Source organism: Amphiprion ocellaris, chromosome 7 (assembly GCF_022539595.1).
Source record: "Amphiprion ocellaris isolate individual 3 ecotype Okinawa chromosome 7, ASM2253959v1, whole genome shotgun sequence".
NCBI lineage: Eukaryota > Metazoa > Chordata > Actinopteri > Pomacentridae > Amphiprion > Amphiprion ocellaris.
The window spans coordinates 7990364-8062452 of record NC_072772.1 but is presented as its reverse complement, the minus strand read 5'-3'; the positions used below and the strand labels follow the sequence as shown (position 1 = coordinate 8062452).

General features: G+C 40.0%; 1 protein-coding gene and 2 long non-coding RNA genes across 5 annotated transcripts in view; all 3 read left to right on the top strand.

Moving 5' to 3' along the window:
- The window catches only part of abhd15a (abhydrolase domain containing 15a), a 19157-nt gene extending 5073 nt beyond the window's left edge, over positions 1 to 14084 (top strand). Inside the window, exons 2-3 of the mRNA XM_023290794.3 lie at positions 5375 to 5727; positions 11043 to 14084. Coding sequence (XP_023146562.1) covers positions 5375 to 5727; positions 11043 to 11694 — 1005 coding nt within the window. The 3' untranslated portion in view covers positions 11695 to 14084. The remainder of the gene's footprint in view (positions 1 to 5374; positions 5728 to 11042) is intronic.
- Positions 14085 to 37581: 23497 nt separating this feature from the next.
- Positions 37582 to 48748, top strand: LOC118471666 (uncharacterized). Its single transcript, XR_008602145.1, has 2 exons — positions 37582 to 39053; positions 45538 to 48748. It is a non-coding gene; the product is annotated as an uncharacterized LOC118471666 (long non-coding RNA).
- Positions 48749 to 51475: 2727 nt separating this feature from the next.
- LOC129349209 (uncharacterized) lies at positions 51476 to 67588 on the top strand. Of its 3 annotated transcripts, none has more exons than XR_008602121.1 (4): positions 51476 to 53299; positions 61393 to 61551; positions 62505 to 62800; positions 67175 to 67581. It is a non-coding gene; the product is annotated as an uncharacterized LOC129349209 (long non-coding RNA). The 3 variants fall into 3 exon arrangements; XR_008602122.1 differs by lacking the exon at positions 51476 to 53299 and adding an exon at positions 53428 to 60158; XR_008602120.1 differs by lacking the exon at positions 51476 to 53299 and having other exon boundaries at positions 53428 to 61551; positions 67175 to 67588.
- The last annotated feature ends 4501 nt before the right edge of the window (positions 67589 to 72089 follow it).

Below are 72089 nucleotides of genomic sequence, written 5' to 3'. Positions count from 1 at the left end.
CAGAAACTGACAGTAATCCAGTGTTCCTGGAACATTTGCACATAGGAAAGTGAGCACTGCCGCTGAAATGGATAATTAATCATGAAACATCAGCATAGCTGGCTTACTGCATGATCCAGATTCTCAGTAAAACTTGAAACTTTTAGTATGGTAGGTTGATACTCGGAGGTTGTTGTTTTTGGTAGTAAAGAGGATTTTAAAAACTGCAGCACGCAGATAGCATAAAGGGGAAAAGAAAGATGCTGGAAATACATGACTCATGGCAGGCTTATACCCACAGTCTACAGCCAGTGAGTCAGACTAAGTTGCGGAATAATCCTTCTTTGCCAGACCATTCTGTAGAACGTGACGGTCTGGCTGCATCATGCCAACATTCTGCTATTGAACAGGAAATCTCTGGCTTTTTAAAAAAAAAAAAAAAAAAAAAAATTCTTAAAACAACCATAATCATCATGAGTGGCGCTAAACAAAAGATGCAGCTTTGATGTTCTCTCAGAATAGTGTCAAGTGGAATTGCTTTGGTGAGCGCTGTCATTCAAATACATAATTCACTGAAAACTAGCTGGGCTGCCTTATTGCATGATACAAATCATCTGCAAAACTTCCAGTTCAAATAAGGTTGCTACTTGGAGGTGCTTGTTGTTTTCTGTAGTGATTTTGGAAAACGTTAAATGCAGATAGCAGAAGGACAGGAGAAAGTTGTCTGAAATTAGCGGCCAATGGCAGGCTTATACCCTCAGTCTACATTCAGTGAGTTAGACTAGCTGCCAACCCCATTACCTAGTGTGGAATTTGTACCCCTTTCAAATTGGTAATGTTTCCTACGTCTTCGTCTCACCCATTCGGAGAGAAAATACATTTCAAAATGAGAATTCAGTCCAGCTACATGAGAATGTAGTTTTTTTCTGGAATAAGCAATCTACACCAACACCACACTAGGAGAGATACTGTTTTTTCTTTGCTAAGATGACATTTTACTAAGCAGCACAGTAAATACAAATCTACCGAAGAATATGGACAGAAAATCCCTGCATTGTGTTTTAAGACCCACACAACAAGCCCTCCTGGTCAAAATCCATTTCAGGGAGGCTTGTGAAACAGAGTCTAGCGCAAAAATAGTTGCATTTCAGTTCTTGATATTTTTCTTTTTTTTAAATGTTGCCTTACATTAAATTATTCATAGATTCTCCCCTTTGAATGCCCGTCTGCAATGCTCAACACTCTGAACCAGAAGAATCCACTGATTGGAAAAGTCCATGTTTTTGTCAGTCTTTGTAAGACTTTACAACACTGTGCCATCAGAATTTTTTTTAACTCGTCACTCTTGAATGCTGGATGGGAGGAAAAAACACAGGTTTTTCTTTGTCTGCTGTTTGTCTGCTGTAATCCAAAAGATTAAAGCAGAAGTCTTTGCTTTTGTTCAGCTCACTATGTTTGGGGGACATACTGCCAACCAATTAACTGTATGAAGATGGCAGCAATGAGATTTATTACATAACAAGTGCAGTAACTTGTAGTCTGGATCTTTATTGTTGGCTGGAGTGTTTTCTTGCTTCACTTCACTTCATCTGCAGAGCACTGAACTTATTACCAGAGAGCAACATGAGTAGACAAAGTGCCATAGCATCATGTTACAAGTTGCATTTAAACATTAAAACATTTCACATTTAGTTTCTTTTGTCTAAAATGATCATTAATTCCCCGAACATGTATTAGAGGCCAGTTGAAGAGTGTTTAGGCAAGTTACTGACCTGAATAGAGAGCAGAGCTTGAAGGGAGATGCTTTGTTGCCTCTAAAAGGCTTTTAATCAATTAACATCCTTAATTGAACTTGATTTGTGGCATTGTTTCCAAATGAAGTTCCCGTATTTTACAACTATGAGAAGTCTCAGAAATAATTCACTTTCAATTTGATGTGAAAGGAATATTTTTGAACTTGAGAAGGCCTCTCATATTAAAGTCTTTGTTGTTGTGCAAGTACAGAGAGTGTTGTCCAGCGTATGCAGGCCCTACTGAAGGAATCTATCACTGAGCTGACACTTTATCAGCTCTGGCAGAAAACTGCTGCCGTGACTGCTGTTCGTTTTTACTGTATCTGTAATTGAAGTGACATCTCTAACAAAACCAAACACATACCGTCAACGTAATATATCACCACAAACTTGGTGCATGCAAAATAGACGTAGAACAAGGGTCAAATTACTGGATTTCTTTTCTTTGTTTTCCATTAAAACCATTGAACAAAAACCTCCCAGTGGAAATGGTCGGGAGCAGGCTGCATGTGTCTGTGCATAGAGAAACTGACTGCAAAAAAATGAGCAATTGTTTCTCTTCCAAACAAAAAGCAGCTTTTGGTGACAACTTATATAACATGGGCTTTGTAGTATCTTTGAATTTACAAGTGTAACTTTGCCATCCTCCTCACGTTTTGGGGATTTATTGCAGTCAGATGTAAGTTTACAGTGACTATATTAATACTGAGTAGGCAGATATAATCATGAATCACCTGATCACCTAATTTAATCTCAGTCAAAAGACTCATCACTCAGCCCCAGCTCTCATATGCAGTTGAAACTGTAAAAAATCTAATCTTTCATCTCAATATCTCTGGGAATTAAACTGAACTCTGCAGTGATTCATACTCATATGAAAATATTCCTTCCTCTCCTGTGCTCCTCTTGAATAACAATGATTCAAAACGTTTGAAGGAAGAGGCTAATGAATGAATAAATGAACAATGTTCTGGTATATTAGCTCAGCTCAGCACTTCCCCTGATGCTGTCTGGTCATGTATCTGGCAGAGTAAATTCTCTTTTCATACAGACAACCAGAAAGTGGCAAAAATGCTACTGCAGTCTTTTCTCAGCTGGTAAATATTTAATGCAGCAATTCCACCACTCTTCCTGCACTCCACTGGGATTTCTTCAGGTTCAAAGCAAAATGTAACTCATTTCAAATGTGACAATGTATTTGCACTGGATATATCACAGCCCTACTATAGCTATATGGACACAGACTTTTTTTTTCTATGACAGAAATATAAATTCGCTTTTTCGGCTTCTTGTGTTTTAAGATCAACCACTTGTGACGGTGCAGATTTCGAGGAAAGACAAATGTTCTCCTTGTGTTTCCAGACACTGTAATATGGGTAATTTATTCTAATGGTAACATTCAGAACTGGGACAATCTCTCATTTTCATTCCCTCTCTGCAGGGAGAGCTTTCCATGTAATTTAGAAATTTTCTTGTCATTTCTGTTCTGCTCTGAGTCTAAACTTCGCAGTTTTTCTGGAAGCTAAGTTATAGAATGTTTCTTCCAGTTAGATATGAGTGTGGGCATAGACTTACTATTTTTGCTGTATTTTGTTTTTTTGCTTAGCTATTTGGAAGTTATGTAATTATTTATTATTTAGGTTACCATCTCTAGTACTATTGGACTATCATAGAGACGTAAGAAGATAGACGACTGGTGAAGGCAGTTTCCTGTAGAGAACGCCAACCAGCAGAACCGTTAGATTTGGAAGCAAGCTCTTTGAAAGCCCTAACAGCTTAAAAAAAAAAAAAAAAAAAAAAAAAAAGAAAAAAAAGTCAGTGACAAAACATCTCTGCTTGAGCCTCGTTTAAAAGATATTTTTAAAAAGCTTTTTGGTGACCAGAGGAGAACTTTACAGATTAGAAAGATATATGTTCAGTAAAACCTGCCTCTTTATTACTAAACTGTGTTGTTCAAGTCTGAGAAGATATCATTCTCCTAAGCCTCTCACAGCATTTAAACTATAGTAAAAACCATTGTAAGTGCTGAATAACTAAAATAAGTATTTTCATTTTATTTACCATGATCCAAAAGATGTAAACATTTAGGTTTAAAGTTTCATGTTAACAAAACATGGAAAATCATTACATCCAATGCAGTTGTATAGCATTTTCTTCTTTGATGCTGTCATTTAGCATTAATCATGCTACACCTTAAAACTTTTTATGGTTACATTCATTTCAAAGTAAATAATAACAGCTAATTTAAAAATGCAATGAGTTGTGATTTTTTTTATCTTCAGTGTACTGACTAAAACAAAAAAAGACTTCCTGCCAGTGACATGAGCTCACAGGTTTCCAGATTCAAACCCTCTGAGCTCTCTTGTGCCATTTCTGCTTCCAGCCTGGTTCAGCAACAGCTACATAGTACAGACTTTAGCTGAGAACATACAGCAACACATCATGTAACATGTGTCTAGTGCTGCCCAACCAATAGGAAACAATGTCCTGCAATGTGTCAACAGGACAAAAAATTGTTGCTGAAGTGTTTTTAACAATGTGCAGTCATTTGCTTAAAAATTGTGGAAACTTTCCACTTAAACTTAATTTCTTACCTAATGAGCCCATTTCAAGAGCTATGGCTCACCAGCCGATATCTTTGTTTCCCATTGTCTTTGCAATAAATGGATTGTGGGTCATATAGCTGAGGATATTTTTCAACATTAACAACTAGCCTCACCAAGCTAACGATGATAAAATTGGAAATGTACATAGAGAATAAGAGGGGCTGCTGTTTTAATGCACTGTTTGACTTTTAGGTGTTGTGAGCATGACAGCTACCTGTGGGTTGCATAGACATCATTTAACTGAGATTGTGCATAATGTGGGCCTTCACCAAGGCCTCTACAGGGTCTGACAACTGCCTCTCATGCTTTGATATTCCCTAGCTGAAGTCGAGGTGGCATGTAATGAACCTCTCATACACCAATATTCCTGTGAAATACAAGCAAGTAGACATTTTTAAATTGAGAATTAGATTATGATAGTCACAAAGAGAATATTTATTTGCCTGTGCTTTGCCATTAATGTTTTTTTTTTAAATTTATGCTACTTTGTGAAGACACAGAAGCATAGCTCACAAGATCCAGTTCTTCAGCTGTTTGTTTCTATGTAAAACTGAAGAGAAAAAGCAGCATACAATATAGGAGTTCTGTTCTGCAGTATGACTGTGTGCACTTTAAGCATAAACAGCTGAGTAGATGGGAGCAACACTTAATTCCTGAGTTTTACTGTGCTCGCACTTCCCCCAGAAAAAGGTTATTTCGTTTTCCGTACAATAAAAAGTTGTGCCATGAAAGTTCAGGTGTTACAACTGTAAAGACATTTAGTGGAATAAACTGGAAACTATGTTCTAAAAAGAGGCATTGTTTAATTCTGTTCAACCAAGAGACATGGTTACATTAATTCAACCATGTGGGCAATAAAAGACGATTGTTTATGTCAGTACATATGTGAACTATATTTTATGTTAACCTTACATTATTTCATGTCCTCACATTTTTAACATTTTGGAGCGAGATGGACATTGTTTTATTGTTTGTTTCTGCCTCCTTTCTCTACAGTTGTGTGAGATGGCCCTGTCCCATGGCTACCTCCCAGCAGTTTTTAACCGCCGTAGCCACAACGGCACCCCGCTCACCACCCTCAAACTGCAACAGTTTGGTGACCCTGCAGATCTACGTGAGGCCGTGCGCTACATTCGCTACCGACAGCCGGCAGGAAGACTGTATGCTGTGAGCGAGAGCTCCGGGTCGGGCCTACTCCTGTCTTACCTGGGGGAGTGTGGATCATCGAGCTACGTGACGGCGGCCGTCTGCCTGTCACCAGTGTTCCGCTGCCAGAGCTGGTTTGAGAATGGACTGTGTTGGCCTCTGCAGTGGGCGTTGGTGCTGTACCAGAAGATTTGTCTCAGCAGGTACTAAGGGAGGAAGAAAAAGCCAGGAGAAAGCATTCTGACATGAATCAACTACTAATTGACAATGATGGGCAAAATAGTAATGATAATTCTAGATTGTGGGGCTTGTTTTCAGCCACAAGTTCTTAACTCACTAAAATAACATCCTAAACCCAAAGACAAAAAGAGCAGGAGCTGCAGGCAAAGTGTAAATCTAAAGTAAAGTTTTGGTCAGACAGGAAAGCATTGAGGGCCCCTGAAAAATGTATAAAATCCGGGAGTACAGAAGCAGCAACTTTTAAGGGCAAAACACTGACTGCGCCTGAAATATCAAGTACAATCCTGCCCTGCATTGAACCTGTGTGCACAAGTACAACAAGAAGGGTAGTTCAAAATGAGACCACAAAGATAATAAGTTAACCAAAGAGCTTGTTGAAATGTGCCTGATCTTCTGATTGCTCCTGCTTCCTGTTCTGTCTGACATCTTCCCAGATGTTAGCAATTAATGAGTGCTTGCTAATAGGAGCAGTGGTCAGAACTACAAAAATACCATTGTTCAAAAGTGAATTTTTCTTTTTTTTTTTAAACAATATCTTTATTGGGCTTTATATTATGAAAAACTTAACAATATACTCAACATAAAACAGACAAAGAGCAACATGATCCCCCCAAATAAATAAGAGTGAAAGAATGAAATTAAAAAAAATAAAATAAGTAAATAAATATAAATACACAGCATACAGCTCAACAATTCAGCACCACTGTCAAAATTAATTGGCTTCATAACATCTGAGAAACTCAGTTAAAGGTGACCATATTTTCCCAAAGTCCCCTCCTCTTCTTCTGACAATATAAGTAAGTCGTTCTAGTACAACACAAGATGCCATCTTCCTCACCCACATATGTATTGAGGGTATGTCCATTTTCTTCCAGTATAAAGATATCAGCCTCCTGGCCTGCAGGAGTCCAAAATCGATGATTGTTGACTGACTTGAAGTGAAAATACAGTTCTCTGGAAATATACCCAACACACACGTCCTTGCGTGAAGAGGCACCCTCACACCAACAATCTTAGACAAAGTTCGTAGGACTGATTTCCAGAACTTCTGTAATTTTGAACAGCCCCAAACACAATGAAACAGAGTACCCTTTTCTTCTAAGCATTTGCTGCAGGTGTCTGGAATATTGGGCGAGCAACGATTCAGTTTGATCGGAGTTATGTAAGTTCTCATCAACCATTTATATTGGAGGAGTTCCATCCTTGTGTTGATTGATTGAGTTTGGGCTTTTAAACATGCACTTTCCCAATCTACTTCATGTATATCCTCTTGAAGATCAGGTCTCCATGCATCCAGTTTGTCAGTGGTGGTTTCCTTATCATGTGCCAATAGAGCTGCATAAAATAAAGAAATTTGACCATTCTGCTCTAAGTTTAGGTTGGCTGTGGGTCCTGTATACAAAATCTGAATCCATTTAAGAAAGTTGTTTCCAAATCCGAATCTTGGCAGAACATTAAATAAATATGGCCATTCAATTGTGAATCCATCCAGCCGGGGGGCCTTACCACTGTTAATATTTTTGATGGCCTGTGATATTTCTTCAGTAGTTAAATCTCTGTCTAATTCCTTTTTCGAATCTTCTGCTAGGGTTGGGAATTTAAGTTGGTCTCAGAATGTTTCCCGTTCCTCTGAAACTTGAGGGCATTCTGACTTATATAAATTTTGATAAAACTCTCTAAAGCTGTCATTGATTTCAGATGGGTCTACTGTTAAGTTCCCTGCAGAGTTAATTATATTGTTAATCGCTCTGTCACTCTGCATTTTCTTAATTCTCCATGCCAGGAGCTTGCCAGCTTTTTCTCCCTGATCATAGTAAGATTGCTTTAGCCACAACAGATTTCTCTCGGCCGCATCGGAGGATAATTTATTATACTCAGTTCTTAAACGTAACAGTTCACTTTGTTTTAACTGGTCATCGCCAGTGGTTAGGTCTAGTTCCAAAAGTTTGATCTGTTTTTCCAAAATTTCCATCCGTTTCTTTTGTTTTTTGGCCTTCGTACTTGTGAAACTGAGAATTTCACCTCTAATGTATGCTTTAAACCCTTCCCATCTCAAATTTAGGGTTATTTTCATTTGGTCCACATATGCTCACTAAATTTACTGCAAATGAGAGAATATTGCCCTGAGCGATTACATATCAACCAGCAGGATCTTGGATTGTTTTAGTCATTTGAAACGGTACGGTTCTGTGGATCAGGATAAGTACCCCTCTGGCATAGTTATTATATGATGCATGTACAACTTAACCAGGCCATCTGTTCTTTACAAGTTTTACATCAGACATTGTCAAATGTGTTTCCTGAAGAAAAATTATTTTGGATTTAAGCTGTTTGATCCTGTTTATAACTTGCTTCAATTTTATCAATTTCCTGATTCCCCTGACGTTCCAACTTGTAATTTTTATATCAGACATGTTCTGCATATTTACTTGTTCCATAAGTGGTAGCTTTGTTCTGTGATGTAAATGTGCTAAGACCCATTGCTGATGCTGTATTAAGATAAAATACATAGAAATTCTTAAAAACCAACAAACAAAAATAAACCTGTAATTGGCCCATAAGACTCCAAATCCCCACCCTTACTCAGAACAGTGAACAGGGGCTTATACTAATCCACTCTACAGGGCAGTAGTTGAACTATAAGAACCTGACTTCAAAAGCAACAGTGGTGTCCGTCAACCACGCAATACCATGTTTTAAACTCTATGAACCCAAACAAACAGTAGACAGGTTAGATAAGCCAGTAAGTTATTTGGCAACAGTGTCTCTTAATAGTGTCCATTCTGGCGCACAAAATGTCTTTGAAAAAATAACGCTTTCACAAAAACGAATAATATTGGTGCAAAAAGCAGAGAGGAGGAAGAAAAACTTAAATGTTTATAGTGGCTTCATGAAAGCATTATAGAGGAATGCCTTTTACAAATTAAATTACATAGCTGCCCGGAATTAGTAAGATAAATGTATAACTGAAAAAGTCTCAAGTTATTGGCTCATCTTATATCCACACATTTACGGAGTGTTTAATGGTTAAAGCCAGCTTGTTGTGTGGTCCAGAAAGTGAACAGCTCACCGCATTCCGTTAGTTATCTCCGGTGTGCTTGCGATGGAACTCCTCTGCTTCCTTTGGAGATGATAACAGCTGAATTTTCCCATTGTGGAGGATCCTCATCTTGCATGGGTTGTACTGGAACCCGCGGAACATTCCTTTTTCGGCGAACACTTTTTTGACTGTTGAATTCGGATCTCTGCCGAACGGTCTCAGCTGATAAGTCCTGCACAAAAAAGAGCTTGTTTCCATCGTGTGTAATGTTGCGCTGCTTTGTGGAGCGAAACACAAACTCCCGATCTTGGAAGTTCAGAAAACGGATAATGACTGCTTGCCCTCCGGAGGCCAAACATAGGGGCTTTCGACCGGGGTGGAGCCCGTTCGGAGTCGGAGCCGGTGCCCGACTTGGCGCCGGTTTTCTGTCTTTCCACCACCGGAGCTGCGGCTCCGGGCTCCAAAAACTGGGGCTTTTTCGGGCACCAACTCGTTGCTGGGCCAGACTTGGCCAGAGTTGAGAGCCGAGCATGTCACGGGCAGAGGGCGGGGTGACATCTAAAAACATCTACAAAGATAAACATAGATATGATCATCAACTTATTGCGCGTGTTTAACCGCTAAGTAATCAATGCAAGCGTAGTCGAAGCTAAGTAGCTAAGCTAACGCTAGCACGTTTACTGTTAAGTATCCAAATGTCTTTGATGATTACCTTTCTCCTCAAACGTGATCGCCGGGCATTGGAACGGCGACGCCGATGGGTAACCCCTAACAGAAGGTTTTGCTGCTCAACGATGGCGAGACACACTAGCAAAGCCATGTACACCACTCCAACGAAGTCCTCCATTGTTGTGTGGGTTTCCGTACAGCGCGAACGCTGTTGAACGGCTACGTACGCAGTGACGTACAAACGTTTTGTGGTGGGGCAATGACGCAGCTCCAACTTTGCTCCTTCCGAATGGAAACACAAACCCGTTCTGGGGCGGCACGAGATTTGAACCAAAAAAGCACTGGCTCTCAACTTTGAACCAACCTAGCACCTGGTGCTCTTTGGTCGAAAGCCCCTAACAGACGTAGATTGTTTCTTCGGCTCCGGTTCTCCAGGTCGTCGGTCTTGGTCTCCAGGTAGGCAATTCGCTTCATGGCCCTGTTGAGATCCGCTGTGCTCTTTTCTAGGTGTTCCCCTGTTGACATGATTCTGTGCTCAGCTTCCTCCAGTCGTGTAGCATTGGCGGCGACATTTTGCTTCACTTCTGCCATGTTGTTCTCCAAAGTGGCCACTGATTTAGTCATTTCACCCATGAGGCTACTTATACTGTCCAGTTTAGTTCAAAATCCACCGAACTCGGAGCGGAGTGGCTGAAGTTCAACTAGTACCGCCGTGAGGTCGGTTGTGTTGCTAGGGCTAGCGGCCCTCTCCCCATGCGGATCCGGTGGTGAACTATCAGCTTTACCTGGCTTTTGGGAACCGCGCTTTCGGGTGAACACATCACAGTCCTTAATTGTGGTCGTCTTGGACATTTTCTCAATTCAGTTGGCTCGTCTAATGTAGGGTTATTACAGGTTTTAAATGCGGGTTACACGGAGCATCCACGTTATGCTGCCTTCCGGGTCCGCGGCTCCATAGCGCCCCCAGTGGATTTTTCTTTTAATGGCAATTGGCAGCCTGAAAAGTTACTGTAATGTGAATGACCTGCAGTAGATTCCTGGATGTAGACATACCTATTGTAGATGTAAATCCTATCGTTTTGGAGCAAGGTGCATTATTTTAGATGAGTATGCAGATTTTGGGGATACAACAAGAACTAAACAGTTCTGTCTGTTCTTTTCAGTTTGCAGGTGACTATATATATATTATGGTGCCAAAAAGATTATTGAGAAATCACAGCTGTATAAAGCTGCTGCATGTAGTATGCCATATTAAAACTATGATTTTTTTTTTTTTAAGCCAAAAGTGATACACTGTACAAAGGGGTTTGTAGGACAAACAGAAGCAAACACTTGCAAGCCATTTATTGGAAAAGCACAGAGGGAATCAGGAAAACAATCAAGTTACTGTAGCAACCGATGGCCCGCTTATTGTCAAGCTATTGATTCTGAGAGACATCGTGACCCAGGTAAAGTTTCTCAAATCAAGGCCAATAAGAAATACGAGACTCATGCAGCTCTTTAAAATTGATTAACTGTTTTTCACTTGTTGACTCTGTTTACATGTCTGTGTGTTATCTGTTTGCAAAGGTACAGGACGGTGCTGGGTGAGACCATGCAGACAGACACCCTGTTTTCCAGCTGTTCTTTACGAGGCCTGGAAGAAGCGCTTTTCTGTCAGACTGGACATGTGGGATCCACACCAGCAGCACCTACAGGGAGCAGCAGCAACACTGCAGGTGCCTGGGATGTTTACTGGGAACGCAACGAACCCTTAAGAGATGTGGACGAAGTGGCGATTCCTGTTTTGAGCGTGTGTGCTCGGGATGACCCTGTCCGTGGAGACACTCAGTCCACGATACCGTTGGAACTCTTTGAGACAAACCCACATTTTTTTCTCCTCCTAACTGACCGTGGAGGTCACTGTGGTTTCTCCACCCAGTCTGAGGAGAGTGCCGGTGCATTGGGCGCAGTTGGTTCTGTGGCAGCACCAAACAGTGGGATGCAGAGCCACGGGGCCAACTGGAGCCACAGAGCTCTGCTGGAATTCTTCAGGGCGACCACAGACTTCTTCAATGCAGAGGAGAGAGCAAAGCAGCTCGCTGCGAGGAGGAGGGGGCTGGGCGGAGGGGCAATAGGGAGGGTTTTCCGCCACCGCAGCGTCAGTACTTGTAAACGGGTGCCAGCATGTTCCCATAATATCCATGCCATTTACAACTGGCAGAGGTCTTACACACGATGAGGGAGCTTAATAGAAGTTAAAGGCAGCCTGTGCAGTTTCCTGGTGATCAAACAAAAGTTGCATTCATGTTCAGTTCACCAAAACACAGCTGTCTGCACACTTGACATTTAATAAAGGTGATGAATGCACCTTTTTTTCCTCACAAAACACTTGCAAAGCTGATTTGTCTTTTAAATCCTGCTTTGTTTGCATCCGTGTAGTGAATAGGTTTCTTATTCCCTGCCTTTTACTTTACTGTGTTGCTTGTTGCATTACCACCACTTGTACATGAGTGGATTTGTGTGACTCCATTGGTGCGGCTGCAAATCACGTCACAATACAAACAGAACAAAACAGGGATTCACTCGTAGCATTAAAACTCCACAGGGCACCATTAATAGTCTACACTGATGCTTCCTGAAATGGTTTGGATTTGAATTGTGAAGTACTCAAAGTGTTCTCTGCCTGCATGACACTCAGCTAGAAAGTGTTATGAGAACTCGAAAAGTGTCGGGGTTGTGACTTGACGGAGAACTTTTAAGTGAGAGTGTCTGCGCTGTTCTCGCACTCTTAATATGAGCCATAAACCACTATGATAGAAAAAATAATGACAGACCAGAGGATTACATATAGGTAGGTTTAACTAGCCCAAAAGTTGACTCTAAACTTTCAAAGTGGGTGTCAGAAAGATTCAAGTCCCTTCAGTGTCTGTTGTTTTGTTAACATACCTACAGGACAGTTACTGAGTTAAGTGTCTTACATTTTACACAGCTTGAAACCACATTTGGCAAGGTTTCTACCACAGCTGCACTGTCATCTGGGTTATTAAAAGCTTGACATTTGTTATATCTTACTGTCATTTTACTAAAAGTGTATTTATTGGAGAACAAGTGTTGTGCCGAGGGCAGAAAGAATTAAATTGAGATGAAATGTTAGAGTTTAAATGAACTCGTCCAATGTTATTGTACATCTTAAAGTCAGTTTACTGAGTATATTATTAAAAGTTCTCTTCTGTAGTAGGAAATGTTCTGTGATGCCCAGAATAGAGGAAGCATTGCGTGATCGTTTCCCAGTCAGCTTTTAGAGGAAAGTCTGTGTCATGAGCTTGTGATATTTTAAAGAAAGGGGTGACTGGAAGCATTTTGTGAGTTTTCCTGTTTCAGCATTTAAACTCTGTGCTCCAAATCTTTTTTCCCCAGCAGCTCTTTAGGACCTTCATGTGCTGAGTATCACTGGTTTCACACCAAGATGGAGAATTCAAGACTTTTTGTTTGAAACATCACTCAGCTCCCTGGAAATGTTGTTATTTGGGTTCATTCTTACTGATTAAGAGATAAATTGTACAATTTATGATATAAAGTAATAAATATTTTTATTTTGGTGTTCATAAAGGCAGCACAACTGATTGTAAAGCAAAGAAAAGCCACGGTTTATTGTAGCAGGACAAAATTGCCAAGTGCTGTTTGTCAAATGATTGTTGTCTTCTGTTATTTTATAAAATATGCCACACATGTTAAATGAGTTATATTGAGTAATTAAATTAAAAATATAATAAGTGAACTATGAAAACAGTATGGGGAATTGCATCTTTTATGAAAAACACATCCTGAAAAATAGCATTCGGATCATTTTCCTTCTACTACAGATGAGTAAATTCCCCATTAATACCAATGGGTTGTATAATGTGTCTTGTTCTATATTGCAGACCTCACTAAAGCTGTGATCTGTGGTTTTGTCAGTCCCCCTCTCAGTGCTCACAGACACTCCCTGTTATAGCACAGTCCCCATAGCCATGCCATGCTGAGTGTGTGTGTGTGTGTGTGTGTGTGTGTGTGTGTGTGTGTGTGTGTGTGTGTGTGTGTGTGTGTGTGTGTGTGTGTGTGTGTGTGTGTGTGTGTGTGTGTGCGTGCGCGTGCGCGCCATTCACTGCAGTGTTTATCCGCCCACTGAGCCTTATCCACTCAGACAGCTGGAACACAGCAGAGTACACACAGACACACACGAAATGTGTGTCGGCAGACACACTGTCAACACGCATCCTCACTATCACACACACGTGAAAACAGAGACCCACAAATAAATGCTCACACACACATACAGACATGCAAACAAGCTCTCACATACAGGATGTTCTTACACATGCTCATTATCTACAGGGCAAAGAAGAAGAAGCAAAAACTGCCTGTTTCACACAGATACTATATTCTACACGGTGACCCCCACATGTAAATGACTCCATGATTAATATAGGAAATCCTTCTAAAAAAAAACCTGAAGTGATACCAAACCATTTCAACACTAATATAACTCTTGGAATTTGTAATTAGACAAAGGTGTGAATGGAAACACATTTTCAAATGTTATTTCATTTACCTTTTCATATTTATTAAAAGCTGCATTGACAGACAGCCTTTATTGCCACTGTCTCATTCTGTTAGTGGGACCCGCTAAACAATGACACTGTTTTAACCGCTAACAATGAATTAATCATCAGTACTGCAGCTGTGGAGGGAAGAGCAGTTGCGTCTCATTCTCTCTGTGTGCAGGTTCTCAGTCTTGGGGGTCAAACCAGCAACTATTTGGTCCTAAATGAATCAGTTTTTCTCTCAAAGAAATTAAAAAATTAGAACCAGAAGTTTTTGTTTTGACCTTGTATATAAAACAAGACTTGTATTGTTGCTGCTGTTACAAGACTACAAAATACTGACTGAGATACAAACAGTTTAAAATATAGAACACAATCTTTGTAGAAGAACGAGGACAGAATACAAACCATTTGAGAGACAGACACATTACACATTACTGTTTCATTAGTGTTTTGTGTGTGCTGCTTGCTCTAGATTAAAGCGCTGTGTTGTGCTTTACAGAGCAGTTTTGAATATTAACCATCAGTAGGTGACACACTTAGATACTGTACACTTTACTGTTGGCAAGTGATGCTAGTTCTGATCATTGTCGATCTTATCAGTGGTATCATAGCTTGTGTGCTTGCTATTAATATTGGGCACACAATTAGATCTACTCAGTCGCCAACATAAAACATATAGTATATGGACTGTACTACAGATGGATGAGAAATTGAAGGAAAATACTGAACTCCATTACTCCTACTGTGATCTGGTGGCTGTTATCACTGCAAATCAATACAAAGTCGTTGTGGGTGAGCGCCTTTATCCTATGATGACACATTTCTGTCCTGATGGAAATGGTCTCTTCCAAGATGACAATGGCCCTCATAGAGCACAGAGGATCACTGTATAGTCTGACAGTATCAAAATCATGCATATCGCATGCTATGACCTTTACACTAACTAGATTTCAACCCACTTGAACACCTTTGACGGACTTTGGACTGTGTTAGCGTTCTCCACCACCATCATCAAAACACTAAATAAAGTAAATGTTTTGGAAGAATGGTGTTTAATCCCTCCAGTAGAGTCACAGAAACGTGTATAATCAATGCCAAGGTCCACTGAATCTGTTCTGTTGTCACATGATGGCCCAAAACCTCATACACCTTACAGTATGTTTTCCTTTAATTAGTCACACATCTATAGTTTGTACAAATTGTACAATAAGTCTCAGCGATAAAAGTAAATAAACAAAACCCTTGTTATTTATTGATATCTAACAAAAAGAGCTGTTATATTAGACACTTTTTAAAGCCCTCCTATCACGATAATTTGTCCAAGACTTAAAATCATCAGACTAAACTGTAAACCTCTGATTAAAAAGGCACATCTGCTATATCTTATTTCTGGAGGTCGTTCTGGCCTGCACATGCTGAACAAGAGCATAATTGACAAAAAGTGGGGTGTGTAAATTAGAGGGGCTTTATACAACCGGTGCTTCATTGTCGTTGACTTTAAGCCTCATAATTTATGGCCTAAAGTAGACACTTTTCGTCGCAATAAACACCAGCTCTCCATTGGCCTCCAGAAAATCAAGCCATTAAGATTGAATTGCCCTTTCCCACTTTGCTTATTCAATTCAGGCCCAGTAGCCTGCCTCAGTGATCAGGGACTGATTTCATTAAAATGATTGATATTTAATTAACAATGGACCTGACATTCTAATTGCTTTAATTTGATCAAATCATGGGTTGTCTAAATTGAGGCCCATGCTCAGTTAGGGATTTGCTGAAGTGGAACAACGAGAAGAAAATATATTTGTATCACAGCATCTTTTCTAGAACACACATTTTAATGGGTTATAAATTGAAAAGGGAAAGGATATGCAAGCAAGGACTAAGAGATGGTTGAATGCAAACATTGTGCATGTGTTTGTGTGTCTGTACACATGTTGAATTGAGTCTATGTAATTTCTGAAAGAGGAAATAAATGACATACTTTTCTCTTTACAGGAAAATGTGACTACATGTGAGCTTCTCAAAGCAAAGGTGCATCTACTAAATGCTGACTTGAAGGAGATACACACTCACGCAATCACTTATTTTACATTTTCTATTTTTAATTAACTGACAATTGTTTGTAGAATTTTGTTTTCATTTTCACATGTTTTTGTGTAAATTCTTGTCAAAAAAGCCTAATTAAATTCACAATGATTCAATTTTGAAAAGCAATTAAAGAAAATTACTTCAGAGGAGATTGAATATTTTTACCAGGCACTGTATTATGATGCATTTTCTCTAGCAGAGTCTCTGTATTGGGTGAATTACGGGTATGTTTACAGGCAGTACTAAAAGATCAGACTGTCTATGAGGGTCAGTGGAGGCTTTTCACTATTATACAGCTGAGCAGTCACTCAGTGAGGCTTTTCAACTCTGAGCCGCTCTCCCAGGTATCAACATGAAATCAACTGAATATCGAAAAGGAGCAACAGAAAGTCAGATCTGTTCAGAATAGTAAATTAAACATGAGAATGGCTACTGCTCATACAAGAACCACATCCCCAGATAGTTTCTGGGTTTCTTTCTGAACATGTTTCATTCACTACAAAATGAAGAAACATGTTTTAGCTGCTGTGGTCAAAGCTTTTACTTGCCTTTTGCAGAAAATAGCAGGGATGCCTGAGATTTTGTACAGTCACTTCAGAGCTATTTTAGCTAAAAGCATTACGTTATCAGTCTCTTCAGAGCCAAGACAAGTAAATGTGATCAGAGAGAACCTAGCAACCAGCAGGCCAACAAAAATACGAAGCAGATGTTTAGGGTTGGGTCACTGACGCTCTAATTGTACTTGGTTTGGAAGTTAATCAGCAAGTGCAGAATAAGAGTGTTTGGACGTCTCTTTGTTGGATCTGCTTCTCTGAAAGTTTCATACTGTACACAGGCTGTGTTTATAGTGGAGACGCTCTTGTCTCCCTGATGTTTACATGTGTGTACATCTTAAATAAAACACCAGAGATAGAGTTGTGGACAGGCAAAGCAGAGCCACAAATATTAAACCGTCTCTCTGCTTTGCTTCTGACAGTTTCACTTTTCATTTTCCAATGCTAGTGTTTCAAGAGTTAATAAAAAGGTCTGATCTACTGTACTATATAAACAGTTTCATGCTGGTTCTCAACTTTAGCACTAAAACTTACTTTGACATTTAGGAAAAAGTTGGACTCAATAACCAAACACAGTGCTGCAAGCCAATGAATTTTTTTAAAAACCTCACAGTCTTTTATGATTCAGAGGATATTTACTCTTTGACTATGTTACAAGTTGTTTGTATCATCAATCTTTTATGAAATGTAAGGCTGTAAAATATTTTGAATGCTTTTGCAGTATTTCTAATGCAGTATTGAATATGATACAATTTAGTGGGGTTATTAAGTGAACAAATTGTATTTCACTATATTAGGAGACGCAGCCTGAGACTGATGACCCCAGCAAAACTAAAATAGTCCACTCAGGTTTTTAGAAGTCCAGTTGTAACAGAATTTGGTTAACTTTATTCATGCTGAGTAAAAGCAAATGTCATTTCTATTTAATTTAATGTTACATATTTAAAAACAAAAAAAAGTCATGTTGTGCGATTTATAGCCACCAGGTTGTTAAGGCACTGACTGTATTTTAAAGGGTAGCTATGTGAAATAAATAAATAAATAAATACAACACAGACACAATTGGAGTCATCCTTCGAAAAATTACTCTGATCAGGGGCACCATCTTGTGGATGCTGTGGGTGGAATTAGAGGATTTATCAGTTGGAGCATTTTTGAGATTTTAAATCTTCCATTCCCAATTACATTGTGACTACACTTTACTTTAAGTCTGAGCAATTTAGCAGTAGTCAAAAGTAACTAAGTACATTTACTCAAGTATTGTGCTTAAGTTACAATTTTGGGGTACTTATAACATGCTTCAGTATTTTCGCTTTCTGATACTTTATACTTCCACTTTGCTACAATTTAGGGGCAAATAATGAACCTTTCACTCCCCTACATTTTTTCACAACCTTAGTTACTGGTCACTTTGAAGATTTTATTTAAAAATGCAAATTATAATCAGTAAATACATTTGAATGCAGATGAGCGTACAACTCCTTTTTCTATTCAGTTGCTTTATGTATGTGCTCATTGTATACATAATGTAGATTTTGTGTACAATAGACACATGATCATAAATTTCATGCTGAACACGTTATGGCATAAAGAATTATAATCCAATATTACATTCTTCTAAAATATACCATTCTCAAAAATAAGTATTTTGACATATTAAGTGTATCTTCATATAAATACTTTTGTACTTTTACTTAAGTAAACATTAAAATATGTGACTTTTACCTGGAATGTGAGTGTGCTTGTTTCTTGTTTGTCTCTATATGTAGCCCTGTGATAGACTGGTGATTTGTTTCTTTTTATTACAAGACATGTAACATTATGGCCTGATGAGGTCCAACAGTAACCATGTTGTATTTACTGGGTTACTGTTTTCATGGGCTTTAAAAATAATTTGTTAATTTAGCCAAATTTAGGGCATCAAATGTTACTTAAAAATAAAGTTAATTCAAGGGAATGTTTGGGTCAGAAGACACAGTTTTCTTCTAAATTTGTAAAATAGTTTTTGGAGAAAAATGTAAATAAAACTAATGAAAAGCAGAGTTTGCTTTAATGGCAGGACGCACCACCACTGCAGTGTTCTGATCACATCATTATTCAGTGCAGCTTTACATCCATAACCCTCTAAATAGATCTGTCTGCTTCCCTGTGACCTGGTTTTAGAAAGATGCCTTCACCAAGATCACTCGACCTATTTGCCCATCCAAATTATCCAATCCTGTCATCTGACGTCGCCATGGAGACCTCCTCCTCTGTTGCTACAGTGACCAGCAGATGGCAGCATCAACAAGGCTTCTGCGTGGAATGTTCCACGCTCTGAGTTCTCCAGGGGTTGACTCTGCTGTGACAGACACAATGACGCAGCTATCTCTGCTTTTGGCTTGGAAACTGTCTGTATATTTAGCAGCTTGTTTAAAATTAGAGTTCAGCACATGGGGAATAAATTTAGCTGGCAGTTTCAATAGATATCTGCCGAGTCACACAAATTGGACTCAGAACACATATGTCCAAAACAGATGTAAAGGAGGAGTTCAACTTTTTGGGAGCCTGAACATGAAAGATAAGTTTTTTTATATTTGCTGAATATTCAGTATCGATACTACGTTGTACTTTTGAGGAAACAACTGATCGTCTTCCACTGAAATTCAGCACTTACGAAATGTGTTATAAAGGTTACTTTAAGTCACCTGACTCCACAGTGAGGAGATGTGAACAAACTGAGCTGCTCATGGCAAACTGATGATTTATATCTACTTGCACTGATACAAGCCGCATAATTAGGTGGATTATGGATGCATACACTGCTGAGACATGCTGATACATGACTGCATTTGAATTCTTTTCACTCTGCTGAGGGATAAGGAGCAAACATGTCAGCAAAAAACGAAACAAATAAAAAACAGAAAATACAGTAACGCCTGTGTATCTATACAAGCAGAAAAGAAAGTTAATGAGGAGTTTTTCAATCTGAGCTCTAAAACTTTGAAACCACTTTCAGGAGCACATTTCTCTTGGCTTTTTTATTTTGATGTATTGTTCCTGCACATTTAGTTTTAGTTTATAGTTTCTACTCTCAGAGCTGATGTGCTGCAGAGTGAAGACAGTTATATAATTGATCATTTCCTTTGAATGCTCAGTTCCTTCTCGAAATGCGCTTGCCATGTGCTAGCAGTGGTTTAAAAATTAACATGGATTAACAGCTCACGTGAACAGTGTACCTTGATGCTCATTTACATGTTAGTGTACCTTGTTGTTGAACTCTGAGCCTCTGTGTGACTGTTCACCTTGGATTATAGCCTGTCTGCCTATCTGGCCATTTATTTAATCTTGCTTTTTATTGGTAATTAACCCCAAATAAATAACCCTAACATAGATTCTTATGAACTTTGTGCAGTTATTCAGTACAGAAATAAACCTCATCCAAATTCATTTTAAATGCCACAGAGACCATTTGACACAGATTATGATGTTTGTGTATGGTTTTGGTCCTCAAATCAATAGATAATTGATGGCATAATTAGTGAAAATCAACCGCATGTGAAGTGATGTTCTTCTCAGTCTGCAAATGCATAACCAAGATTGGATCAATAATAATCTAAACAGGCCCATAAACCAAAAAAAAAAAAAAGGAATTCTATTTTTCATTTACTGTGGCATAATAATATTAAGATGAAATTATTCATTTCTTCACTCTGTATTGGCGCCACAAAGCAATTGATATAATATAAACCTACCCTGAAGTGTAGTTTATAAAAGAATTTTACTGTTTTTACGTTGTTGAATTACTTATTAAAAGTGAGAAATATGACGTAGTTTTATAACAAGTATGCTGAAAAATGTGTTTTCTGTTCTCTGTGTGCCAGTCTTCAGCAGGGACAGGTTGGTAAGCTTTCAGCTTTAGTAGATTTAGTAGATTAAATGTTAGTGTAAATCTGAGCTGATCAGCTGGTTAATTCCAAGGTCATCAGAAAGTATGAGGAAACATGTTCTCCACCAGTGTTGAGAGAACACGGAGCAAATGTACCAGCTATGCTGGTAATCTTTGGAAAAAGGAAGCACTGACTAAACTGGATACTGTAAAGGACTGTGTCATGCTGAATGTTTTGGAAAAGGTAATATGAACTGCATTCATGTTGCTGGTTTCTCCTAACTAGTGTTATTGTGTGTCAAGGCTCAGCTGAAAAGTGCATGTTTCTAAATCTGAGGCTAAAAGCAGATTTAGGAAGGAAGTGCAATCATTATGAAAAATGTTAGTTATTGGAGGCAAGTTCCTCACATTTTCCAAACTCTTGAATCTGCACAGCACATTTATACTTTGTGATGTCACACTGGTCATATGACTTTCCAACATGAAAGGCACGTGTAGAGTAACTTACGATAGAACATTTTACAAGATATTTTTAAGTTGTCTAATATTTATGTACAAACTAAATATCAAAATGGTTTCCATCCACGATTAAAGTTCTTTCTTTCCATTTGTTTTACGTGTTGTTTCTGTCTGCTACTAACAGCAACAGAAACTCAGATGATTCCTGGAACCAAGGACAACAGAGCTATAGGCAATACTGACATTACTCACATGAAAACTATTCTTAAACCCAAAGCAAAAGGTCTGTGGTAGAATCTCACAGCATAATTATGTAAATACTATGAGTTTCAGATGTTTCCCCTCATTTACAAATACAGGTATTTCAAAAATGCCAAACATTTATAGAAGCAACTCATAAAGAAGCCAACATGCTGAAATCTGTTTTCAGCAAGCCTCAGTCCCGCACCCCAATTTTCTTGTCATTCACACCACCAGTGACGTACAAATACCTCGGACTCAGGCTGCAAGTATTTGTGGCTCGCCTGCAGCAAATTCCTCAACTGTCACATTGCATGGGTTCCACTGGGTGTGGCCCGTCTCTGTTGCCGAGGAGCACTTTAGCTTAGCGTAGCCATCAGCTAATGTCTGCTAGTTTCATTCTTGCTGGGCCTGAGAGGAACAAAAGAAGGTTCAGTGGAGACACACGGGAGGGAAGTGAGGTGAGGCAGGGGGCGAAGAAGATAGTCATATTGCTAGCATGTGTGCATCTGGATCTGTACACGGTGCATGTGTGTGCATGTTCTTCTCTCTGCACGGTTAAAGGTTGCTCGTTGGTAACCACCTCTCCTTTAGGCTAAATTGGAGTCAGCTAATGCAGGAATATGTAACGCAACATGACAGTTGGCCTGGTCTGCCCAACTGTCACTGCACACAGTGGGAAAAGCACTGGCAAATAAAACCAAAACATTTCTCAGCAAGAGCACAGGACAAATGTCACCACGAAGCACGAGGGATCACAGTTTATATTGTCTCAGTTTAAAGAATACAGGAAAACATGTATGTATGTGCAGTCACTGAAACAGCGCTAAATCCTGCTTTTGCTTTCCATGCATTTACATCCAAGTGAACAAAGCAGCACGAAAGGCCAAAGTGTTGCTGTGCACCTGACTGAAATGAAACTGTTGCAGATAAGTCGTACTCTCAAAAGAAGGGGTTGTTTTAAATGCCAAAGACAATTTTACTGTATCATAAGAAGCAGGGTTCAAGATTGACCAAAATGCCCTGACATGAGAGAAAAGAAAAGACAATCATATGCAGAAAACAGATAGAGAAACTAATTAGCATTCTGGTCTGAATCTGGAATATTGGTTCCATTTGGAGATCTACATCAAACCTCTCCCTGATTTTCTCTTATTTGCATTGTCACACTAATTTTCTCCGCCTGTTAGGCTATCTTGTTTTCACTCCTCTGTCTTCTTTTCTGTCCTCGTGAAACCCACCAAGGGTTGTGCAAGGCGTTGTGCTGTATGACAGAGCAGCAGCAAGATGAGGGCCAGAGAACAGCAGGTGGGTTACCAGGGCACAGCAGGGCTCATCTTTCCCTTCATCTGCAGCACACTAGTCCAGTACAGTGTGACCCTACAGTACCTTAATCTTCAGAGGACTTAAGTCTGTCTTTCTTTGTCTGTCTCCCCCTTTTTTCATTTCCCTGCCTCTCCTCACTTTGAGTATCCTAAACTGAGGCGAACAGAGAACACACATGTGTGATGGAGCAGCAGCGAGGGCAGGGCCGTTGTTCCAGGCAGCCAGTTTGTTCTTGCTCTGCTGTGTTTTACAGTACAGGCTTACATAAGCAAACAGACCAAGAGCAGCTGCTTTCAAAATGGATTCCATGATTTATTGTCTTCTACATGGAGTGTGCACAAAGACACACACACTCCAAGACGGAGTTTCTTTTTTATAGACGTTTTTGCAGGCTAATGCTGTCATATCAGCGCCTGCGACAGCAAGGCGTCACCAGAAGATGTTTCTGCGCCCTTGGTGCCTGTCTGGACTAGATGGCTCTGACAAGGGCCCCAGATGCGAACTAAAGGGGAGATGGGGAAAGGAGAAAGAGATGGGGACTTAAGGAAGTATTGAGGCAGAAAGGGAGAGAAGAATGCAGGAGATGACAAGGGTAATGAAAGTGGAAAAGCAGGGAGGAAAAAGTAGAAAGGGCGGAACAGGGAAGGAGCAAGAGAAGGACAAGCAAGGAAGAAGATAAAAAAAATAAGAGGATGGATGGAAAGATGGTAAAGTAAGTGGTGGGACATGGAGGCAGACATGAAAGATGAGAGGTGCATGTGTGGAGGCAGCATTTGTGTGTTCATGCACGTGCAGAGCGAGCCTCCCTGGAAAAATACCAGCCTTCTTCCTCACTTCCTTCACCGATGTGTCTCATCACAGTCCATTTGGCTGCACCTGCCCACCCACCACCAGCCAAACACCCTGCCCTCCTCTTCAGCCTCCAACTTTTCATTCCTCGTGTTCTTCTTCTCCTTCCAGGTCCTTTCTTATCTTTCATGCTATGGTCTATTCCACTGTAAGAAAGAAGAATGGCCTCTAGATGTCGCTATTCTTAATCTGCATCCTGACTCAGAATGTGAATTATGAGTGTAACTAAGATTTTTGCGTAGATTTCATAATGGCATGCAGCTTTTGAGAGCAGTAAGTACTCTTTTTTTTACTTCTGCACAGACAAAACTGAAATACCTTTAAGTAGACAGTTTGAGCTTAATATTTAAAACAAATATGGACTTATGGACTTAATTTACTGTTAGTTAGAAGGGAAACTACCTTTTAAACTTGCCTGGAAAAAGCTTGTGGGTAAAACCTACCTATTGTGTATGAATATACAGAAATGCAGAAAATGTTTGTCTAACTATTTCAAACTAAACCTTCCATTCACTTAACTTAAATCTACATAAAATCTAGTTACTGAACAAATTGACGTACAATAGCTTTTTAATAGGGGAGAAACAAGCCATAGGCTGATATTTAAGTTTACAGGAAACAAGAAAAAGAGATAGTTCTGTAGTCTGATTGGTACCTCGTGTTCAAGCTTGTGAATAATTGGCTATTTATAGAAGCAGGAAGCAAACTTCTGATGAGTCACTGCTACTTCCTAAAGAGCTAAAAGCACACCCAATGCAATTCACATTCTTCTAATTATCCACATGCTGCACTGAAGCAGACAACAGAAAGACAAAACAGATACGCGATATATTGAGATGACAATTAGAGTTGTTTCGAGATAGAGTATGTTTTTGTACAAGTTATGAGGAAAACTCCCATGTCATTATTTCCATCAGGATGAGTCATGATTAGACAGTGAAAAGCTTTGACTGGCTCGTTTAGCTCTACTCAGAATAGTCGAGGATCCAGGAAAGACATTTCTCAGCTCAGATGCCCCTTTCAGATTCAGATGCGCTTGTGTGGAGGAAGTGTTTGTGAGACATTCACTTAAATAGGACACCTGCGGTGACTTAATCAGTTTACAGTAATACGAAGTCAGACAGGTCAATGTGGCAGGAAACCAGGATGGGTTTCACCTCACTTGATCACTTCCTCATACTGTAATGCTGTCTGATTGCTCGCTTTACAGACGTCATACAACTTTGCATAGGTAACGCAGTGTGCAACCTGCTGCATTTACTATGTGTGAGTGTGTACTGGCCAAACACCCATACAGTACGCCTCTTCTTGTCTGAAGGCACAATAAGGTTATGTTGTGTGTGGAAACACTAGTTAGTCATCATAGCACAAACATCCTAAACACAGCCTCAGAAAACTAGGCCAACAGCAGCCCAACAGAGTGTCACATAATTGATACAATATCATGATTACTCTTTTTTTTTTTTTTTAAATTAAATCATTGAAGACAAACAAAAAAGTGATTAGCAACTATATATTTGTGGTTATTTGCTTGCATTACTCAGCTCTGAAAAAAGGTACCTTTGTACAACTCCTAACACCTATGACACACACTCCTTCTAAATATCATATGTAATGTGTAGAAAAAGAAAAGACAATGTGGCTAACCAAGCAGTTACCCTAGAAAGTATTTACTTGCCAGTAACAATTAATGTGACCTTACCTCCAAAGAAGTCACTTCCTCAACCGAATGTAGGTAAAGCTACCGAAAAGCTGCAATTTAAACTTTTAAGTTACCAGGAGCCACATTTCATTTGTTTTGGTTGAAGCTGATGTTGTATTTATGTCATAGCTATTATTTAGAGCAGAAATCCAAATATCATGAACACCACAGAGTTGCAACTTAGAGCTGGAGACAATCTTACAGTTACAATATCTCCCACTTTGTGAAAAGCACTACACTAAATTGATGCCACCATTGCGGCAGGTAAATTTAGCAAAAATTATCTCTACCTAAATTGAATCAGCTTTAGAAGGAGCTTTTACACAATTCAAGTTAGCTTAATGTGCTACCAAACTGCTTCAGATCTGTAACACAGCAAAACAGATAATTTGGGTTGTTTACATGGTGCGATTTCATGCATTAAAGCTAATGAGTCAGAATAACTTGAGGTTTTTCTATTCTTAAGCTGACACTGCTTCCCTACATCTCCCACCCCTGCAACTAGTTAGCACATAACGAAAGCACCGAACAGACAGGGAGCAAATTAACATCCAGTCTGCATCAAACTCCTGGTGTTGATCTAATTATCAGCTCGCTAATTGTAATCTCTACGAATGGCGGCAATAACAGCATTACTGCAGTTAATGGAAAAATACTGAGAAATTTCCGCCCAAACCATCAAGCCATAACATCTCCATTGAATACCATACAAAGTCAAATATTTTCCATGACTACCCCTTGTAGGATTATGTCATTGGTCCAAATAAAAGCTACTGCTTAGCCACCAGTTATTCCCCCACATGTGTCTTTCGCTCTGTCTGGATGCATGTCTGGGCACGTCGAGGAAAGGCCTGACCCACCCAAGTCTGGATCTGACTGCCTACATGACTGCCTTCCTGAAGGGTGTGAAGGGGCAGAGAGGGGCTTGCGCTAACGGAGGGAAGAGAAGACGGACGTCAGGAGGGAGGGAGGGAAGGATCGAGGGAGGAAAGGGAAAATGTGGGTCAACACAGTCAAAGCCCTTTCACATGTTCCAGTCAGCTGGAATCTCGCCTCCAGTCCAAACCAGAATGTTATGTAAGAGGTTATTGATCCGTGAGAGTGCATGTCGGAAAACAGAGTGCCAGTCGGGTCTGAGGCAGCTCGCTGGTCTGTCTGCCGCAATACTGTCACATGGTGTCACTGCATGGAAAGCAGACATGTTGGAGTGTTGCTGGAGGTGAACTAACTGGCACGAACCGATCCAACGAGCGTGAGAGTTTGGGTTTATAAATTTGAACAAGAAATTCGGATGGCATCAATATTTAACCTGCTCGTGCGAAAGCCCCAGCACTTTGATCCTGAGAAACAGAAAGTGCCTGAGAGTGGCCTGTCAGCTCTAATAGCTACCACTTGTCACCAACATGTCTTCTCTCTAAGTCTCCCTATCGGAGTGATGTCATCACTTTCAGCAGCCACCGTTCTGCCAGATTGTCTCCATCTATTAGCTTCAACACTTCTCGCAAGGTCTTTTCATTTTTTTTTTCTTTCTAGGAAGAGGGGGATGCCTTTCACTCTCTACAGTATGATCATTAGTTGTTCTGCACATCAGATAAATGAGGCTGTTTGGAAAGATTGGAGGCTGGATCAGACTGTCTGAGGATAATGTGTTCCTTTTCCACCAGCAAGGCTAATCATATCAATAAGTAGGCCTTGGCCCTGGATGTGGCAACCAAGATAAACCTTGTGGAAACGCTGTTCTTGAATTCTGGCATGACTGCACATTGCCGTGGCCTCCTCGTCCTCACATGCAAAGGGATCAGAGTTCTCTGTCTGCTGTGGGGTGTAATAGGTAATGAGTAGAAGAATGATGTAACAAGTGACACATAGACCAAAGTATCGCTTTACAACTAAAAAAAATAACAAAAAAACAACTGCTACAATTGCAGATGAGAGGTTATTGCCAGCTGTGACTATGCATGAAAAAGCCTCTCTCTGTAGTTTCCTGGCTGCAGTTACATGAAGATTGAAATCACAGCCACAACGAGCTTATAAAACAGCTGGATGTGGATCACATGAATCAATGAGGAAACAGCTGATTCTTTTCTCTGGCTCGAACGGTGAAGAAAGTAGGTGATTCCTCAAATGGTTCAGCGTTCAAATGAGAACATTTCCTGGAACAAACAAGTTCAAGGTGGAGCAGGAACAGAGACTGAGGGCAGCAGTTACAGTTCACTGACTGCAGAAGAGACCAACGAGCACAAGAAGGAGAACACTTTGGACCAATGGCTAATCTCTTGGGAGAAGAATTGTATCTTTATCTGCAATTGTCACGACTGTTATGCAAAGAGACTTGTACATTCACCCAGTAGCCTAAATACAAAACAAACAGTGGTGGGTAAATATTAATTTTAACATTACAGCTTCAGCATTCCTTCGGTTGCCTAACAAATCTGGTCACCTTTATCCCTGCTGGAAAGAAATTCTCATGGCTGTCACTGAATTTGACTATTAAGTACATACTGGACTGAACACATGAACAAATGGAACAAAGTTACAAATCATGCCTTACATCCACAAAAGCCCCTGAATTTCTAACGCTTAATTAGAGAAGAGCTCTAATCAAGATTCCAGATTGAGTCAAAGGCAGCTGTCTGATTTTCAAAAATGCTGCAGTTTCAGTTTTGTTATGTTTTGTTTGTTAATTTAATATTTAAAAACCCTAGATTTGTCATTGAGTGGCAGCTGGTGTGTGTGGTGTGCAGTCCACCCACGTGTCTCTTTGTTTTTAGCTGAGAATTGTTTGAATGGCCACTAGACACTAGTTTACTGGCAGGAGGTTGGGCTAGTTTAGGGACTCCTCTTTTAGGTTAAAGCTCTTTGTAGTTTTGCAAAAATGTTGGATAGTCTCAACTTGGTAAAGCAGAATTTAATTTTGAGCCTTTATTTTTGGTTAATGCAGAATAGGTAAATGTGTTTTTAAATTCTGGTACAAGAATATCTTCTAGTATTTTACTTTTTTTTTGTTTGAGCAGCATCTTCTGTCCTCAGTTCCTTTGTCTGTGCAGTCTTATACTTTCTAATGAGAACCATTATTAGCTTTGGTTAACAGTGTCCATCAGGATGTGTCTTTGTTACTTCCCTTTCTCCTGGCCAACGGGGTTGTAACACAAGTTTTTCCCTTGGAAAATAATCCCTACCTTCTTAAAAATGCCTTAGATGTATCTCTATGCCTACGCTATTGGTTCCTGTAGAATTGACAGATCCACCATCTAGCTGCTAGCTCACCTACCACACTGTCTGACTGTAAAATTACCCAACACAACACAATGGTTAATTCTAACATCGGGGAAAATCATCTCTACATGTGTGAACCAGAAACTGATTTTGAAGCAGAGGAATGATGCATAAAGTTCCGTCTTTTTAAGACTATCATTTCTACGCTAAAGCTTCATAGTGGACATGCTTAGCCATCATGTTGCTTTTTTCACTCATGATGTGTCTACCATGAAGTAAAAAACACCATATAGACAGGTTAGCAAGGTTTGAAACTTCAGTTTCACTTGAAAAAGTCTTTATATTTGACTTTCCCACATGGAGAAAGTTTGAATGTCAAACAAAACCTTACCATTGATGTTTTGTCACTCATCTCAGTTTATTTAAACTGTTTTTCATTTTGTGTAAATACTAAATCTTTGCCACTAGCTGACTGAACACACATATGAAAGGATGTCGTTATTCTAACTTAACCACTAATGTGTAACTCAAACTACTGCTTTAATAGCATGAAGTTGTGAACTATGCCTTTAAGAGGCCTCTTCTCCTCTTGCAGTGGTCGCCGGGATACTGGAGATGGCTGCAGTTACTGAATTACTGCTAGTCACAGTATATATATAGCCCCTGTCTTGTCACAGAGGTGTGCTGTGCTATGCTGACTGTTGCAGGCCTGACCAGAACAATACTCAAGAGTATACTTCTCCTGTGGCCCAGTGGAAGTTTCCACTGCTGCTCACAGACCTGACTTCTGCACAATACTGCTCCCTGTTACAGTACAGAGAGGAAGAAGGAACGGTGCCTGACCACATCATAATGTGGGTCATTCAATCTATAACAGAACTGAATTAGCCAACTCATTATCAGCTGCAAATCTGTGCAGCAGCGTGAGGATGACTTGGCTGCTCATATATAAGGAAACAGAGTACGGGACGCAAAGGATGAAACGGATTCTTATTGTGAGAAATGAAAACCATCTTTAGAGTCTTAGTCTCTAGAGAGCGACTTAAAATACAAATCAGGTCAAAACTAAATTGCCAAAATACATGACATACAGTCCATTCATAGTAATCATTAGCATGAGTTAGCTGAAGATTGAGCCCATCAGCTGAAGCCTCCTCCAGTATTTCCTACATAAAAATCATGTAGTCTGTGGCACTTGACACTTACTTTTGCACTTGTCAAGACAGGCGTAGTGTTGCATTTTGGTAGTCAGATTTTAATTATTTTGAGTTTAAGTTTCCAATTTCTTGCATTAGGTCTGTGTTTATTAGGCATATTGCACTGCATTATTTGCATGTTTGTATTTTGTATGTTTGCTAACAGTAAATTAAATTCCTACTTTTTTAGATTGCTATAAAATCTACATTACATGCTTTAAACCTTAGAATTCAGAGATACAAAGGTAATAGTGACAGGTAAGTTATGTATACTGAAACAGGTAAAGAATCCAGAATATTTTTCACTTCTTTTCCAAAGATTAACACATTTCTGATTTAGTTTAGTGGAGCTGCAGTCGGATTTTGGTGCTTGAATGATGTAGAGTAGCTGACCTCAGAAAGGTATCTCAATATAGCTTCTCTTCATAGAAATTCTTGTTTTTTTACGACTGCCTCAGGTATGAGCCTCCTTGTGGTGGCTGGCCAAAGATAATTTGGTTAACTTACTAACTGTGCTACAAAAATACACTAATTATATTCCATTGATCAGAACTTTATCAGTCAATGGTCCTTGGGTGAAAAAGATGGGTGTAGCCCTCTAATGGACTCGCTCCCTGCACCAACAACCAGGTAGAGCAACCTGGGCCACATGCTTTCGTGATCTGCACAAGAGGGAGGGAGTGAACACTTGGCTTGCTTTTTTTTTTCACCTTCATTTGGAGGTCTGCATGTCGGCACGCTGGCCCTTTAAAACGCAGCAAAGTGTCATCTCACACGCACCCAACTTTGCTGAGTCATTGGGTTCAGACTGCTTTTGTAACCTCCACCCAGCAGGGCTTCTCATTGGCTTCGGTCTCCACACAGCACTCCACGTGGTTGGCTGCCAGCACTACTAATCAGTTTCTTTTCACCAGAAGCATTTCTTAAAGTGGCAGAGGTGCTCCCCTCACTCCCCTGTGACTGATGTCTAACTGATGTCCATTTGAAAGGACCAGACCAAAAAGTCCATTGGAGTTTATTTGTGAGGTGTTTTGAAAGAGGGAAGTCATGTGGTAGCCAATGGAGAACAGAAACAGAGAATAGAAGTAAGAGGATTGGGGAGTTGAGAAAAATCTGAGTTATTATTCTGGAGTAAAGACGGTTGCTGAAGAATAGGTGTATATGACATATGTGACATTAACCAACCAGCAATGAGGCCAGTGGCAGTCAGTAATATGAAGCTGTTTGACTAAGTCAGTATCTAAAAGTGAAGAGGGAAATTAACACCTTTTCAAAGGTGTTATCAACTCCTTGGTCCAACTGTATGGTCACTTTCATTGAGAGAACTTAAGAGTACTATTTCGAACATAGACAAGGATACTGTTAATGTTAGAAGTTGTGCTCACCTGATCAGAATCTCATGTCTCTCTTTCACTACACACTTCTTAGGCTTTGTGAAAAGACACATGTATGGTGTACAAATATTGACATGCATAGCTGCTGAAATTGGTCACGCTAGAATGCCTCCAGGGATGACACTGTCAGTCTGGCAGCCCAGCAGTTTGGTTCAGACTGAGATAGCTCTAAAACTATTAAACGGATATTCACAAAATTTTGTTCATACATTCATGATCCCGAGAGAATGAAACCTACATTTTTTGGGGAGTATCTCTGACTTTTCCCCTAGTGCCACAGGCAGTTTGACATTTTTAGTGAAGGATTGCCATGCGGTGTGGTGCTGAAATTCACATTGGGCACAGAAATTTTCTGTTGGCACCATCATCAGGTCAAACTTTTGGTTTGTCCAAAACAAATATCAACAAAAGTGATAACATTCCCAATTGTTTCAACTGTGCTTTGTGTTCCGTCCTAATTTCACAAATGTTAGCATATTGCTACCATTAACTAAGAAGGTGAACATGGTAGACATTGTCCCTCCACTCCCTTTGTGCTTTTGCATTGTCATTGTGAGTTTGTTCGAAAGCAAATGCGCTGTTCTGCCTTTGAGTTACAGAAAATTCATCATATCTTTATTTCATACTGATTGCTACTTGCACAAAGAATTTCAACATCACTCACTTTTCAGGTTTGCAATATTAAGTACCAACTTTATAATAAATCTATAACTAATACATAAACTCAAAAATAACTCAACCATACTATAGTTACTAGCGGCAAAAAAAGGTGAAAGTGATGAAAAATCATGCAGCCTGAGCTCTTTACTAAAACCTCTTTGTGACTGAGTGTCACTTTCATGGACCATAATACCTTGATCCCGTATGACCAGGATGGTTTTTGGTAATATCCTCTGCAGTCTATCAGTGGTTGAACCCTCTGACTTATGGCTTCAGGCTTTCAATTTCATTTATGAGAGACGACCTTACTCACTTGAAGCAGAAAGTCCTCCACCTGTTGAAGAGTGAGACTATGCAATGTGTTCTGCCTTGGAGAGCCATTACCTGGCTCAAACAGTCTCTAGATTGCTCTTTGCCTGGCAAAGGTGTCAATTGTATCTTGAAATCCATTTAAGGATGGGATTTATGTACTGCAGGAGGAAGATCACAACCAAGGGAAAGAGTGACGCAAAGGAGGAGTGGACAGGGAGAAGAGACAGAAAAGAGAGCGTTTATTAGTCTGAGAATATCACAGCAAATCACAGCACTGTTGTTCAGTCTGTGCTCTGTGGTTATGAGAGACAGGAAGGAGCAGCATTATGTTTCCACTGATACGCTAAAAGACGTCACACTGGAGGTAAAGCATAAAGGCTTGCTTACTCTGTGATGCAAAAAAGAACGGCAACCCATGCTGCTTTCTTCACTGTAACAAATAATGCTGAATCACTTAGGCTATATTTGTAAAACCAGATTGAGGCCATGTGTTACAGTCACTTGAGAAATAACAGTTAATGGATTTAGCTTACATGCACCATAAGATCTGAAGAAGCTATTAAGACACCGATTGTCCTCACAGTATTGATTATTTTTACTAATGCATAAACAAATAAAAATGAGAGGAACCAGTGTTTGTTGAAATTGTAATTACTGTTTCCCTAAGTATTCAAAACTCTTGTACTGTGAGGAAAAAATTGCAATCAAGCTTAGGTGATTTGAGCTGGACCACGTCAGCACACATTTTAAAAAGTGATTTACTCACACAGAGATGGAAGGGGGGCACGGAAACAGCTTTAATGCATGATTAACATGAATACCACATGACTGCATTACACTGAAAACTGCAGTTTTCAGCAAACTACATTTGCTCGCTTCTCATTCCTTAAAAAACTCTCCCAGTCACTCTGTTAAAAGTGAAACACCACCAACGAAGGAGAAGTAAAACATCTCTCTGAGGTTTTACTTACTGAAAACTGACTTCAGTATTTTTCAAATGCCAACATGAATTTTATCGTTACTGAAGACTATAGAGCAAGGATGTGAGCAAAACTATGCTCAATGTGCAAAAAAAGGAATTAGCTGAAAGTCTTTGCGACCGCCTGTCTTCAAGTTTAATCCAAAACACGAAAATGTACTAAAGGGGCTACAGACATGTTTTCACTTTACTGAAGTAAATCCACAAAGACGCAAACTTTGCATTACAGTTTATTATATACTATGGTTTTCAGAGAAACTACTGGCACCTAATAAATTTTCTGCTGAAAAGTCAACAACCTTACAACATTAGGTCCTAAAACAGTAAACAGGGACACTGACACCTGTAATGCATTTCAATCATAATCTGAGTCTGACCAAATCAACATTAAAGCATAGCTCATCTTTACCTGTCCGAAACACAAAATGTACTACTTTACTGAGGAATTTATTTTCTTTATTCACATTTTCTACACTCACTTAAAAAATGAAATGTATATCGCATAGTATAAAATCCTACGGTGGAGCTAAGCATTCAGGCTTTACTCAAGAAAATAAAAAAGCCAACCTTGAATGTGGATGTCATTCTGCAAAACAAGTGTGCTTGTATCAAAATCAAACTACTCCATTAATTTTGAGTGTTGGGAGACTTATTTAAAAACACATTATTCAGCAACTATTCCATAAAGAGGCCTCAGTCCTGATCAGTTCAGATAAACACAGCTGATAGCACATTACCACACTGTCTTTTACCTCCAGGTAAAACTCACAGAGCAGTTTTATTACTTCTGGATGCCTTTGTGAAAATGCACCCGCCCTTAGATATGAAGTGAATGGCGCACCCTGCTCTGTTAGGTTTAGGTCAACTGACACAAAGAAGAGGGACAAACACAACGTCTCAGTGCTCCTGGAGGAAACAACCAGCTCACAGTGTGGATTGAGACCATACAAGAAGGCTGAGGGCAGGAAGGATTGGTTTCCTGAATGATGTGTGCCTGTGGCGCATTCCTGCCCAGCATTGTGAATGCATCGACATAAATTCAGGCAAGGAATAAAAGCTGTGTCACTGTGCTGAGGCGGCATTGTGTTACTGCTGGTTCAAAATGTGTTACAACAAAAGTGTTGACAAGTTGTTGCCTTTGATCTGCATAACCTCACTGCTCTGTGCCTCAGCCAAAAGATGCCCTGAGATGGTACTGTATAAAATTGTACTTTTGACATGAACATATGCATTCACAGCGGTAGAGATGTGAATCACTAAAACCTGCATCGGTGTGTTTACACTATACGTGTACAGACAAGTGGAACAGTCTAATGATCTTCAGCCTCAGAATCCATGATAATATGGGGCAATTTGCTTGTGCAGCATGCACACACATACCCACTACATTAAAAAGTCAGGAGGAAATTCACTCAAGATTTGGTTCTTCTCATGCGTGCACTGCAGTGGCTTGAGAAGACTTCAGGTATCTTCAATTATGCAGCACTGTGCACTGCTTGTCAGCATCAAAGACTCTATACTCTCTTCTGCATTTAGGGAGTAAATCTGCCCTTCATGTCTCCATGTCTTCGTGTCACATTCGGTCCTCAAAATCTGTTACTACTGTATCTTTACAGCAGCATGGCTGAATCTCTCAACAAACATCTTAATATGTAAATTACATCATGTGCATTTTCATTTCATCTGCAGTCCTCAAGAGAGTTACTTCCACAGCTGGCACACAAATGTCTCATTTTTTTCCCTGGTTTGAAGGAAAAATGCAGCACATTCCATTCTCTCTTCCAAATGTGGAATTGTGACTTCAACAAGCAAGCCTCCAATTGAGAAAGCCTCCAATTGAGGTTTCCGTCCACGAGAAGCGCAATCACTTATTTGGTAGTAGAACCCAATTCCTACTCTGCTCCAAACCGCAGGAATGCTGTGTTTGCTTAAAAAAGATTTGAAACTGAACACTGGAAAACAATTGAAATGCTGTAAGTTTTTTTTAGTGTTTGGTTGTTTAGATATGCATGTTACACATTTTGGATTCAACATGGAAGCTTTTTGGTAGTCCAGATGTAAAATATAATGAAGAGGAGATGAGAAGAGGGGAGGTTATCACGAGTTTTACACAACTTCCAGCGTGCTGCTGTGTGTCTCAGATCAGAAAAGGAAGCTTTCAATTACATACATTTTTGGGGGAGGAGTACCATTTCATTACCTTGTTTACTCGAGCGGATAGTGATATTGTATCAGCACTGCAATAACTGTCTGGATTAAAGGCCAATAAGTCCAAGTGGTTGTCTGTGTGACTTTTAGAATAAATAGAATACCAAAGTGTACAACAAAACCCTAAATCTTAGGGCATTTATGTTGTGTAATGGTTTGCATTTGCATTTGTGCTGGATAATCCTTTACAAATGCACAGTGAATCCATAATTTGCCTTTACAATCTTTCCAACTTATAGTAGTAATAGAGCAAGGAATGTTCATAAAAACAGAAACAGTGACAGGACATGAGCAGCATTAAAGGTCCCTTATTGTGCCTCTTATCAGCAAGTTAAATCTTAAGTGTTCCCAGAATGAGTCTTTCAGATTTTCTGCTCAAAATACTACAGAGATGGTTAATTTCACCATGACTGTATGACCATTGGTTTTACTTCTGCTCTAAATGGCCTGTTTGAGTGTTTGGAGCTTTGAATGCTGCTGAGCTGCTACAGTCCACACCCTGTTCAGGAAGAAGACTCTCTCTGTGTCTGTGATGGGCAGTGCAAGGCAAAACAGTTGACCACCCAGCAGCTGTCAGACATGTACTCATGAAAGAGAGCAGGACTTTCTATTGGTTCTAACCTTTTCTCTGAGCAATCCTTTAGCATGGAGCTACTGCTAAATTCACAGCACAGCTGTTGTTTTTGACTCGTGTGTTTGGTGAATTTGTGAAACAATGTGGCAGTGAAAAATCAGTAGTTTGGTGGCGCAGAGTAGAAGCTTGAAAATAGCTCGGAAGTGACTGGCAGCGACATGTAGTCTTAATGGACTGTGTTTCGGTCACTATTTCATCCCATTGTCTGACAACAGGAACTAAACAACAGTACTGCAACAGTACATGTGAGCACAGAGAGCAGGAGAGAAGGAAGCAGATGCAAATGCTGGCCAAGCTTATGACGTACTGAAACGCAACAGGTGACATGAATACGCAGTAACCCATCCAGTCCTTGTTTACTGGTTTCAAATCTGTCCCACAGTTTCCACCATTATTGAATTTCCCTCAGCTTTACAATTTCTACAAAGCTCTGACCTGTGGACATACAATCAGAGCTTACAGTAGTAGACCCATTAGCCCCACCAACACGATGGATTTTATTGTTGTTAGGACGTCCTTGCCATCAACAATAAAAGTAATACACTCCGTCTTCAGTTCCTCAGCTACTCGGAGTGCATGAAGACTTGTGCGTTCACTTCAGCCAACAGTAGAACATTGGTGTGTTTTGCTCAGAGTGGAGTTTAGCAAATGCAGCTCTAAATAAACCTGGTGGTCATTGGTGCTTATTCTGAAGGGCCTACCTGGAAGCAGCGGGCGCTGATGGCAGGATTATATAAAGTTTTAAGTCTACGACTATTGGTTCCTCAGTTCAACGTAGCAACCCTGTAAAACTGGGAGGTAATATAGCTGTGTAGGGGCTCGATGGATGACAGAAGTAAATGTTTGCATATCTTAACGACTTTTACTATACACCACCACGTTTATAACAATGACAAAACACAATAAAATATGATTTTCACCACATGGAACCTATAAAACAGCTGTATGAGGTAGAAACTGGGTTTAAGATGACCTGTGAAGCAGAGACAATGTTAGCTAACCTGATGCTAAATTGAGGGTGGCATAGTTCAAACCCCTAAACTGGCAGATCGGAGAGGCCTGCATGGAAATGAACAGAACCACTGAGGAATAAAATAAGATAGCTAACGTTATATGTTGTAGAGACTGTCATGTTGCAGTTAAAATCTGAGAATCATAAGCTGATCTTGTGCATAAGAAACAAGTTTGTATTGCACAAAGTGACTCACGATTTGAGAATTTTCCCCATGGGCTTCTCCCCTAACAAGGGGGTCATCTTCCCTTATGACCCAGAGAGATTTCCCATTTAGTTTAATAATAACAAAGCTGTGGTCTGTTAGGACTCCATGACCCTCTAAATTAATCCCCTAAGCAAACTTCTTGTGTACATATTATGCTTATATTCAAAGAGTTTGTTTTTTAATTCTTTAAGGAGGCATCTTTCCATAGCGTACCCTCCCTTTGACTTTATTAAATGCTGCTTGGTGATTTGTATTCAGTTGCTATAAGGACAAACGTTTAATTTCATACATTATCTGTAATTTTAATTTCATCTGTAGCTTGTTGGCACAAAAAAGTTCCCAGCACTTCACACCTAATACTTCCCAACACCTAATAGGTCCGATGATAAAACGCCTCCCATGGGCGGCTGTGATATGATTGGCCAGTGCTTATAAGCCCCGCCTCGTTTCTCACAGAGATGTGCGCTCTGACTGGTCGACGCGCCTGATCGTCATCGTGCGTAAACGGTGGGCGTCGGTGGCGACTTTTCCGGTTTGCCTGTGATTGGTCGGTTGTGGGCGTTTACGTCACGGTCCTGCCAGCTGATCGGAGTGAGAAGCCGGTTTGAAGAGAGGAGTCGGACCGGAGAGAGAGACCGGGGAGGAACCTGGAGGAGCAGCGAGGAGCACGGGGTGGGACCGGACCACCGGATACACAGATTGGACCGTTTTTTCTCTCACACAATTTCGTGTTGTTTTTTTTAGAGGTTTAAACGTTACAACGGGACGCAGCAAAGACGGTGCCGTCGGGGTGAACTTGCTGGGCTTCGCGTCTCGTCGAAACCTCTGGAACTGTCAGGAAAAAAAATTGATTGAGAGTTAAGGTGTGGCTGAGGCTTTTTCTGTGAGGCTTCTGCGCTGAAAAATGTCACTAAACCGACTGTTTGTTCTCGAGTCGGGGCTAAGGCTCCTACATCTACCGTGGCTTTGCCGATTCCGTCCAGTCATTTTCATTAAGGAAGATATTACATAACAAATGTATTGTCATCTTGATGCGCGCACCTTTTTTCCCCCTTCTTTTTTGCTCAAGTCTCCCGCAGTAGTCTAGATTAATTGAACTATTGCGCAGTTGAGAAGTAGTAATTTCCACTTGATTGCCGGGTCGTTTTGGTTTCATAAGTCTGTGAAATGTAACGGACGTGGCAACTTTACAGTAGCCAGCCCCGTTGAATGCCACAGGCAAACTGGGCGTGGGGGGAAACGGTCCGAACAGAGTGTAATAATCCTCAAATCCTCAAAATTGCGCATATTTGTCACGGTGTGTCCGCACTGACATGCGCCTCTCTGGAGCCGCTGGATTGACCCGAATCAAAGTAAGTGCGACTGTCAAATACATTTTGCAAACTTTTTTTTTCTTTTAGCGGAGGTGACATTTAAAAGGCTTGCAGGAGAAGACGTGCAGGAGGGTTGCATTAAAGGCGTTTTGTGTCAGGATTATTTCGCACTCAAGGTTGGTGTGTCGGTCGGTCGAGGCCTGTGTTAAATCTTTATTTTGGCCGTGACACATGAATACTGGGATGGAGCGGGTGTGTCTCCACCAGGGGAGATGTTTGGTCGCCGAATGAATCTAGATCCAGTCCAGGAAAGAAGGATATGAGTTGTTCTGTATTACAGTAGTACTGCTTGACTTGTCAAACAATATCGAGGAGTCATTCCTCACTCTTCTGATGCCTTTATAGCGCAATAACTCGATCATAATTGAGTGCACAGGCTGCCTGACCCTGTGTAGTCTAATTAAGATAAGCTTTAAGTCGAGAGGAAAGCAGATAGAGTGAATTCCTCAAGGCCCCACCCTTTGCAGCGCAACATGGATGTGGAGAGTTGCCCCCACCTCTCTTCTCTCTCCCTCCCTCCCTCCCTCCCTCCCTCCCTCCCTCCCTCTTTCTCTCCCTCCCTCCCTGTCTCCCCCTCCGCGTCATTCATTTCCCCTTTCAAGCTACTCTTATGCTGTTTTTTCCCCTCAGTATCTCCAGGTGCCCACAGTAGATCTTCTTGCCTTCAAACCAACTTGAGATCATGGCATCAGGATGTTCTTCCAGGACTCTGCAGAGGGGCTTCGCAGATGGAGGTAAGGTGTATTTCACTTAACCTGTGGATTTCTGTGGGTTATGTCTTTCTAAACCTCTCACATTTGCCTGTTTTTGTTGCTTTATAATTGCTCGTGCCTTCACTTCTGCTCTTTTGCACCGTGCCCATCAACCTGTTGCAAGTTTGGACAGGGTCTGTACTCTGCCCCCCCATTTTCTATGAATTCTAGTGGCAGAGATTATGTAATCTTACAGGCAGTGCTCACAGCCTTCCTACTTGGGCTTATGCAATCCAAGTTTAAAGATTTCCAAGAAGGCAACGGGTTAAAATACGGCAACTCATCAAAAGTCAGATTCCAAAGCTCAAATTCTTGAGTGCAAAACTGCACTGCTTGTAACCCCGTGAGGACTGGTTGCTGAGATGTGTTGTGTTCAGCAGCCAGTTGCTTTTTCCACCTGCGTCCCATCTTCGTCAGCTAAATGACAGCTCAGGCCTTGTCATCTCTGATCTTCACAAGGCATCCAGGCCCCTGATGGATCACTTGACCTTGTGCAAATCACGGCCACTCGCGCCGGCCGACGGCTTGCCTTTTTTCCTCCCACTTTGCAGCTCCAGAGGATTCATTAGAGGATCCTTTTGCTGCTTATTTTACAAGACCCTGCCCCATACTGACAGCCTTAAATTGCAAATGTAATGATGTCTTTTTTTCCTCCATTTGTTCCTTCTTCCTGCATTCGTTCCTTCTTCCAATTCTACGTGATGCCTTGCAAAAAATGTGCTTTTGAGGGTGCAGATGCTCTGGAAAATGCTTGTTAGTTGCACAGAGCTCACATCAGCTTCCCCCTCCTCGGCCTACCTCTTCCTCAAGGGTACCCGGCCTGCTGTAATTATCCTCTCTTTGCCTATGAATGGTGAATTATACATGATGCTGCAGGCCAGGTCAGAGTCCAGTGCCACCGGACACATCTGGAGTATCCAGTGGCCACTATTCGAATGTCCAGGCTGTATTTTAGCTGTAATAGTCCCAGCACATGTCCCACCCACACTCCATGCAGGAAGTGCTCTGCTGGAACTAGTCTCACATATAGGAGCGTGATAATGTATTTACAAGGCTTCACTAACTTAAGTTACAGTGACACATTGTGAGTGTTTAAAGGCTGGTATGCAGAAAGGATGTGACATTGTGGTTATTGTTAGAACATGTTATATTATACTCAGAAGGCTGCATAAAGTCTGGTCCTGGTTAGAAGTGCACTTTTTTTTTTAAAGTAAAACAAAGAAATTTGATTTGCAATCTCAGCAGCTGATTCAAGAGTAATTACTGATTATCTGTGAAGAATTGAATGACTTTATGAATCCTCAGTTATTGTTCAGGTGACATCCTTATTCGCCACCACTCCGCTGTTGTCACAGTGCACCTCTTTGTGTCATTAACAAGTTATTTTCTTGTGTTTTCCTCTCCTGCCCACTTTCTCTCCTTCTCCCCTTTGCCATCTTGTGTGACTGTTTGCTTTTGTCTGGGCTCTGATTATTTAGCCACATTGGCTTGACCTATGAATGTGTGTGTTAGTGGTTCGCCAGCACAGTCGTTATCTCTGTGCAGCTAGATTTGATTAATACAGCCGTCCAGGGGTGACGTCTGTTGCGCCACTCCCCAGACACAGACGCACAGAAAGGACATGTAAGAAGGGAAAAGGATTGGATCTGATGTTTGTGCAAGCAATTTTGTGCCCTATTATCTCCAGTCAAATGTCTAGTCAACCTGAAAATCATTATTCTGAGTGGAGATGAATGCGTTTATATTCGGCCGTGTTTGAATATTTACCATATTTTATGAAAATATGAGTATATTTGTGGTTCAGCAAATTGGGATGCCTGACAAACAGGCCTTTTTACTTAACTTTACAGAATAGCCACAGACTGATCTGGAACCGTTTTGCCCCATCACTGTTGCTGACATTAATGACAACCGTAGAAATGATAAAAATGTGTCATTTGATGAGTCACTCCTCCTCCTCTGCTAACTTAAGCTTAAATGGACAGTCAATCAAGCGACTTTGTGTAAGTGAGCAGTACTGAACATTGACTGTTACTGAAAGCCAATCAAAGAGGGGAGGATCTGCGGTGGAAATGCGGCAGCTGCAGTGAGGTTGCACATTTTTATGGCCACACCCAGACAGCCTCAGAAGGCTAACATTGACTAGTTCAGACTAATTTTTTTTCACAGTATAAATCTTGCATCTAATATGTATTTGCCATTGTAAGAGCTTAACAAATGGATATTGTCAGTGAGTTGACAGAATGTGTGTCTGGGCATGGTTAAGGCTTCCAAAGCTCCATGGCAGGTGTTGTCATGTTGCACGTAGGTGTGTGTGTCTATGTATATGTATGGTCGGACGGAGGGACAGGTGTACTGTCTGTCTGTGCTTGCATGTGCACACATGCACAGGACATGGATGTGTGGGAGTGTGCAGCATGATGAAGTCTGACATATAGTAGTTGGTGATGCAGCGCTAACAGTATTCCAACCATGTCCCAGACTATATTGCAACTGCCTCTTATGGAGAGAGATTGTCAGCACTCTACAGTGTGAGCTTTACCGGCCTCGTGCTCGTATGTACAGCACATGTCGCAGTGTGCTGCATATGCGCCAGCCCGCTGGGATTGTTCTCTTTCGAAACAAAAATGTAAAACTAACAACACATGAATAGTTTTATCTGTAAGATACAGAAAACTGCACCAGTTCAGTTGTGTAATCCTGGCCAGTTTTGTTCGAGACATGGTGTCAAATTTGTGTACCTACTGAGTGGGCAGAAGGATGATTCCCTTGAGTTTTCATCCCTGATGTGTGCATGTGTGTACACATAGCAAATTCTTGCACAAAGGGTATCAAGGTTTAGTTTTTCAGTTTTCTGTAGGTGACCTAGTTAGAGAATAGGACTATTGTGCTTTGTAGAATTTGCACACATATACATGGAGGCAGATATAGTAGCCTGAGGGAACGGATACACTGAGAAAGAAACCCCACCAGCCCATATGCAAGGAAAGAGAGCTAAAGGAGACGTCGGTGTAGAGTTTGGTTGGGCCTTTATCTCTGAGTTTTGATTGGTGAGGCTTAATAAGGTCTAGCCTCAAAGCAAGCATAGGCTGAGCTAAACTAAAGCTGCGCTGAGATTATTTTAGGCTGAAGCAATGGAGTAGCACGTTCAGCTTTGGGCTGGTCTCTGCAGGGCCAGCAGTAAGAAGCAGTGGGCCTCTTAGCAGACTGGCTGGAATGTGGACCATATGTAGCAGGCATCCCAGGAATGTAACTTAGCCTCACTGAACTGACCAACCTAAAGACACAGCGAGCAGGAGCAGGATGAGGACGACAAAATGAAGGTAGAGCGAGGAAGATGGAAGAGAAAGCTCGGCAGACATAAGATGAGAGCTTGAGGAAGTGCATAAGAAGATGGAGTGCAATGGACAGACTCAAAAAAATGCAGAGTATAAAAAAACAAGTGGATTCGTACTCCAAAAAATGTGGTACAAATTATTAAATAGAGTGAAGTTCACCAAGTCGTCTTCATTGTGATACTGCAGACAAAAGGATTTGTGGTGTGTATAAGATGGCTTCTTTTATACTTACATAGCACTCCAATGAACTATTCTGATGCAAGAGTGGAAAGAATCATGTGATTGACAGAAAACTAATCTACAACAACTCTAATCATCACTTTTTGTTTAAATTTGTTAAATTAGGAGGAAAAATTTGAATAGTTTCCTACTTGAGCATAAAGAAACGAGGTCAGATTTTAAATAATTTCCTATTGGATATCGTATGTGTTTTGGATTAGTAGTTGGACAAAACCATCTTAGAAATGCAGAATTACATATGTGCATATTTTCTGCACATTTTGTAGATGTATCAGTTAATCATTAAATGACTGGCAGAATAATTCATAACTAATTTACAGTTGCAGCCCACAAGTTTTAATTGTGTAACTACCCTACTTTTGAAGCACTTGGTCACTTCTTTACATCACACCTCATTCATCCATGTCTCATCTGCTCTGAGTGAAGAAGTAAGTGTGTTGGGAACTTGTACTTCTGCATTGTTACAATTTTTCACTTGACACACAGATACCAGGATGAACTGACCCAGTGAATTTAAAATGGAAGTTTTGTTAAAATGTCAGGATGCAAACGCGTGAAAAACGACCATTTAAACTCAAGCTGCTTGGTTTTTGTTTGAGTAATCGTGTCAGTAATTACAGTTTAGTGGTGAGGCAGCCTACCTCATTAGTACAGACTTCATTTAAGACCTAAAGCTGCTGGATACCGACGTCATGTCATATCTGATGTATTCAGTAAACACCTGTACAGTGTAATAAAGGGATCGGTGACTTCTGTTGATAAAATGCCGATGCGTGTTATTATGGGACTTCATAGCTTTGGCTCAGGAGGTAAATGGAGTAGAGCTGGGTTTGTTCTTTGTTGGGTGTCACACCACAGTGTTCTTCCAGCTCACTAACTCAGGGTGAATGTCTCTTTCTAGTCTCTGTTAGCTTAGCACACTGTGCTCTTAGGCCATCTGGGTACAGCTGGGGCCAGAATGGCAGGAAACACACTCACACACAAATACACACACTTATACAAACATTCTTTTTTTTTTTTCTTTTGAGGCCAACATACCCCAGCCATGTCCCCTGCACACACACACTGTTCATTAGAGTGTATTGAGCCTCCAGTTGAATGGCAGTTGACCTCCACTTGCTGCGTTTCTTTTTTGTTGACTAACCAGCCTTTTCAGTCTAATGAGAAATTTAACTCATAAAACCAGGAACCGATAAACAAAACCACCCACTTTAGTATATGGTAACCCCTGAATGGGTGCTGAGCTGCAGCTGGATATGAAATATGAGACAGTTGGGTTTGATCTTATGAAATAAATGCCAGTCTCCAGGCAGATGGAAAAGGCAGAGTTCAAAGGTTAAGTCAGAAAATCCTAATGTAGCAGAGAGCGCATTATGCATTAGAGCCAGTCAATCACAAAAAACAAATTTTGATTGTATAAAGGACTTAAAATAGAGTAACCCCAATGAATGTTTGGCTTTTTCTCATTAGTTCCCTTCAATTTTGCCCAGGATATACAGACAGAAACCCAGAATCAAAAGAAGAGTAAATAATAAACTTTTATCTATCAGATGACCAGAAACAAGAGTCCAGAAGAAAACTCATGTTGCTGTGTAATAGCTGAACGTGTACATATCTCAACAATTTACCATATCGATCAAAGAAGCAAAAAATCTGGGTAAAGACTTGATTATTAGAAGTGAAAAGAGCAGAGCTGCTATTTCACAAAGCAAATACTGTAAATATAATTATTGTGCCTTTTTGTTTCCTCTTCTTTCTTCTACTCGCATAACTGAACTAGAAATGAAATCCATCAAAATCCAGATGGTGTTCCACTATGGCTAAAAAAAAATCCTCTGCACTGAAAACCATCTGAAAATACAGATAACAAAACGTTATGTCCTTTATATTCTTTTTCTTGTTTAATGCCACATCACATCCAGCTCCGTTTGTATTGAGTTTTACTGTCTTCAACTTTTTCATTTCAAAAGATTTTGGGGTGGGGGGGGGGATTTTTGCCTTTTATTGGATACCTACAGCAGAGATAGATGAAAAAAAGAGCAGGGGACTGACATGCAGAAGCGGCTGCGCACTCAGCTGCTGAGGGAATATTTGACATACGTTATGCACAATAACCACTCGGACACTGTTTCGCTTTTTTTAACTAGTTGCAAAGTTGTATGCTAGATGTGCTCTGATGGCAAATGCAGTGGTGAGAAAATTCAGTTTAAAGACAAAGTAAGGGATGAAGGTATCACCTCACAGATCAAACTAGTACTGGGTCTCCAGTATATTTCACGTCTCACCATTCAGCTTGACGCTGCAGCAAATAGCCAACTAGTGCTGTGCAGTTTCAAGAGTAAATCTAGCATGAAGAAAATGATCATTAAAGAGACGGTATATGTTTCAGTCCTCTGTGTCTCTTTTCGCTGCTCTGAGGGAGGATGGTTCGGGTGAAGAGATGATACTGAGGAGATTCTCTGGATTCGTACCATGCATGGGCAGCTGCCACCTCTTATTCATTTGCCCTACAGGCATTTCCTGTCTTTCGGCACGCTAGCTAAACTGCTAGTTTGAGGGGGAGGGTGACAAAGGATATACGTATGTACAGAGAGGGAGAGGAAGGATGAATTCATGAGGACTACGGGGGCATTTAACCGGAGCAAGGGATGGGCACAAACAGATACATAGGCAGAAACAATGTACTCTTTGACTCTTCTTCCCAGTGGTAGGAAGGGAGATGACAGTCGGGGGAAGCACACAAATCTTTGCTTTATGTTTGGCCCCTTTATCCAGTGTTCACACCCCTACTGTATCCTTTCTCTTTCACTCCAGCTTAGTTTTATTTTCCGAATGAATCCTCTGTGTGCATGTGTGAAGAAAATTTTGACACTTGGTGTCCTTCACAGGAAACCTGGATCGGACAAATCTGAAGTCACAGTGCGTCATTGTCTCATCTGTGGGAACATCAGGACCAGGTTGTCTGCTTCTCGTATCATGACATCACTGAGGTAGACGCTCCTCCGCCTCTTCCTGCCCTCAAACACTGTTCCTATGCATTCCTGGCTCCAGTTGCTCGGTATTAAATCCTGTTAGTTGCTCAGCAGGGCGTCAGTGGAAGGGCCTTTTCCTCTTCCTCTTTCCCACCTGCTGACTTCCCGCCAGTTGACATCACCTCTTCCTTAAGCAAATACAACAGTCTACTTGAAGGAGATCAGTGCATTCACAAGCTGTGCTCACCAGATGAAAGAGGGGGGCAAAATTTTATACCAGTGTGGATAATGACTGTGGAATAATTACTCTCAGGTTTATGTAGCAGGATGCGCATTATAGGATGTTGCTTCACTTGTTTATGCCGTGTTTCATTAAAGCCACGCCCTTACTGCTGTCTTCCTCCTTGACCCCAAGCCCTCCAACTTCGACCCCCAAATCTGAACCAACACTTTGGGACTTTACTGGATGTTTCCTAGAAGAGCAATAGCTGAACCAGAAAAAAAAAAAAACTCTTATGAGGAACACATGAGCCTTTTCCGGGGCTTATGTCCGTGTTTAAATAACGCCTGTTCTCTTGCACTGAAAGTTGTTCCTCCATTTCCAACTGTAACTGGTTTCATTTTGAAGCATTAATTTATATTCAGATAAACAGCAGCCATAGGCACAAATAGAGATGATACAATATAGATGTGCAGGGCTCAAACACGCACTCGCTGCTCCCTCATTTTCTGTCAGCGGCGTCAAGTGACATTTCATAATTCACATGTTGTGAGAAAACACACTGGTCATGCTTCTATAAAACACGGTGCACGACCCCCTCCCCCCATCCCTATGCATGCATGCATTTGCTCACTCACATGCCTCATGCATACACATGATCTCTTTCACAATAATCAGTTCCAGTCACTTCCACCTCGTCTTCTTTTTCCTGGTCACTTGCAGAAACCAGCAGCACGAAATGATGAACCTGCTCTGACAGAGTGCTAGTGTTCGCTCGCAGCTCCACCAGAATTACACCTCAGCAATATCTGTGTGTGCGTGTGTGTGTGCGCGCATGTTTATGTCTTGAAATTCATTCCCTTTTTTCTCGCTAATCCCATTCAAAGCTGTAGGAGGGAAGCACTGGTTAATATATTGATCCACTGTTCACTTGAAAGCAATTTGTCGTGACCGTGGGAGAAGGATTAGGGGAGTCGGGTGTGCACATATGATCAAGTGCAGGCCAGTTGAAACTGAGACAATGGCACACTACGCTATCAGTGTGTGCACTTTATCCAACTACGTGTGCACATGCATTGTCGTGCACACTGGGGAATGCAAATAATCCTAAGTACTTTTTGTTCCAATTAGTTTTTACTGTCCTTCAAATAGAGTTTCTAGCATCTCCGAGCAATTACAAACTTGGGTATTTCATTATGTTTGAATGCAAATGAGACAGTAGACTGTATGGATTCCAGTCACATTGATACTTCTTGTGCAGCATATGTGACATATTGTGCAAGAATGCAGACACAAAAGAAGCATTCTCATATTGTGCAGTGGCTATTTTCCATTGATATTCATTTACAATATAGCTTATATTCAAGTTCTCAGACAATTCCAGGAAACAAATGTTTTGTATTATTTTAGGAGGTTACATAGATATTTATTAATAGGCAATATGTGTTGACTTTTACTTATTTTCTGCCCTACATGTGTTATATTCAAGATAAGTTTGAAATGGGACAAAACAGACTTGGATGTGTGCAAATGTTACGCTGGTACTGAACTAATTATTCTGGGGTGTGCCGTAAGGTTGCTGTAATAAAGCTAACATTAGCTGTTCTGCCAAGCCTGTGGCTTTCAAGGGAAAATATTTTAGATTACTGCGATACCAAAAAACGATGAGGACTTGATAGTGCTTGTGAAATGGATATTGTTGTTGCATTTGGAGGACAGATAAGAGGCTTGCTAGAATCTGTTGCAAAGCTGCTCTCATCCTCATAACACAGCAAGCGCATGTGTAAGATTATCCTCCCTCCCATATAGAAAGCAACTATACACTCGACTGTTTTATTAGTCCGTCATTTACATCCAGCATGCAGTCTGGCTTGAATCTTTGTGCGGCGGTTTCTTGTATCCTCCCGTTCGCTTTTTGCTGTCTCATGTTGCAGGAGAGACATTCAGCTTAAATTACCTTCCATTCTCATGACACTGAAACTGCACAAATGTCACAATATGGACTGGAGGCATTCTTGAAACTGATTTTGGATAAGAAATGGTATTCTCGGAATGATTCAGGGAGCTTCCCATTCTTTTGTGCTGGCCAAGTCATTCCGTGCTCGTCCCTCTGAGATATGTTGTTATTGGCAAGCTTTTGTGGATTTAATCCATCCTCCATCCTCTGTGTGCTTTTTCAGTCATATTTCAGCCATTAAATATTAGTTACATTTACCAGAAAAGACCATTAAAGCCCAAACTAAACCCGCAGACACCCTCAAACAAGTTGGGTTGCATTGGGAACAAATGAGGGCGTTTCCCTTTGTCCAGAAGGAGCGGATTCTGCATGATGTCAGATCACTTTCTGTGTGAGGATATGCAGATAGTTTTCTGTTTTTGCAAAGGGGAAACAGGTTGTAATTTATTTATTTTTAATCGTTGGAGTGACTTTACAATTTAAACACTTCTGTTAATGTGTTATGTTGTATTGATGTTTGCCCTCCAAGTTAAAAATCATCTCTTCTGCCATCTAACTCCCTTCTGGCCTGGTTTGTGTTTAACATGGTTGTCTTTGCTTTTCCAGCTTAACAGGTATTTAGTCCATCTGTCTCCTCAGCAGTAACTGTGCTGCCTCAGGAAAAACTGAAAACACTCAAATCAAATATACACATATATGGGATGTTTCTCTGTGCTAGTTAACCTTAGAGTAATGACTCAATTTGGGGACAGTAGGCCTCGTTGTCCAGGATTTAAGTTATCACTTGCACACTGTCAACTGTGCTCGAATCACACTCGCACTGTGTGCTACTTGTGTATTTGCGTGTTTGTTCGTGCACACTCCGAGGAGCCATTTTCAGCCTGTTGCTTAGGCTGGCTGTAATTGTCCTGGGAATCGTCAGCTCTGTGCAATAAATCAGTCCTCTGGTACACTGTGTTCTCCACTCTGGGATGGCCTCTGTGTACGTGTAGTGTGCATGCTTAACATATCGTGAGCAGAGGAAGAACATAGCAAAGAAATAATAGGGGTTGAAAATTGCATTTAGAGAGGAAAAAAAACCCCTGCAGCGTTCTGTCACAACAGGCTTTTTTAATTTGCTAGAAGCTCAACTTCATTTTTATGCCATGTGAAAAACCATGCATGTAATTGGTGAATAATGAGGATATAAATACATTTCTTATAGTCCTTTTTGTTTTGCACCTTGGGAGGGTTGCTCATTTTTGTGCTCCTTTTTAATTTCCCCTTCAGACAACTTTTTTTTTCTGGGTTTTGCATTTGAAGGTTTGTGTGCGTGCGTTTCTTAGCTGAAAATATGCCTCTAGTGTCCCATTTCAAGATAATGCTACAACTCAGAGAAAGAGATTCTTTAGTGCGCAGCACATATTTCTGCTTGCTTGCTAACCTCAGCGAGCAATTTGATTATACATATTAAGTGCCTCTTTCTTTGTGTATTATGCTTTGATGTGAACTGACAAGTTGCTAGATTGTAGTGTGTTGCCAGAGGGAGAATTGTTTCATTCTGTGTCACATTAGGGTTATTGCATAGTCACAAGTCTGTTTTCTTGTAGCTGAACTGATCTCTGACCTTGCTGGTGTTTGCTGCTCTCTTTTCTTTTTTCTCTGTCCTGCTCTTATTCATCTTATCCATCTACCTCCTTTTCCGTCCTTGCGTAAAACTGTAAGCTTCTTGTCAGGGTAAATACAATCTATGGGACACCAGAAGAAACTAATCATCTCACTATTAACAAAGGCCAGTGGTGCTATCAGGTGCCTCTTTGTAAATCTGCTCAATGAGTACAAAAGAGCAGCCTTTCCCCTGGATCTCATCTCCAATATTACACACTTACAATGGATCCCTCTGGATTCAATACAAGATCAAGGCCCGCAGCCCATTCAGGATTCTTTCTCAAACTAGTCTCAATGAAAGAGGACCATTTGGTCATATTGTGTGTGTGTGTGTGTGTGTGTGTGTGTGTGTGTGTGTGTGTGTGTGTGTGTGTGTGTGTGTGTGTGTGTGTGTGTGTGTGTGTGTGTGTGTGTGTGTGTGTGTGTGTGTGTGAGTGTGTGTGAGTGTGTGTGAGTGTGTGTGAGTGTGTGTGAGTGTGTGTGAGTGTGTGTGAGTGTGTGTGAGTGTGTGTGAGTGTGTGTGAGTGTGTGTGTGTGTGTGAGTGTGTGTGAGTGTGTGTGAGTGTGTGCGCATGTTTCTCTGCAGTCCAGTGCTTTCCAGTGTTGCTCAGAGCAGCATGGGGTTCGTTGAGTTTCTAGGGGTTGCTGGGTTCGCAGTGCTGCTGAGAGCTAGTTTGCCCAAAGTCCTGTCCTTGAACTGTGAAAGAATATGCTGCTAGGGAAAGGCTTTTCAGACTGACTGACTGCAATAGTTGAAGTGAGGCCAGCTGACTGGAAGCCAGGCAAGACAAATCCTGGGCTACTCGTAAGTATTCCACAGTTGCCAACTGAAAGGGGATGTTGAAGTTGTACATCACAGAAAGGGTTTTCTTGTCACTTTTAATCTCTAACACTCGATTAGTCCGTGGTTGTTCTTTCAAAATTACTTCATAGCAAAGAAGATGGCAAACCAAACTGGCCTGTCGTTAATCTTAAGGGCTCCATCAATCCAACAAAATTTTGTAAATTGACACTGCGATGTAAATTCGTGGGGGTTTTCTCAAGGTAAAATAACAAAATGCTTGACATGTTGGTGAAGCAGTCAGACACCCAAGGGAGTGGAAGGGTCCTAACTGCAAGGAAAATTCCTTCATTCAGCCCTGTACGGCTGCTGTAAACTGAACTGCCCCACAGGACAAGAGCTGTTTTCTATCAGGAGTTCCAGGCTGTAACCAGAGGCCAAGCTATCTAGCTAGCAAAGACTTCTGTATTCAATTATAGGGAAAGCAGAGAGAATGCTAAAACAGTAGGCTGGCATTCCTGATGTAGGCTAGTTCCATGCCGTAACGCGCACACAGCTTGGTTGTTTTATGTGCGTGAGCACATTTAAACTCCCTGTAAAGTGAAATATTCACAAATAAGGATGTTTTAAAGTTTCTCTCTCTGCCATCTTTTTCTCTACCTCCTCACCGTTCTCCCACAAAATCCTCTTGAAGCCAACACAGAGAGAAGCAGTGTGTGTGTTTATGTGCCAAGCAACAACCACCACGGCCAAAAGCTGAAGCCAATGTGGAAGCGCCTTAAGATGGAGCACAAGTAGCGGTTGCTAGATGCTGGCTCCAGCCACTGAAAAGGTCCTATCTTTAATGTGGACATACCAAGTTGTTAAAGAAAAGGTCTTGGCCTCAATAAGTTATTCGACTTCGGAGGCTGCCAGAGATCCTGAAAACGCGAGCTTCGTGATGGCGGTATTAGGCTTTTAACAGGAGTATATTTAGTGGTGCATTTACTTGATTGACAGCTGTCTCATCCTATTAGCCTCACTTACTGTCACAGATGGCAGCAAGCAGCAAATTGAAACGCTTTAAAATGTCTGTAGAGGAGAAACTGTGACTGTTCACTGATGTTCTGTACTTATTTTTCTCTAGGTTACAACAGGCATGTTGGGTATAGGGGCTCACTGGCTGACCTACAGCAGTTCTTCACTGGCAAGCTTTATGTCCTCATGTACCAACTAAAGCTGCCAGCTGAAGAACTGTTGTGGTCGGCTATTTCCTGCACTGAAGACCCGTCCGTCTCCAGGAGTGACACGAGGAGTAAAGTCCAACCTCTGACCACCAGAAAATAATGAGCACAGTCCTGTTACTTATGCAGCATGTTTATGTGTTCAGATTCTTACCATGACACCTGCTGTATCATGTGACAACAGTATTGCATCGTGGAGGTCGTCTGTCACTCTGGGTTCATCTAATGATGGCTGGCACAGTTCAGTTTTTCTTTTTTTTTTTAAGTATTGACACAATTTAAGTTTCAGCTGGTTTGCATCATTCCAAAAAACACCTTTTAGTTGAGCATCAGCAGCCATGTCAAGGTGTGTTTTTTTCTTTTCTCATTTCAGGCATGATATGTGACAGATAGATACTTTATTCATCCCTCTGGGGAAATTCAAGGAATCCAACAGCTCACACGTTACATTAAAGATAAGGGGGAAAAATGTACAAAGGAACGTGCAAATCGTGCTGGTCAAAGAAATAGAGATAGAAAGAAGGTGCCAAAAAATACTGGTATTTACAAAAAAGGTGCAAAATTGTCGCTATTTACTATAAGGTATGAAATTGCTGATAATATTGCTGATATATGAATTGTTCTGTTAAAATTTAAAGCAAAAAACAGACATCAGAAATGGATTTTTATTCAAAATTACTGATGAAATTTAATTTACTCTTAGAAAATTTCTGAAGGAGCTCAGAAGCTGTCCACTAATGTTTGGTGCTCAACAAATCAGAAGCAAATAAAAATGAAGGCTAAAAGGCACAAAATGTTCTGTTTTAAATGAATGCTCTTGGAAACTTCTAATTGCTAGTATTACTTTGTGTTTTCTGAATGAATAGTTTTGAAAAGCCTAGAACTGCTACCACTAAAATAAGAAATGGAAGGACGGACAGCTGAAGTCTGCTGTCATCAACATTTTTCCTCTAACAACCATGAGTGTCATGCAGAAGAGTCCGCATATAAACACGCAGACGGACATCTTGCATGTGACCTTCACCGGCTATAAATCGAACTTCAAGAGAGAGGGCAATGCCCAGAGCAGGATGTGAAAGCAAACGTCTCCCTTTAAAAGCTGCCAGCCAGAGTCGAACAGAGGGAAGGAATGTTCTAGGGCCTTAACAAAACCAGATGCCCCGGCTTACTCTGCCTTGCACACATGCTTCGTGCTGCCTTCTCTCGCTCCTCTCATTCCTGCTTAACACCACAGATGGAACCAAGAACTGGGCAGACTCTTCTCCTCAGCCAGTCTAAAGTACACCGTCTACCTTTTACTGGCTCCTAGGTCTATCTGTGCCCCAATCTCCTTATCTTCTTGTCTGCTCCTCTTTACCTCTGAGTCATTATGCTTGGCAGACCTTTTCCTCATCCTCCTTCACTTCAGTGAAGACGCGCACAAACATGGGAAACTCCGACACGGGATTATTCCACTCTCTTTCCGTACATCCTCTCCAAGTAGCACTGCCAGTACCTTGCATTAATGCGTCATAACGTTGCATCTAAGGGTCACGCCTTGACCTTCCGTGCTGTGTAGGTTTGTTTCAGGTCAGGGGCTCAGCAGCCTGAGCCCCTCCCAGAGAGTTGGCCTGTGAGTGCATTAAGAGATTGCAGAAAGGAGGGATGCACGAGGAGAAGCAGCTGCAGGGAGATGAATCCACCTGACCCAGCAGGATGGGACCACTTTGCTTTCTGGTAGGACGTATTTGAAAGCAATGTGTGCATCCATCCACCACCCTTTCCTCTCTATCCCATTCAGATGAAACCAGCCTGTGCTACTAGACCTGGGTGGCCTGTACCTGCGCCAGATGTTTTGCCAGCTGTGGCGGGTGAGAAAACAGCACAGCATCACAGACAGAGACGAACAGGCGGCTGCTGCAGGCAGAAAGATGAGAATCTTAATGCACTTCTTATTAGCTCACAGGGATTTTATCCAGTGTAAGTTATTAAGCATTTCGTGCTTTTCTAACATCTCAGAATAGGTTAACTTTTGATCTATAAAAAAACACTTAGCTGAGATCCATTTACATCCATTAATGATATTAAAGTTCTAGGTCTCTAATAATTTCACCGGAGGAAGAGGAAGCATTAGAAAAACAACCTTTCCACTGAGATTTTGAATATTAAATGTTAATAGTGTTTAAGTGCTTTTTTTCAATGTCTGCCCGTCATCTTACATCTAAAGGGGTTTTTCAGACTCACGTCATGAGCTGAACTACACATTAGCATTCCGATCTACAGGCTTATGGACTTAGCCAACGTACTTCCTGCTGGAGACATACATTATACTGCCAGAGGGAACATAAACAATAATCTTCTTAAGGTGTGAGCTGCTCCTACAGCAGTTATAGCAAGCCCTTACTCAAGCAATTTACAGTATCTGAAGACGAGGTGGTGACTGGCACTGTACCATAATGTGTCATCGTAGTGCAGTTATCTGCTCTGTCATTTGGCACATAACTAAAATTATCATGATGAAAATTTGATTTTAATTAAGATTAATTTCTCCAAACCTGCACAGATGCCAACAATGTTGCCAAGTCACTTGAATAGCGCAAAACAGGCCTTTAACAGAGTGCTATTTGACAGTTGAGAGTGCAGAAAAGGTGAACAGGTGAAAGGAATATTAACAGTGGCTGATTTAGGTGGCATAGTAAGCTGCATTCACTACAGAGACCAGGGGCATCTCCATGGAATGCAGCCATAATTAATGTCATTGATTACACCAGAGCTTTTCATGCTATGATGTGACGGAGGCTCTATTGTTTGCCTTTGATTAGGGATAATTTTTACTAACAGCAAATTTTCCACTATTGCAGTCTTTTTAATCAACATCAGGCGAGCATCTGTTGAGGGTTCGTTAGCAAACAAGCAGCTCAGCAGGCTGTAATCTGTCTTAGCTGTTGAGGCACCGACTGAACTCAGTAAGAGATAAGAAAACCTGAAAGCAGCAGAAGAGAAAGCAGACCCTACACTTTTTTTGCAGCAAAAATAAACAGAAAAAAAATAGCCATCTGATTTACATTCAATCTTGAGTTTTTATGAGTTCAGTTTTATCTCTTCTTATACTCAGTTTTGAATTTGTTTCAGTGGATGAGTGTTCATTTTAAATGATTATTTTAACATGATCTGTTTGTTTTAACTCCAAGCAACTCCAACATCTATTGAAGTTCAAATGCACGTGTGAATTTCACTGTATTTCATCCAGAAGCCAGTTTTATCTCTATGTCCAAAGCCAAACAAATGTAAATTTTCATCAATCAAAGGTCAGAGCTTTGCGTGAAGACAAAGGACTCACTGAGACACTTTTTCCTCCCAACACAGGATTTCCACCACACTTTGGAATATGCAGCACAAGTTACATCTTTGCACAGCATGTGTAGACTTCAGGCTGCTGACTTTGACCCCTAGCTGTTATTAGATTAACTTTAGTTCATCTGGCCCTCACAGAGAAGGTCACAGAAACTTCCTATAGTCTTTTCCAGTGGTTAATCTACCTCTGCTCTATATGTGCTCTAGAGGACATCTATTTAAGATCTGAGCCGAGTTCCTTATCACTTCTCAACTCATGGCAGGGCTTTCAGTGTAATGGCTAACGGAGTGATAGGTGATGTTTTAGCAGGCTTGTATAATATATAATCTCAGTGGACGCAGCACTAATGGAAAGTGTTGTAGATTTGTAGATAGAGTTTGTAGAGGAGTGAGCTGAGGTTTTTTTAGACTGACTGTTGTAGCGTCTGCTGTGCTGCCCTCGTCTACCTCTTAAGTCAAAGCAGGAAGAAGATCCAAGGCCAGGTCTGAAGAGGTTTACAAACCTCCCCTAAATTCTTCCCTGTGGGTGAAATCATGTGAAAGCTGCTTAGGCAGATTATCCCTGCCTCGACGGCAGCTGGCAGCGAGATCCTTGGGAGTGCACCTGACTCAATATTCGCTGTGACGCAACTGCAGCCGGTGGCGCAGCGTGCTCTCACAATCCGCCATGACCTTTAGCCCCGGAGGGAGAAGTGCATCTTGAGGACAAACGCACGTAGGAAAAAAGACTAATCAACATACGAGCAATCAGATTAAAGAACATTTAGACATGTTTAATCTGTCACAAATGAAGCATGATAATCACTTAATTGGATTTTTCAGGAATGTGTTTTAAGCAATTTAGATTGTGTGATTATGAAAGAATACTGAAATACTAAGTGACAGTGAATGTTACCTAACCTACACTACTGCTCAAAAGTTTGGGGTCACCCAGACAATTTCATGTTTTCCATGAAAACTCACACTTTTTTTCATGTGCTGAAATAAATGCACAGGGGTTTTGTAATCATCAATTAACCTTTCAACACCATTAGCTAACACAATGTAGCATTAGAACACAGGAAGCTAGAATAGTCATTTACCACATTAACGATGCCTAAACTGTATTTCTGATTCATTTAATGTTATCTTCATTGAAAAAAAGCTTTTCTTTCAAAAATAAGGACATTTCTAAGTGATGTTTAGTCATAGTGTACGTTTAACCCTAAATTTGACTAATTGCATATATGAAAGGATAAAATTCCTTATAAGATGAATCAACTGAGTAATTTTGTTCTGATATCAGTTTACCGACAACCTTCTTCTTGTACATTTACTGATGAGGAACAAAACTATAATTCCCCTATTTTTTACCAACAGCATTCCTGGTGTTTACACTGTTAGTCTTTAAGATGAAGACAGGCATTCAAAATTCGCCAAAGATTAATAAAATCTTTTTGAAAAAGCATCAGCAATATCCAAAATGAAATCATAAAAAGGCAGCAGTTGTTAAAAAAAAAAAAAAAAAAATGAAATAATTAAATAAAAGAAGCAGAACTGCATAAGGAAATATTATCTGGCAGCCAATGTCATAGCTGCTTCACCTGATATTCTCATTTCTATAGTCACTCAACTCTTTTTTGTGTCGATGATGGACATATTCAAATGTGACTAATGTGAAAATGAATCCATAGTAGAGTGTAAAACTCTCCAGCTCTCTGACAGCTGCTGTCACTTGATTTTTGATGGTGAGTATCATTGTATAGTGATTCAGCTACACTGCATTTCCTCCATCATGTGTTCTTATCTATAGCCGCTACTTAAGGATGTTTTAAATCTGAGCAAGTGAAGCTTATTTTTGTGTGCACACATTTGTCAGACGCCGGAAATTTACATGTAGATGGAAAGTGTCATTTTTCTAAATTAGGTGAAGGCATAAGGAGGGGATGGTCTCCTTCCAAGTATATTTTAATGAAGTCCCAGGTGTGCTGTCACCTCATGAAAACACAATGCTCCAATAAAATCCATGTCCTATCACACTCAGCCACTGAGGCAAGTTTTATTAAAAATGAAGAGACTTCAGTTTTAATGCTGCACACAGGAGCCTTTGCCAGGTCAAAGCCAAGAAAAAACAATCAATGGCAGACCAATGCCGAAGTGAGAAATACTTTTGTTTTCAGGGGATGCAGAGGCAAACTATGGAGCTTGGAGCTCCTGAAATACTTTCCATTCTTTAGACATTTTCAGGGTCTATTATTCAACCACTAAATATATCAATACTGTCTGGACAGCAACTATAATTTTTGATTTATATATTCTGTAGTGAATCACGCAGAGTAATGCAAAAAGAAATCACTGGTGGGCAAGATGAGTAAGCCATAAAACAGACGAAACAGGGCATCAAATAAAATGCTCAGATATAAGCAATTCCAGCTTTATTTTTGCTAATGCTTTGTAGACTTTCTGTGAATTCAGAGTTCTTCTTTAGTACTCTGAATCATTTTTTTCAACACAAACTGTCCCATTACTTCCATTTGTATTTCATCAGTTTTCAAAGTGTTAAGCTGAATGGAGAAAAATGACACACGCAATCATAAAAATGTACAAATTAACCTAAAATTTTCACTAAAAACATTATTTCAGATATTATTACAGAGCAGCTCAAAGTTGTAAAAAATATGTTGCTTTACTACACACAATTGCAACTTAAAGAGGTAAGAAATAGTGCTTTAGTAAGAATTGGAATTGTAACTGGCACTATATAAATAAAATTGAATTGAATAGCTACATGGAAAGTGGTATTCCTTAAAAGTCTGTGTACGCCATTTTAAATCACTATTAACATGAATAACAGCAGTTTTGACAAAAAACAAATTCTTTAAAAAATAAAAAAAATCCTGATCAACAGACATAACTGTAAAAGCACTTTCATCTGGCTATCTTAGCTTGTTTCTACACAAAATATAAATAAAGTTATTTTGTTGCTCATGCTCAATGTCTTGACAAATGAACACATTGGTTTAATAGGAGCTTTCACTTCCTCGATTTGTAAAATTCGTTATATGCACATAACTGTCAGCAACTCCACTCATGAGAAGTGAAAGGTAATTGTAGAAATGGCAACAGCTGAAATGTGGTGAGGTCTGGTTTTCCTCTTGCTGTCTTTCTGCACAGTTGTACAGTTATGTTTTAAAAGTAGGGAATTTATCACTGTGGCCCTCTGTTTTGTCTCAGGCAGCTGTTTTATGGGGAGTTATTTATTGATGTAGTCAATATCTGTCTTTAAAACTTCTTGTCATATTTCACTGTATAATGGAGATGACTGTAAATCACATGAAGCACCTCAGTATAAGAAGCATAGCACTAGCATCCATCTCTGCAAAAATTGTTCACATTTGATGTAGAGCAAAGACAAAGTTGTCTTGTTCATGAATGTTTTGAAAGTGGAAACACACAGGAGTAAATCCAGTCAAAAAATAAGTCAGATTTGTGCAAAAAAAATCAGATTTTTAAACTTGGATTTGTAATATATAATAGAGTCTGAAAGATAAATCAGTGGTGAAAATGTCATTAAACATGTCACAAAAAAGGTCTGAAGTCTGATTTGACTCTAATGTAAAGTCAAGGACTGAGAGATTACACAAAGTAGCCTTCACCCGCTCACCGCAACGCTTAAGCCAGAGCGCATCCTGTCTCAGAGGGGCCCGACTCGTGATGTGTTCTACACATTGCAGCCGATACTTGGCCGGCACCGTGCTCCCAAAATAGATGGCAGTTCCAGATAGGTGGGCTGTGAGGAGAAACTGAGAGAAAGTGGGAAAGGAAGTGCGAGTGGGAAGCATGATAATGTAACCAAAGACAAGAAGATCAGCGTTGTGTGTCTGCAATCTGCTGCCCTGCACTCCTACATTTATTGTGTTTGCTGACGTGGGAACCGGCGCTCTTGTCAGGCTCTTCACTGAAGGCCAATTACGTCATTCTTTGGAAAGTCTGACCAACAGCGGCCAGACAATCTTGTTAGACGGCCGTGATGGGCAGACACACCAACTGAGACATGCAGATGCAGGATCACACAGTTTCACAATGTAGCATGGATGAAAACACACTCAAGCTAAGACAACCACTGTGATGTGTTTCCCCCTCTTAAATCCACGCAATAAAGCGAGAGCACAGAGACCCATACATGTCTATGCGCTGAAGTGGGCTGTGGAGACCGGAGGCTTACCCAACAGAGTTATAAATAACTGGACGGCCTGCACCTTAAGATGGTTTTGTCTGGGTGGAGGGCGCTCAGAGTTCAATGTAACCTGACAACTTAATCCCTTGTAAGAGAGAGAGAGAGACACTGGGAGATCGGTGAACGTGGTGCCGTCTCGGATTTCCAGGCTACTGTTGCTTATTAGCACTTAGAGAGAAGCTGCAAACATTGGTTCTTATTTGGACTCAGATCAGCTTGTCACTCACGTGCGCTTATTTAAGTCCACACTGTCCTGATACACTTTAGCCCTTACTGGCGAATTAATAATTTACTGTAGCTTTAGTATATGTCTATCACAAGTAGATGAAACCAAATATTAGATTAAAGAAATTGTGTGACATTTTGTGAAATAGGCTATGAAAATATATAAGCATGATAATCAGTGAGACAAATTGTTATGCCTTCAGATAGAGCCAGGATAGCTGTTTCACCCTATATCCAATCTTAATGCAAAGCTATGTAATAGTTGTACGGTTATTATACAGACACACGAGTGGTATCAAAATTTTCACATAATTCTCAGCTAATAAAACTGAATAAGGGCATTTATGAAAATTTGAAGCTGCCTCCTTCTTAAACAAAACCACAATTAGGACCCAAAACCTCAATAAAGAGGATTGCTGACATCATATACAGTCATGACCACTGCTCCCTCTAAACTGCGCGCGTGCGTAATTGCGCACTGCTGACACGGTCTCCGCGCACAGAAAATCTGCGCTGCGCACAAAAAAAAGTCCAACCTAAATTGTAAATAAAATAAACACGTAACAATTCATTCTGTGCTATTTTTCAGTGTGAGTCAGTGAGTGACCGGTGACTGGCTGCTGCAGCCAATGATGCGATTCACATACGTATTTACCATAGACTGTATATAATGGTATTTACGCAGCTAATCTACGTCAGACGTCCTTATGTGCAGTCACCGTTGTTGTCATAGATATGAATGAGTAGATAGGACACGCCCCTTTGAGCTGCGTGCTACTGCGAGGCTAAGCTAGTGGGGGCAAAGTTTCAGTGCATTCCGTTGATGTAGACGGCGTGAAAACGGAAACAACAAGTATGCCGGCTCACTGTGCTGCATACAGTTACACACTACGTCGTACGATTGAGACAAGGAAACTTGGAATGACTTTTCATAGGTAAGAATAGTTTTTGGCTCTTTTTTCATTATGAAATCTTGTTGAGAGCTTCCAGTCTATGAGAGCTAACTAGTTAGCCACTAGCAAAACGCTAAGGCGAGCTAGCAGTGGGGCTGGGCGATAAATCGATTTTATCGATTAATTCGAGTTTGTACTTAATGTCGATTTGTTTTTATGAAAATCGATTCTCTCATCAACATCCGCACGAGCGCCTGCCTGCTGGCCTCCCGTAGTTCAGAGTGCGCGCCCCCCCCCGCGCTTGATACACAAACAACATGGCGGCGAGCGGTGCAGATCTAAAGGTGCGTGTCCACTGGATGCTATTTCCCCGCACGGCAACGCACCGCATCTGAAAATCGCACGGACGGCGGTCACTAGCGGACCACAACATGGTCACATGACAGCGCTGAGCAACAGCGGGCCGCTACATGCTGACGTCACCGAGCTTTCAGCTGGACAGTCCTGCAGACAAGTCGGATAAACACAGCGGCTCGGCCGCAAACTTTCCCTTTTATTTCTAAAAACACGTCAGCGAAAAGTATTTCTTAAAGCATTTGAAGCGAGAAATAATCTGCAGCAGCTGAATCTGTCCTCGTTTTATGTCACCGACGCCTAGTTTAGAAGTTTGAGGACAGTTTAACGATGCGTGGAATCTCCGCACGCTGCATTCAATTTGCATAAAGTAGAAGTCAGTCTACTGTATGCAAATGAGCTGCAGCCCCCTCCGGGTAAAGACAACGGATCCTAGCGGGAAACGCACCGCAACCGGACCAGCATGCCACATGTGGCGCATTTCCAACTGCGATCCAGTGTGTTTACCCAGAGAGGGCTGCAGCTCATTTGCATAAAGTAGACTGGACTCCAGCGTGAGGAGATTAGGTAGGGGGTAAAAAAAAAATCGGATAAATCGTGAATCGGGATTTTTTGTGAAAAAAATCGAGGATTTTTTTTTTAGGCCATATCGCCCAGCCCTAACTCATGTAAATCCAGATTACCATCTATGTTCTTCCTCCAAACCCATTTCATGATTGGGATTACAGGCAGTTCTTTAGGACTGCTCTCAAATCATTGAAATGTTACTAAACAAGGTTATACTTATCAAATTAAATAGCTCTGGTCTCCAGTATATTGGCGAATTCGGTTCTTTGTACTTAATTTATTAGCATGATTTCTTTTTTAATATGTTGTGTACAGACTTAATTACTTCTCTGTCTACTTTTCTTACTCCATGTAGGTTTCCCAGAGACTATGGGTTGAGGAGGAATTGGAAGTTTGTCGGCTTAGACCTGGTGTCATTCCATCAGTGTTAAACTTCCCGGCTCATCTTGGAAGAGTACGTGCCAGAAAGACCACGACCAAGCAGCCTTGAGATCTTAGGCAGCGTCTCCCTGAGGTGGGTGTCAACGGTGTTCACAGTCAGGTCTGTGGTAATGCCGTCAAAAAACAAAACAGAAAAAAATGTAGATTATAAATCAACATATAACCAAAGCACTCTGTGTATAACGCCATAGTATAGGATGTAGTTCAGAAAATGTCAAAGTATAGTATACTTTACTCAAAAATAACATAGTATGGCCTCATAGTATGGCCTGTAGTTCATAGTACAGCATGTTGGCAAGAAAAAAAACAAAACATAGATTATTATGTGGTTCAAAAAGCGCAAAATGATAGGATGTTGCCTAAAATTGTCATGTATGATATGTGGTTCAAAAAATGTCATAGTGCAGTATATTGTCAAAATAGTATGTAATTCAAGAAAACATCAGAGTATAATATGTCATCTAAAAAATGCCATAGAATAATAATTTCATTGCACAAGTAAAAGTATAGTAACTTTTAAAACTGTTCAAATTCTTATATGTTGCTAAAAAAAACCCAAAAAAAACTACAACAAAAAAAACGTCACAGTAATATGTCAATTAAAAAAGCCTATAGTATAGCGTGTTGCCCAACAAACATCATAGTATAGCATGTCGCTCTAAAAACGTCACAGTATAGCCTTTAGTCCACAGCTGTCAGTAGGTGAGGAGCAACACAAAAACAGTCCAAACGCTGCTTTCCAGAGGGTTAGACAAGAATTTATTTGAAAGAGGAAGTTTACAACAACACAACATGTGAGGGGGTTAAAAACAAATGGTTGTTAGTAAAACAAAAATAAATAAACAGAACTAAGAGTGAACTTCATGTTGACATTGATGGGCATTCCAACCAGGAACAAAGTAAAAGATAATCAATACAAAAAAACCTCTTCCTGTTCACCTCTTAAAGCCCAAAAACACACCACAGTAGCACCCTAAACTAAAGCTACCAATGGGTTCCCTGTTTTCCTTTCTGAACAATTCAAAGGTCCCTCTCTATCTCCACACATCCACCAACCACTGGAACACATCTCCAAAGTTCTGCTGGACCAGCTCAGCTTCCCCTCAGAAGAAGTGCTGCCACCTGCCAGATGAAGGAGCCTTTTGAGAGGCAGCTGGCATCGTGATTGGACTGTACTTTGGTCTGTTCCAATCCAGCTTCAGCTCCAGAGACGGCAGGCGGGACGAGTCAACGGAGGCCGGGTGGACGAAGGCATGCAGCTGAGTACAATCCAGAAAACAACAGTGGAGGAGCCCAGCCCAGAGCCAGAACACAGTAGCATGGTATGTCTCTTAGAAAATATCATAGTATAGCCTTTGGTATGAAAAAAACGCCATCATATACATCGTATATTGTACAAATAACAAGTCAAAGCAAAGAGACATACATTGTAGAATTGTAGTAATTGTGGGCTGACCGATTTACTGATTATCAGTATTTTATTTTTTACTGATTTACGGTAATAAATACATTTAAAAATGGTGCTACTTTGGCTGTGAACCTTTATCTACCTGTGGTTGCTCTGTCTTCTGGAGTGATTTGATTGGTTATACGTCACGAATAAAACTCCTTTAACTTAACATCTGTAAACAAAAAAACGTATCAAGGTTTTCTGTTAGTTTGTGTTCTTCTAAGTTTAACTCAAGATTTTGAATACTTTCATTTACTGCAAATGAATATCTACTCCAAATGTCTCACTAATAATCATTATCAGCCTTAAAAACCCACAAAACACCCCTCTATACTGGACCACACTTAGTACAGTCCGGTTCCCCTTTCTATAAATCTGCTTGGAATCTTCCACTTCCTGTTTGTCAAAGTGGCCTTCTACCTGGACAGGTTTTGTTGCAGCTCATGCAACAAACATTTTGGGTAACTGCACTTTAATATGGATGGATGACACTGAATTAGAGTCTGTTTTAATGAGACTGAGTTAAGATGTGTAGCTCTGTCATTAAATAGTAAATTATTTCTCAGAATTCACAGAGAAAAGTCTGAAATGTTTGCTAGGTTAGCGTCCCACATGTTCTTTGGCTCAGCTAAAGCTAACTCTCTCCAACTTCTGGATCTCTTGAGTTGCTTGTTGTTAAAATATCTTGCTAGAGATGCTGAAGCTCAGAAAGTCTGAGATGTTTGTTCAAAATAAGCTCATTCTCAAGTCTTATCTGAACTGTCCTCTTTTGTTTGAACTTTCCCTAAACTTAGGAGTTAATGACAGAGCAGCACATCCAGACTCGGTCTCACTTATGTAGAGATTAAACTTCAGTGTCATTCATTGATGTTAAAGTGCAGTTTTCCAAATGTTTGTTGCACATGCTCCCGACCAAAGCAGTGCAGGTGGAAGACAATGTGAAGAGAAAGCTCCAGAGGATGAATATCACACATTTACGTTGGAAATTAATGTCCTTTAATTAGACATTGTCATGCAGAAGTTGGATTTCCCTTTAATGATGTTCAAATCTTTGTTGAGTGTTTTGTTGATGTTGGTTTCTAAATGTTTTTGACACTCGGCCCCAAAGATTAAAACCTTTTACGGCTCACAAGCTGCAACAATTCACACATTATCAACTATCTTTCTGACTAAACTAAGATATAAAGTGAAAAACTGCCTGATTCCTGCATCATGAATGTAAATCTTTTTGGTTTTTATGACTGTAAACTGAATATATTTGGGTTTGACATTTTATAAACCAAAACAAGAAATGAATTACTGGAGAAAACGATCAACAGATTAATGGACAAAGAAAATGTGTTTTCTAACATATATGTCTGAATTACTCCATTACAAGATACATACAATTTTAATTCAATTTTATTTATATAATGCCAATTACAGGTCAAATTGTCTCAAGATGCTTTATTTTTATATTTTTTTGTCATATTTAAAATATGACAAAGTAAGAAATTTAAACCTCTTGAGTAATCCAATTTATTATTTAGTTTTTAAGAGACTAATTGACAATTCAAACTTTCTCCACTAAAACTAATAAACATGAGGTCAAATAGAAGGAAGAGTTTTAAATACTGCAGTCCCATGACGACAAGAATAAAGTTTCTCAACAAAAACTAAATCTGCTGGTGGATTCCATGAAAGTCCTAATAAAGGATAATAAAGTGTGATACTAAAGGTTTGTGGGGCTAAAAATCTCAAAGTAAAGATATCGCGTTGAACATCTGGATCGAGGTTGATAAAAGTTGACCTTCTTTCATTTCTCTGGAGCCGACTCCATGGATTTTATGGATGGTGGTTAAAGACCTGCTCTTCTAGTGGTCTTCCTTCTAGTCGCTGTAAAAAGTCAGTCCATCCTGGCCGACTTCAACACCTCTTCATGACAACTTGTTCTGCCTCCGACCTCGTGGAAACTCAAGAAACTCGGGAAAACCTGTCGAGACTCGAAGAACTCGTGGAGACTCGAAGAACTCGTCGGGCGGGGGAAGGTGTGGTGGGTGGTGGGGGGAGGTGGGGGAGTAGAGGGGGGAGGCCGCCACCCACCTCCCCGCCTACTCTCCGCCCTGACTCCACCCAGACTCCGCCTTGGCTCCACCCATGTGGTCACTTCAGAAACTACGATGTCAAAGGGACGACGAAATTATTTCTTTTTATCTGATCTGTAGCTCAGTGAGTTAAGGATTTGCCTATGGAGCTGCAGGTCGCTGGTTCAAGACCAGACACTTCTTAAATTTTTCTCAAAATCCTGACAAAGACAAAGAAAGAAAACTGCCAGTGGCGGGTCTTGAACCTGCGACCTTCCACTTGGTAGTCTCTCTTCTTATCCCCTGAGCTACTCGCTCAGATACTAATTCTTCTTTTTTTTGCGCATTTATCATCTATTTTTTGTCATTTTCGAGTTTTTTTTTTAACTCGAGTCTCGACTCGACCGTTTTTCTCAGGAGGTTGGACTTCAGCCTTTGTGCTGGAGGGTGGAACCCTCAGTTCCAAGACTTTCCAAAGCCTCCACACCTCCCGAGTCCTCAGGACCTGAGCTTTCACACAGTCTGAGGGCTGAAATTTTCTAAGTCCCACAGTAGTTCTCTGTTAGATTGAACTTTCAGACAGTCCAAGGACTGATATCTTCTAAGTTCCTGAGTAGTTCTCTGTTAGTTTGAACCTTCAGACAGTCTGAGGACTGAAATCTTAAAAGTTTCTCAGTACTTCTCTGTTAGTTTGAACTTTCTGGTTAACAGAAGCCTTAAAACTTGTGACCATGAGTCTTGATTTCACATTTAGACCATCCATCTGAGTTCTTCTCAGACCTTCACCTGTGGGTTTTTTAGAAATCCTCAACAAACTTTGATTCTCTTCACTGAACAGTAAAGTTTGTGGAGATCAGAAGGTAACATTAGTTTGATCGATGCCTTCAACTACTAGTAGACTTTATCTGGAAATCAGTTTTCTGAAATGAGTTCTTAGTAAATCTGTCCACAATCAAACCAAGAACATAGAAAGAGGAAATGTTTGAAGAAACAACTTGATGTTTTCATTTCAGACTAGAAAACGCTTTCAGACCTTTATCTGTTTTTGATCGTTTTATTGTCTCTTCTGTTTAATTTGATCTTCTAAAGTCTAACTGGTGTCTTTTCAAATGTTTTGTCTTTAGTTTGATTCTTCTTAAATGTTTAGTTTTGCTCTTTTCTCACCTTTTATTCTTTTCTAATGTCTGATCTGATTTCGAAATGTTTTGTCTTTTTAATGTTTAATTGTTGTTTTTTCAAATGTTTTATGGGCTTGTTTGAAAAATTTCCTTTTCTTTCCCAGTGTTTAATTTTTTGATTAAATCTTTAAGGTTTTTCTTTTTTAAATGTTTTACCACCTTTTAATGTTTAATTTTCTTTTTAAATGCTTCATTGTATTTTCTGTTTAATTCCTATTTAAAGTTTTATTGTCTTTAAGATTTAATTTTCTAATTAAACATTTAATTTTTTAATTAAATGTTTTGACTTTTTAAAGGTTTAATAATCTAATTAAATGTTTTGTATTTTTCTAAATGTGTAATATTCTTGTTTAATTGTATTTTTTAAATGTTTAATCATCTAAAATATTTCATCTTTAATGTTTAATATTTTTGTTTAAAAAATTTTTTGTTTAATTTCATAATTACATGCTTTGTATCTTCTGTTTAATTATCTAATTAAATATTTTGTCTAATATAATTTAATTGTATTTAATGTTTAATTTTCTTTTAAAAAGCTTTATTATAGTAAATGTTTTTTCCTTTGATTTAATTGCTTTTTTACTGTAGTTTATTTCTTTAATCTTTTTTTTCTGTCAAGATTTTAACCCCAACCTTAAAAATGAATCACAATGAAAATACTTCTGTTGTCACAATCATGAGTTAGTCAATTATTCAGTTTATCAATTCAACTTTATTTGTTTAGCACCTTTCACACAGATTACAAAACTAAACAAGCAAAGAGAAAAAACTATGCTAAAACTATGATTAAAACTCAAAAAAAAAAAAAAAAAAGATTTAACATGGTAATAAAATATGTTGTGTCCAGGGGATGGAGGGAGTTTATTGAAGTCTTCTTGGGCTCACATGGTAAATCATTTAAAATATAAACTTGATATTCAGTCTAAGGAAACTGCAGAGTGACAGAAGAACCAACAATATCTCCTGTTTTCTCCTTTAATGAGTCGACTCTTCTTGTGCTTTCAGACCAAAGAACTACAGACTCTTCACAACCTGCTCAAACTCTTGGTACAGGACCTCACCACACGGGTCAAGAAGGTTTCTGTCTCATTTCTACTCTGAAGCTCACCTTCTCCTGCTCAAACTGCTGACAAATGTTTCTGCTGCTCTAAAGTCTGGTCTCCAGAACTTCCTAAAAACTCTCAAAGTCTCTTCTGCTGCAGGTTGCTTTGTAGAACTGTTCCAGAAAACCTCACTAAACCACATGGAGGGGCCTCAAGATAGTCGTCCAAATGAAACCTTACAAAAACCAAACTAGCACAACCCAGACGCTAAAGTCTCCTGCAGCCTACCAGAGAACCTCTGAGAACAGAGAATCAGGACAGGAACTCTTACCTTCTGGACAACCAACGCTGGTTCTCAAACAAGAATACAGAATGTGTCTGACCAGAAAACCTCTGAAGACTCACTACAGCCAAGATAAAGACACAACTCAGCTGCACCAAATCCACTAATCACTGCACACATTAGGACCATGTGCTAACTGTGGCTAAAGAACCTCATTTACCAAGACAACTATCCAGTACAAAGCCCTAAAACACACCAAGAAACACATTAAAGACGATTTTACTGCTGGAAGCTGCAAGCCAACGCCTAAAGAACAAACTGAAGCAATGGAGCCAAACCCGGTTCTGTGGTGAAGAGAAGCAGAGGAAATGTTTGTCTGCAGCTAAATAAAGCAGGAAGACACTGAGCTGCTCAGGTGTTCCTGATAACACCAAGCAGCCACCTGGACAGCCAATAGGAACACAGCCACCTGGACAGCCAATAGAAACACAGCTTACTGGAAGTCCAGAGGGCTGGCTTAGTGAAGGAAATTTAGTTTAAAGTTGAAGCAGAAAGTTAACAAAGAAAGTTGAAAACCACCTTCTGATCCCTGAAATCTCTGAGTTTTCACACAAAGAACACCTGAACATGTCAAACTGGTTCCATAGTAGAACCATCATTGTAAAAATGTCATAGTATGGTGTGTTGCTCAAAAAACATTAGGACCCGGCTGTCAGGGGACAAACATGTAAGAAACATGAGAACAGAGAGAACCCAACCAGTAGGTCACAGTTTATCATCCCCCAGTCATCTCCTGAAGTCCATATGGTGAGAGACATCAGTATCTGGTTGTTCATTTACCAGAGGATGCTTAGAATCATGCTGATGTGGTCTGTACTCTACAGTATTTTAGTGACTCAATAAATGCCTAAGTTGTTTTTTTTTTTAATGCTTTTTAGTTTTTATTAAACATTTAATAGCCTATATGTAATCAATAAATGGCCTTTGTCTATCTTAAGAAAAATTCACTCAGAACTCTGATATGTTAACAGTACTAAATAAATCAATAAATACATGCATACACAAAAATAAGTTAATACATTAACTGTGTTAAGATAAGATTTAGATTTTTTAAAAAGTAGTTTATGTTTTTGCAGAATCCAGTATTGCTCACTGGTTGGTCATTACATTTTGTTAGTTTGATTTCACTGTTTAAAATGATGCCACCTCTTTTCAGACAGAACCTGTGATAATAAAACAATACAAAATTTTTAGTTCCGTGTTAATAAAGCACTTAAAGCTTTTAAGTATGGCTAAATGCTTTTTTCAAAATTAAATATATCACTCCTTAGTTGGTAGTGGCCCCAAGTTCAGTAAAGTTGGAAAGATATTCACAGATTTGGACTTCCAGCATCAATAACTCATTAGATATAGGTTGTCAAAACATAAACGGTGCCTCTTTCCCATTGTTGCAAGGCAGACAATGTGCTACAAGCCCAGTTTTATCAAAAGTAGCTGTCTTTCAAGCTACAGGAATAACATTGGTGTCTATGGAGTGAACAGGGTCCGTCTGCAATTTGCAAAACCGCTGCAACAGTAAAGAGAGACAAATATTCAATAACTTCACTCTTATACATTGTAGTGTCACTAAAATCACTGCAGCCTTCAACTGGCTCCTGTTGTCAAAGTGTTTTAACAGAAATGTAAATGCTGTAATTTGATTCTTTTAATGAACCATGTAACTTGAATGGATGTGATGCTGGTGTGACCACAGTGAACACGTCTGATGTTGCTCACAGTGGTCCAAGGGACGCTCAGGGAGTTTGTGTGTTTGCTCAGACTCATGGAAAATTACAGGGAACATTGGTCTACACTCCACATTGCAGAATATTTGTGCCATCTAAAATAATTTCCTGGACAACAAACGGTGGACTTGAGGACATTCGAGTCCCTGACTGCAGCCCTGACTGACCTGCAGCATCCAGCAGCTCGTTCTCGTCTTTCTCTCGTCACCTGTGACATCGTGTCATTTGAATAAAGCTGCATTTTAAAGTGGACTTTAATCGTCACTGGTCAAAGGTGTGTCTGTGTTCTGGTCATGCTATCTGATCACTGTCCTTAAAAGACACATCTGACGAGGGATTTACTCAGTGTACGAGAATCTGTCAGCAGTTGAACAGCTCCAAAGCATTTTGTGCACATCTGACTAAATTTAACACTTTATTTCAAACCACAACAATAGAAAATAGATGAAAATACAATATTTTCAGAATGGTAGTATCACTAAAAATAGAAATGCTAATAACAACAGTCAGCTCAGAAAAACAGATCAGGCTCCATGAGGAATGCTGCAGCTTAGAAATGCTTCAGGATGGGAATTTTATTGTCCTACATATCTGATTTTTTAATATAATAAACTATAAAGAGTTTGTGTTTCTTTGTGGGAGAAAATGATGCAACTTCCTCCATTTAAACCCCCCCTCTGGAGCACGTGAAGAGTGCATTGTCACAGAGCTGAAAACAGGGTTTCATAGCTCATGAAAAGTTGACAACCTTTTGCAGATACACGGCTTTAACAGGACGGAGATGATATGCATAATTTCTATCATCTGCATGTTGAATGTGACAACCAGCGATGAAGGAGATTCCCAAATCCTTACTTCAAGAAGCAATACTAAATATAAAAATACAAATTAAAGATATTATCCAAGTATTAGAGGCAACATATATTTACAGAAGAGTATCATGTGCTAAAAAAACTGATTATAGAGCAAAATAGCAGCTGTACACCAGTGTGATATATGAACTGATTTTGATAACTACTACTTTTTTTAAAGGCTAAACTTTTTTGGCATACTGTGAAATAAGAAAAATATCAAAAATATCCATCTTTATCCCCAATTTCACAAATTACCAGTATAACTAAAACACATTAATTCAATATTTTTGTGCAAGCTGTCACTCATTTAACAGATAAATCTACATAAAATTCTAGAAACAATACTTATTTTTCTGTTGACTGTCATTTATTGTATGTATATATTTTATATCTTTATTTTATATATATGTATATGTGGATTTTGGAAATAGAATTGAAACATTAAGCTTGAATTTAACAGTTTTATGTATCAAATGAATTTTAAGAAATGTGAAATTACAGGATATTTGGAAATGCATTTTAATTTTGTCTTCTTATATTTAAAAAAAATCTTTTACAACTTACAATTTTATTGCATATTACAGCTGCAGAATCTTAATGTTATCTTACATTAGACATGCATTTTATCAAACTTTTTATGCTATAAAAAAACATTTTCTTTTAAAAAATTACAAATTTTGTGGCTATTTACAACTGCAGATTGTTCATGTTGTTTTACGTTAGACATATATTTTAACAGTCTTTCCATGTTAAAAAAAAGAAAAATATATATATATATATAAAAATAAAAAAAAATAACAGCAACAATAATAAAAATAATAATTATTGCTATTATTATTATCATTATTATTCACTTTTTTATAAAAAGAAAAGACATTTTATGGCTATTGACAACCACAATTTTTACATCTTATTTTACATTACATGTGTATTTTGTCAGAGTTTTTATGTCAGAAATGTCTGTTTTTTTTAATGGAAATTACGTTACTAATGACTATAAAGATTTTTAATGTTATTTTATATTAGACATGTATTTTGCCAATGTTTTTTATTTGAAAAAATAACTTTTTGAAAAATATGCTTGGTGCCAATTTTTTGCTATATATTATATTATTTTATATTATACACATAAATTCAGAGTATTTTTGCAATTTTTGTGATATTTAATGTATTTAAAAAATACAGAAAAATCTACAAAATAAAAAAGGACATTTTTTGTAACATGTGAGACCTTTTTCTGTGGTGTAGTGGATGAACATAAAAACAGCATTTTAATGTAGAAGAGTCAAGGTGAAGACAATTTTAGCCTCTTTTTGAGATATTTCTGCATTTCTTCCATAACAACACATCTTATTTTAATGGCTGATGTTAGATATTGTGTACAAAACCTCGTCTGATAAATGTAACGGAGTTTCCTCTGCTGATTTCCAGTCGACTCTGCTCACCGGTTAGTGATTCACGGATCCAATTTGAATTTTAGGTGGAACCACAGAAAGTAGCTGCAGCCACCAGAAGCCAGAATGACAGCAGCAGAGGAAGGGACAGCGCTGAGAGAAGAGAGGGAGAGCGTGAGGGGGTGTTAGGGGAAGACAAGCACTCGTGGGGGTCCCAGCTTTTAAATAATTCACGGAGAGACTCGCAGCACTCAGTGCAGAGGAGGAGCACTGTCAGGTCAGCTCATTCACTGCAGAGAGGAGCCGGGGAGGGAGGGAGGGATGGAGGAGTGTATAAAGATAGCATGTGAGAGGAAGAGTTTGCCCACATGCATATGTACATCTGTGTGTGTCTGCGCATGTGTGTTCTGCCTCCGTGTGTGTGTGTGTGTGTGTGTGTGTGTGTGTGTGTGTGTCTGCGTGTGATGAAAATAGACAAAATCGAGGAGAAACAGGTCGCTTCCTCCTGGAGCTTTCTGGTTTCTCTTAGTCACCACGGCAACCGCCTCCTCCCGCATCCCTG